Source organism: Oncorhynchus kisutch, linkage group LG13, assembly GCF_002021735.2.
Source record: "Oncorhynchus kisutch isolate 150728-3 linkage group LG13, Okis_V2, whole genome shotgun sequence".
NCBI lineage: Eukaryota > Metazoa > Chordata > Actinopteri > Salmoniformes > Salmonidae > Oncorhynchus > Oncorhynchus kisutch.
Window position 1 is genome coordinate 17509490 of NC_034186.2, and position 72089 is coordinate 17581578.

The window sequence follows — 72089 nt, forward strand, 5'->3', positions numbered from 1 at the left end:
CATTACAAGCTTGGCACACCTGTATTTGGAGAGTTTCTCCCATTCTTCTCTGCAGATCCTCTCAAGCTCTTTCAGGTTGGATGGGGAGCGTTGCTATTCTCAGGTCTCTCCAGAGATGTTCGATCCTGTGATCTAGCTGGGCCACTCAAGGACATTCAGATACTTGTCCCGAAGCCACTCCTGCGTTGTCTTGGCTGTGTGCTTATGGTTGTTGTCCTGTTAGAAGGTGAACCTTCACCCCAGTCTGAAGTCCTGAGCGCTCTGGAGCAGGTTTTCATCAAGGATCTCTCTGTACATCTGTACTCCCCGTTCATCTTTCCCTTGATGCGGACTAGTCTCCCAGCCCCTGCCACTGAAAAACATCCCCACAGCATGATGCTGCCACCACCATGCTTCGACGTAGGGACGGTGCCAGGTTTCCTCCAAACTTGATGCTTGGCATTCAGGCAATCTAGTTCAATCCTGGTTTCATCAGACCAGAGAATCTTGTTTCTCGTGGTCTGAAAGTCCTTTAGGTGCCTTTTGGCAAACTCCAAGCAGGCCGTCATGTGCATTTTACTGAGGAGTGGCTTCCACCTGGCCTCTCTACCATAAAGGCTTGATTGGTGGAGTGCTGCAGAGATGGTTGTCTTTCTGAAAGTTTATCCCTTCTCCACAGACGAACTCTGGAGCTCTGTCAGAGGGACATTCGGGTTCTTGATCACCTCCCTGACCAATGCCCTTCTCCCCTGATTGCTTAGTTTGGCCGGGCAGCCAGCTCTAGGAAGAGTCTTGGTGGTTCCAAACTTCTTCCATTTAAGAATGATGGAGGCCACTGTGTTCTTGGGGACATTCGATCCTGCAGAAATGTATTGGTACTTTTCCCCAGACCTGTGCCTCGACACAATCCTGTCTCGGAGCTCTACAGACAATTCCTTTGACCTCATGGCTTGGTTTTTGCTCTGACATGCACTGTCAACTGTGGGACCTTATATAGACAGGTGTGTGCCTTTCCAAAGCATGTCAAATGAATTTAATTTACCACAGGTGGACTCCATTCAAGTTGTAGAAACATCTCAAGGATGATTTATGGAAACAGGATGCACCTGAGCTCAATATCAAGTCTCAGAAAAGGGTCTGAATATGTATGTAAATCACTTTGACATTTTTAATAAACCTGCAAAAAAAAACATTTTTGCTTTCTCATTATGGGGTATTGTGTGTAGATTGAGGAGTAAAACCTTTAATTAATAAATGTTGTACGCTACGGTCACAAGACGCAGGACTCCTAATTGTCCCTAGAATTTCTACGCAAACAGCTGGAGGCAGGGATTTCTCCTATAGAGCTCCATTTTTATGGAATGGTCTGCCTACCCATGTGAGAGACGCAGACTCGGTCTCGATCTTTAAGTCTTTACTGAAGACTCATCTCTTCAGTGGATCATATGATTGAGTGTAGTTTGGCCCAGGAGTGTGAAGGTGAACAGTAAAGGCTCGGGAGCAACAAACCGCCCTTGCTGTTTCTGCCTGGCCGGTTCTCCTCTCTCCACTGGGATTCTCTGCCTCAAACCCTATTACAGGGGCTGAGTCACTGGCTTACTGGTGCTCTTCCACGCCGTCACTAGGAGGGGTGCGTCACTTGAGTAGGTTGAGTCACTGAGTGGGTTGAGTCATGCAAAAAGGGCTCTATATAATACTGTACGTTTTCTTGAATTTGTTCTGGATTTGGGGACCATGAAAAGACCCCTGGTGGCATGTCTGGTGGGATAAGTGTGTTAAAGTTGACAATTTGGGAACAATTTGGGATTTCCAACACATTGTTACTTATAAAAAGAAGAAGTGATGCAGTCAGTCTCTCCTCAACTCTTAGCCAAGAGAGACTGGCCTGCATAGTATTTATATCAGCCCCCTGATTACGATTAAGAGCAAAACGTGCCGTTCTGTTCTGGGCCAGCTGCAACTTAACTGGACCACACGACTGGACAATAATCAAGATTAGACAAAACTAGACCCTGCAGAACTTGCTTTTTGGAGTGTGGTGTCAAAAAAGCAGAGCATCTCTTTATTACGGCTCGACCTCTCCCCATCTCTGCAACCATTGAATCTATATGTTTTGACCATGACAGTTTACAATTTAAGGTAAAACCAAGTTATTTAGTCTCCTCAACTTGTTCAACTCATTACCAGATTCAGCTGAGGTCTAGCAATTAAAGAATGATTTGTACCAAATAGTTTTAGAGATGTTCAGGACCCGTTTATTACTGGCCACCCATTCCAAAACAGACTGCTAGTCTTTGTTAAGGGTTTCAGTGACTTCATTAACTGTGGTTGCTGATGCGTAAAAATTGTGGTAAAAATAGAAAAAAGAGTAGAGGGCCTAGAGAGCTGCCCTGCGCTACACCACACTTTACATGTTTGACATTATAGAAGCTTCCATTAAAGAAATCCTTTGAGTTCTATTAGATAGATAGCTCTGAATCCACAATATGGCAGAGGTTGAAAAGCCAAAGCACATACGTTTTTTCAACAACATGTTATAGTCAATAATATCAAAGGCTGCACTGAAATCTAACAGCACAGCTCACACAATCTTCTTATTATCAATGTCTTTCAACCAATCATCAGTCATTTGTGTCAGTGCAGTACATGTTGAGTGCCCTTCTGCTGAAAGTCTGTTGTTAATTTGTTTATAGAGAAATAGCATTGTATTTGGTCAACAGTTTGCTAAGAGCTGGCAGCAAGCTTACAGGTCTGCTGTTAGAACCAGTAAAGGCCGCTTTACCTCTCTTGGGTAGCGGAATTACTTTGGCTTCCCTCCAGGCCTGAGGACAAAGACTTTCCTCTAGGCTCAGATTAAAAATGACAGATCGGAGTGGCTATAGAGTCAGCCACCATCCTCAGTAGCTTTCCATCTATGTTGTCAATGCCAGGAGGTTTGTCATTATTGACCGTTAACAATCATTTTTCCACCTCTCCCACACTAACTTAACAAAATTCAAACTTGCACTGCTTTCCTTTCATTATATGTTTTTTTATGCATGAATTTAATTGCTCACTGTTTGTCATGGGCATTTCCTGCCTAAGCTTGCCCACTTTGCCAATTAAATAATCATTAAAATAATTGCCAAAATCAAATGGTTTTGTGATGAATAAGCCATCTGATTCAATGAAAGATGGAGTTGAATGTCTTTCTGGCAAGAATTTCATTTAAAGTACGCTAAAGTTTTTTTCCATCATTCTTTATATCATTGATCTTGGCTTCATAACAGTTTCTTCTTCTTTTTGTTGAGTTTAGTCACATCATTTCTCAATTTGCAGTAAGTCCACCAGTCAGATGTACAGCCAGACGTATTAGCCACTCCTTTTGCCACATCTCTTTCAACCATATAGTTTTTCAATTCCTCATCATCAATGTAGCCTCACCAGTTCTAACAGTCAGTTTCTTAACAGGTGCATGTTTATCAATAATTGGAAGACGCAATTTCATAAGTTCATCAAATGCGGGGTCTGGAAACTCCTTATTAATCACATCAGACCCAACAAATATTTTTTACATCATCCACATGAGAGTCAGAGCAAAATCTTTTATACACTATTTTAGCCCAGCTGTTAGAACTTTGGCTTTCCTGGATATAGCCACTATATTGTGATCATTGTATCCAATGGGTACGGATATAGCTCACTAATTAAGTGATTAGTGAGCTGGGGGTTAATTAAGTGTGTATATTATTAGCTGTATGTATGATTAGTGAGCTGGGGGTTAATTAAGTGTGTATATTATTAGCTGTATGTATGATTAGTGAGCTGGGGGTTAATTAAGTGTGTATATTATTAGCTGTATGTATGATTAGTGAGCTGGGGGTTAATTAAGTGCTTTGACATATAACAAACTGAATGTATCCTTTACTGTATATAATTGACAACAGTTTTTATTAAACAAACCATGGCGCGCACACGCACACACACGGCTCCTGTAACCCAGTCATGAAATCCATCGAGAGGAGACGTAAGGTGATCAACTGGACTCAAGGGTGATCTTAACCTTAGACCTTCTAACTCAGACATTATCGACACAAAGACAGGAAACCCGTGTTAATCTGTCTCATTCGCTCTCAATATCTAACATGCTGCTTTCCTTTTCCCTACAATATTTATCTCTTTACATATCCTGTCCTCTTATGTCAGTCTTATGTCCTCCCTTTGCTTCCTTCCTTTCCCTCCCTCGTTCCCTCCATCTCTCTCTCCGCCCCGCCTCTGACACTCTGATCAATTCCCCATCAAATCCTAATGCAGCGGTTTAACTCAAGTGTGGCATCTTAATTAGGACGATAACTGCACACTGTCAGGGTCATCGACTGGGCCTGCCACACACACACACACACACACGGTCATTGACTGGTCCTGCCCCACACTGATGGCTTGCAACGACAGTCTGCCAACATACCCGAGAGAGAGACAGAGAGGCACAGGACAGGAGAGATGGGGACAGAGAGAGGGACAGATAGAAGAGAAATGGAGAGAAAGAGACAGCTGAAGATAGAGAGGAGAAAAGAGGAGAAAGAGAGGAGAAAAGATGACAGTCTAATGACATCTAAGAAAACAGGCAAAAGAGAGGAGGGGGAGAAGAGGAGAAACAGATTGAAGATTAGAGAGAAAGAGGGAGAGAAACTCATCTGGGATTACAACACTAATGTTCATTGTTTTGTCAATCTGAACTGTTCACAACACTCAGAGGCCTGTACCTCTAACTATATATTACCTATGGGGACCTTAGGGTCATTACACTAGACTAGGGTGACTGCAAGCTGTGACAGTTTATACATTTAGAAGAGTCATATTGTTTTTAGCTGCTGCAGTGTAATCAGTATTGGAATCTGTAATAAATTATGATTGAGACATTGACTGAATGTTTGTTATTTTAATAATAGTTTGTTATTGGCTTGACGTGTTTCAGACAGTACAGTTAATGCAACAAGTTTAAGATTAATGTCAGTTGAGATAAGATGGATTTTTCTGTTTTTCAGAATACAGAAAAAGATGCCAGCGACATAAATAAGAAAATTATAATGTACAGTATATGCCACATCTCAACTACACACACACACAGGGGGGGCACCCTCTTTTCAGTCTGTCAAGCGGCGATTTGTCCACCGCTGCTATTTGTCAGAGAATAAGAGGAAGAAAAGAGAGGAAGAGGGAAAGAGACAGAGGGAAAGAGACAGAGAGAGACAGGGAAAGAGAGAAGGAAAGAGACAGAGGGAAAGAGACAGAGGGAAAGAGACAGAGGGAAAGAGACAGAGAGAGACAGAGGGAAAGAGACAGAGGGAAAGAGAGAGAGAGAGACAGAGGGAAAGAGACAGAGAGAGACAGAGGGAAAGAGACAGAGGGAGAGAGACAGAGGGAAAGAGACAGAGGGAGAGAGACAGAGGGAAAGAGACAGAGGGAGAGAGACAGAGGGAAAGAGACAGAGGGAGAGAGACAGAGGGAAAGAGACAGAGGGAGAGAGACAGAGAGACAGAGGGAGAGAGACAGAGGGAGAGAGAGAGAGAGAGACAGAGGGAGACAGAGGGAGAGAGAGACAGAGGGAGACAGAGGGAGAGAGAGAGAGATGGAGGGAGAGAGAGAGAGACGGAGGGTTAAGAGACGGAGAGAGAGAGACAGAGGGAAAGAGAAAGAGGGAAAGAGAGGGAAATAGTTTTTATGTGACAAATAAAGAAATCAATAAATCATTGTGGGTCTGAAAGGTTATGGTGAGGCGGGGTCATTTCTCATGGACTATTTATGAATCTGTCATTGCCACGCATCTCTCTCAGCTATGTCGGGGACAGGGTGTGTGTGAGTGTCTGAGCTAGTGCACGGTCTGAAATATTTAAACACCGGACTTGTGGGCCAACGGAAGGGACAAGGCAGGTGGAAGGAGCGGGGATGGTGAAGAGAGAGGAGTGCCATCACAATGGTACAGACCTGGTGTGTTAGCGTGAGAGGGAGTATCAGAGGACGTTGGTGGGAGGAGTTATAGGAGGACGGGCTCATTGTAATGGCTGGAATGGAATAAATGGAACGGTATCAAACATATGGAAACCACATGTTTGACTCGGTCCAATTATTCCATTCCAGCCATAACCATGAGCCCGTCCTCCTATAGCTTCTCCCACCCGCCTCCTCTGGTGAGTATCTGTGTGAACGTGTATGAATGTGAGTGTGGAAGGGGCATGTTGAACAACCATTTCTTCTGGGTGCACACACACAGAGCCTATGTTTAGCGTTTACCTATACGAGTATGCGTCTGAACATGAACTGATGGCACAAGTCTGTCCATAATATTATCTGTAACATCAAATGACTATTAAATGATGGTAACCATGATAACGGATTAACGTTTTAGTGAATCCCAAAATCCAGTTTCAGGTCCTATCTTCCTAACCTGTTGTAATCCAGCTGTATTAGACAGATTATCCTGATTATTATACTAGCAGACCCTGAGCCTGAATTAACACTGGAACTAGCAGTTGATATTAATTAACAGATTTCTGTTGGGGGATAATCTCCAGATGAAAACTCTTCCTCAAGCCTTCCCTCTCTCCTGACGTAGTTAACCCTTTTTAGGTAGTCATTTTGACTAAATGAAACAGGGGATGAGAAAGTCTTATAATCCTATAGGCCCGTAGTGGCAAAGGTCTGTCAGAAAGTGTGTGCATGTGTGTGAAAGAGAAAGGGAGGAGAAAACAAACAGACGATTAAGTGGGTGGTGGAGGGCCTTGCGACAATGCTGATATTTAAACCCATTCTGTCTCCGGCTCCACCAGATAACAAGCTGATTCAGCACACATACAATGGCTACGGGTACCGTATGCAGAGAGACAAGGAAACATAGACACACACACACAGTCTCCCTTTTAGAGAGTCCACACCTGATATTCCTGGAGCTACAGAGACAGACAGCAAACAGACTGCAGGCATGATAATGAGCAGGAGTCATTTTAGAGGGCTGCAACCGCCAAACACTACAGCGCCCTCCTTCTCCATCCCTTTTCTTCTTACACAACAACTACTCCTACCTTCTTCTATCCTCTCCTCTTCCCCTCCCCTGGTCACTATATTCTCCATTCCCCACCCTCTCTCCCTGTCTTATTTTCCTGCTCTGTCTTGGTATTAGTAGCGATGGCTGGTGGATCACTTTCCTTCCCCCTGCTGTCTGTGCTAACCACACTGTGACCTGGCTGAACCCTCTTATATCCGCTCCCTTATCTCTCCCTAGCCACTACCCACCCTGCTCCTCAGAGCTCTACCCACACACACCTCAGAGCTCACACAAACACACTGATACACACTCGCACGCACACGCACACACACACACACACACACGTAGGGGACGCACACACATACTTTTCTGGATTTCCCTCCCTCCTCCTCCTTTACTCCTGAAGGTAAAAACTGTACACTACACACTGCCCCTGCATCTCACTACCAGCATGTAGCTATCCATGTACCAGTTCCTCCACTCCCCACAGCAGGGGAGACGCAGGCCTCTCAGGCAGAAGAGAGGCAGTCAGTGACAGAGGGAGTGCTGTGAGTCCTGGGATGCGGAGAGCCCCCAGATCTGGGCCTGTCCCTGATCATTACACGTTAGCCCGTCTGCATTAGTGCCAGCCAAAGTGACAGCTGTCAACGCCACTGAGCAGAACAGAGCACACACACCAGGATTGCCCCCATCTCCCCCCACCCTACTCACTCCGTCCCCATCTGTCCTTGGAGCGTCACCAGGGAGGGCACACAGGATGGGAGACACCTTTCGTCCACAGAGAAGATGAGAGGAGGCGAGAGGGCGGGCAGGAGAAATCTCCTGAAAGAGGCCATTCCTGTAGATAATGGACAGCCTGGGAGAAAGCTTCTCGTGTGCAGCACCATGTGCCTGATCTTCTTTCACAAGGTCTGGGTAGAAATATGGACAGTTGTCTTTTATCTGTACATTTGTTTATTGTTCATGTTTATCGCTCTTTACCTGGGGCCCCACAGATAGCATATGATAGCAATAAGTAGAATTGCAGGAAATTTGCTTTAAAACGGCCAAATTCTCTCTCAGCCTCATGGGTAAATGTGAACAATAGCATGAGATGAGATATAAAACTGCACATTTTTTCTCTGACCCATGGTAAAAGGTTGCTGGAAATGATCTTGAAACCTGCAACATGTTCTCATAGCCTCATGACAAAATGTATAGAATAGCACTATAAAACTGCACATGGATGTCGGTACCCGGGGGCCCAAATGCGGTAGTCAGGCCCTGGCTGAACCCAATGGAAATAGAAACACAACTCACCTATATGGACAGATGTGCATTCCTTCCTGTATCCAACAATGATGAGAACTAGAGAAAGCTAAACTATAAATGGGTAGGTTGTTTGGCAACAAAACCAACGTGTGTGTAACTAAGGAGGAAAACAGACAGGATTGGCTTAGACTGCTGACAACATGTAAACTATATTTCAAAACATAAATAGGAGAATGTGGGGTAAGTTTAGCATTTTTTCTTACATTCAGCATCAGTCCGTCAAGGGAAATATTGTATTATTTCGTATTACCCCCACACCGGTGGTCACGAGTCACGAAGGCAGACCCCATGACTGTTTAGTCACGGTAGTTAGGCTTCTCCAAGCTCTGATGCTGCTCATGGTCATTAGTAACCTACCAAACTTGCTAACTGCCTGGTACTCAGCACTCTATTGTCCCTCTCATCACTCTGACATCAATGCAAATGTATTTCAAAATCTAAATCAAACACTTCATGAGAGCCCATAAGCTCATGTTGCGCTACATTTCTATAGGCTATGCAATTGTGGGAGAAACAGAATGATGGCCGTTAATAAAAAGAGGAGGAGACCATCAGCTTTCTATAGTCTAGGCTTACTATATTTATTTCTCACCTTTCCTAATATTAATCCCATTGATAATATTTCCAACAGGAGTACAGGCTACCTGGCTGGCATGAAAATAAACCACAGGGATACGTGTCCTCCATTCCATATGTAAGTGCATAGATGACATGCATTTTTACACTTCCCTAGTTTCAATACAAGTGCATGATAATGGTCCATTCATCATCCAAATAAATGTCACACATATATTATTTAGTATATGTAAAGACAAGATTAAATCAATAATAGTCTGATGGGTGACAATTCTAGCCTATCAGTTGTGAATGATGCCCAGCATAAGAAACAATGCTTTTTTTGGCAACTTTTTCAAATCATAGTCACATCTCTTTTTTTATTTACCCTTTATTTAACTAGGCAAGTCAGTTATGAACAAATTCTTATGTACAATGATGGCCTACACCTGCCAAACATGAATGACGCTGGGCCAATTGTGCACTGCCCTATGGGACTCCCAATAACGGCTGGTTGTGATACACTACAGACACCCTGGATTTGAACCTCTAGCACTGAGATGCAGTGCCTTAGACCACTATGCCACGCGGGAGCCCAGCTCTTGTACCCTAGCCAATAGGACTATAGGACTTTATGTTTTAATACGATTTGTATCACAACTAAAGTGGCCAAAAAACGTCTTAAAATTAAACACATTTAGCATATATAAGCAGTGCGTGAGTTTCAAGTTTGGGGAAGATAATTTTCACCATAAAAAAAAGCATCTTTATAATATAAGCATTACAAGCATATTCACATTTGTGTTCACTTTTGAGAATGGTGTTTTCCTGCTAATAGAACATTAGTGCTTATAACCTACTGCCGTGTGCGCATTGCTGCGCTTATAATGTGAAGAAATAGCCTCATAGTTTATCAACATTTTAAGCTAAATGATCTGTTGCGTCAGCCACATTGCATTAAAAAAAGTTTTTTTGATGCTAGTGGTTGTATTCATTTGGGATCTATTGCATACCACAAATGTCCCAGACTATGTTTCGAATGATTTATCGCACAGAATAGGTAGACTTTTGTACTATGGGGGATAGTAGATTGTTTCCAATATCTTCAATATGTACTTCGGAATTGGATAAGGACGCGCACAGTTGCGTACCTGATCTGCCTGACTTGTAGCCTGTGAATAAGACCCGATCATTTGACGGAGGGCAGTGTGAGTGAGAGACGCTTCGGATTGCGCAGCACACTCAAGGAGAAGATCACAACTAGCACTCTGGACCGCACAAGGCATGGATTTTTTTCGTGCGCATTACCGCCACAACGGGGATGCCGCTGTTGTTACCTCATATCCCAGCGATAATGCCTTACATTACGCCTGGGTAGAAAACACTTCATTTGCTCAACTTACCCCATGGCCATTGGCTCAACTTTATTTAGGTTAATTTACCAGGTAAATTGACTGAGAAGGCATTCTCGTTTGCAACAATGGCCCGGGAAACAGTTACAGGGGAGAGGAGGGGGATGAATGAGACAATTGGAAGCTGGAGATCATTGGGAAAATATTTATACTATATTAGCCCACACAGCTTTAAGTATGCACTTTCATGCTACTGTATAGGTTTAGGGCCTCATATTGAAGCCTATACTGATGTAAAGAACAGTATTACAATTATCTACTTTGGTTTAGATACAAGCATCATGAAACCTCTAACACAATCAATTAATTTGAATTGGTGAAAATCTGTTGTTTTTTTAACCTAACTTGCTTTCAACTTTTTCCATGTGGTTTCTTCCTTCACAGACTTCATGAAATTAATGAAGACCTCTTCCTACATATTTGGTCAAATTATACATTTTGTGTATGGTTTCCCTGAAACAAGGGTGGCTCAAATTACCCCAATCTCCCCTACAGTTGCACAATGAGCACTTGTTGTCTCTCAAATACATTTTTACAGTTGTTGGTTAGCTAGCTAACACATTTAAAAAATAAGCATAGACATAACATTAGTGAAAACAAGACATAGTATCAATAACAAGATACAACAAGCTGAAATGTGCTACCTATGATTCCCCACATTCTTGTCATTGTTGCTAGCTATCTTTTTCTACATCCAAACAGGTATTATTTCCATCACCTACTGGGTTTTGGGTGAAAAACAGACTCATAATACTCTCAAATGTACTCCTTCATTCAGTTTTAAATGTCTACTCAGGTCCCTACAGTCTCTGGGGCCTGGGGGGGTAATATCTCATCCACTGTCATAGCTTCAACATCTCTACTCTCTCCTTCAACAATGTCCACTGCATCCACATAGGACACAGCCCTGATCCTCGCTACTTTGACCTCCTTCACCCTAACAAGGCACTCAGTGAACTCTGGAACCTGATTTTCATCACAATAGCAGCACCGTGCATCCTCTGACTCTTCAACACTGATATTCGGTGTCAAACTTTTTACATTTACGCGATTGTAGTGGTTTTTATACACACGCTTATCTCATATATCCCAGCATTTACATGAGATCACCATAATACCGCTCCTGGTCACTCTGACTCTACCTTTCCCAATTCATCCTTCATCATCTTTGTAACTGCAAACATGTCTCTCGAATAAACATAATTCATGAAATGTATTCATACCAGAAACTACTGTTAATTTCCAACTTCAGGTTGTTTATTTACATTCATCTTTATTACATTCATCCAGTTATTCTTAACAACTTAACTCGTGACAACAGAATCTAACATTGCACAACCTGTCACAACACCGGGTCAGATTCAAGTCCTCTCGTTGTAGAAACAAGTGTGTCCCCCAGTAGGATGCTCCAACAGTAGGTCACAGTTGCTAGCTATCTGACCGTTCAGAATCATAACATACACCTTCCGGTCTCATCGATGCATGCGCTTCATTTTCATGACGTTGTCAGCCAACCGGTCTATGAGATAATTAAGTATAAGGGGAATGATTGGTTGTTACTTACCCCCTCCATAACAAAAACAAAACTGTACTTGAAGAAATCAGATCTTGAACTATTTTACAGCAAGCTATGGTGGTATCCGGAGGCCCTGCGTGTTGTGGTGTGTTTACCTTCTCCGTTTGGCCGCAGGCTTGGTTTGCTATCGAGCAGCTCCACCGTTTGGCATGGATGTTAATTGCAGCCTTCTGGTCTATCGGATCTCTACCGAATATTCCGACGGTCTTTTATCGTTGCTGAGAGAAGGAGAGAGACATCGTGCTGAATGAAGGAACTCTAAACAAACCGACAGACAGACAGGGTAGGGTGGAAGTGGAGGAGGATAATGGCTTGTTCTGCGTGTTCACTCATTTCAATTCAAATATATTCAAAAGTTCAGTGTTCACATGTATGAAACATATTTATCAACATTAGTACTACAAAAAAAAAGTTTAAAAAAAATCACATTACGTTTGTGTTTTTTTTTACATTAATAAAATAACTTTAATATGCATATAATTACTTAGCGCGTTTAGCCTAAATATTGTAGGCTACAACTAATGTGAAAATTGTTAGAACATTATTTGATTCAAATCTTTATCAAAGATCAAAACGTATCTATTTGGATATTATCACTTGGTGCCACGTTTCTATTTAATTGGTTCTTTGAGTTTTTATTTTGCTGTCGATAGTAGAAAATACACTGAGTGCACAAAACATTAAGACCATGCAACTCAATATTAGGAAGGTGTTGTTAATGTTTTGTACACTCAGTGTATATCATGATGGATTTGTTCCCGTAGAATATTTGTTATTCATTTATTCATTCATTCATGTCATCTCTAGTGTGTTGATGTCATTTCAGCTACAGACAGGACACAAAGTTACAGTGTTGGAAAGGGCTGTCAGACAAGACAAAAAGCCAGTGGCTATTCACTCATTCTCTGAGATACTAATGACCAGTACTGCTATTAAAATGAATGTTTGTCATGATAAATAATGGTAGAAAAAAAACACACCTGATAACTACTTATTTTGGGGATCATTGAATTTAATCAACTTTATTGATCTCCACAGTAGAAATTGGATGATATTATGACAGGACAGGTGTAACGTGTGGCCTGGGACTGATACTCTCTGGTTGTTCTCAAAGTCAATGAGATGAGGCTTCAATCCAAACTGCAGTGTAAGAGTGTTGGGTTAGTCTCGTTGCTCAAAACCCTCCCACCTCTCTTCCTCTCATCAATATCAACATCCTCCTCCCACTTCCCCTCTCCTGTTTCTGTTCTCTCTGTGTGTGTGTGTGTGTGTGTGTGTGTGTGTGTGTGTGTGTGTGTGTGTGTGTGTGTGTGTCAGTATCAGAGTGTCCAGCATGCAGCAGGGTGATGCCCTAATAACACCCTCCATCATCAATAAGTTACGAGGAGGCCAATACACACACACAGAACCATGCTTGAGCCTCTCACTGTCGAAGAGGAAAAGGAGGAGAGCGGGTGTCTTGATTCCTCGACAGACATACTTATAAAGATTTAATAACATCCCTCTCTAAAACACAGGAATTCCTCCTACCTTTCCCTCTATCCCTCTCACTGTGTGTGTGTGTGTGTGCGTGTGTGTGTGTGTGGTCATTGCCTGACTCTGGGGTGCGATTTTCTTCTTGCCTGGGGAAGGCAAGGAGAGTGGTCCCAAGACCCTAAACTCCCAGACTAGACATCACAATACCTAGCCCACACACACACGCAACACACCACTGCCCTACTACAGTACAACTCAATTCATATTTCATAGAGCTTTATAGGCCCTGTGTGGCTCAGTTGGTAGAGCATGGCACTTGCAACGCCAGGGTTCGATTCCCACAGGGGACCAGTAGGGGAAAAAGTATGAACATTTATGTACTCACGTCTGCTAAATGACAAATGTATATTAGGACTATTTCTAGTCTTTGATTTGAAATGTGGTATTTTAGGACACTGCAAACAGTTTTGCATGATTGTGTATTTGTCAATTTAGCATATTGGTTATTCTGTATGAGAGTGAATCCAGTATAATAATAGTTAGCTATTTGTAGATGCTGTACAATACATAATGCTATTTAAATTGACTGAAACAAGACAAAACAGATTACACATCCACTTGTACTGTGTATTTTGGTTTTAAATATGAACTCAGTCAATGAATCTGTGCAGTGCACTATGCTGGTCTTCTATTGACGTGTGTACTAAATGTCTCTGTGTGAAGTAACCATAGTGTGCATACATTTGTTTGTTTGTTGCTGTGTTTATTTATTTATTCTTGGTGGACAGGATTACCTCTAAATTATAGAGTAGCAGTCCCCTTTCTCTCTTTAAGTAAAAAATAACATCTGTAAAAGCCTCCAGAGCAGAGCATAAAATATACATCTACTAGCCTGGACTTGATAACAAAGAGAGAGAAAGAGAGAGAGAGAATGCAGAGGGTGGAGAAGAGAAGGAGGGTGGGAGGGTGAGAGAGCAGGTTAGTGAGAGAAGGAAAGAAGAGATTGAGGGGAAACCCTGACACACACCTCACCCGTACAAAACCCTGACACACACCTCACCCGTACAAAACCCTGACACACAACTCACCCGTACAAAACCCTGACACACACCTCACCCGTACAAAACCCTGACACACACCTCACCCGTTCAAAACCCTGACACACACCTCACCTGTACAAAACCCTGACACACACCTCACCCGTACAAAACCCTGACACACACCTCACCTGTTCAAAACCCTGACACACACCTCACCTGTTCAAAATCCTGACACACACCTCACCCGTACAAAACCCTGACACACACCTCACCTGTACAAAACCCTGACACACACCTCACCCGTACAAAACCCTGACACACACCTCACCCGTACAAAACCCTGACACACACCTCACCTGTGCTTTTAGAGGCACAGGAGCTAAAGAATCTTCTGCTCAGAGGATAATCACACATACACACTCACATACCATAAAGCCAACTTACATTAAAGTGAGTTTGAGATTCCTTTTTCTATGATCATTGTACACTCTAAATGTTGGGTTTTGTACACACACACACACACAGATGCGTGCGGAAACAAAGCAACACACCCTCTACAACCACTGTGATTATTATTATTTGACCCTGCTGGTTGTCTATGAACATTTGAACATCTTGGCCATGTTCTGTTATAATCTCCACCCGGCACTGCCAGAAGAGGACTGGTTCCTCTAGGTTTCTTCCTAAATTCCGGGCCTTTTCTAGGGAGTTTTTCCTAGCCACTGTGCTTCTAGACCTGCATTGCTTGCCGTTTGGGGTTTTAGGCTGGGTTTCTGTACAACACTTTGAGATATCAGCTGATGTAAGAAGGGTTTTATAAATACATTTGATTGATTGACTGCACACTTCCCTGGGTTATCATTGTGTGGTGCTGGGCCCTGGATGGTTTGGGTCAATAGCTCCCAGCTAGCTGCTTTGTTCATTGATTACTGATTGAAAAATGATTGTCTGTGAGGAGTAAACACCGGAGCACTCTGCCGGAGGGTCAGGGGGGAATACACATCCACTTAGATTTACAACTGGCCTGATATGGTGTGTGTGTGTGCACGCGCCAGGTAGTACAGAGTCATAAACATCTGTGCAGATTTGTGCAAGAGGGGTTATGGGAGAGCATTAGGACATACGTGACCCACTAGAGAGAGGCTTATTTCTCTCGCTCTACTCTGTTATTAATATATTTCTACAACAAGACCAAAAGGTATGGGGACACCTGCTCGTCGAACATCTCATTCCAAAATCATGGGCATTAATATGGAGTTGGTTCCCGCTTTGCTGCCACAACAGACTCCACTCTTCTGGGAAGGCTTTTCACTAGATGTTGGAACATTGCTGAGTGGACTTGCTCCATTCAGCCACAAGAGCATTAGTGAGGTCGGGCACTGATGTTGGGCTATTAGGCCTGGCTCGCAGTCGGTGTTCCAATTCATCCCAAAGGTGTTTGAAGGGGTTGAGGACAGGACTCTGTGCAGGCCAGTCATGCAAACCATTTCTGTATGGACCTTGCTTTGTGCACGGGGCATTGTCATGCTGAAACAGGAAAGCTAGAATGTATGCTGTATCTTTAAGACTTCCCTTCAATGGAACTAAGGGGCCTAGCCCGAACCATGAAAAATAGCCCCAGACTATTATTCCTCCTTTAAATCAAATACAATTGTTATTGCGGGTGTAACAAAACACTTGTGTTTCTAGCTCCGACAGTGCAGTCCCTTTTTTCATTTTATTTAACTAGGCAAGTCAGTTAAGAACAAGTTCCTATTTACAATGACGACCTACCCTGGCCAAACCCTAACGACGCTTGGCCAATTGCGCACCACCCTATGGGACAATCATGGCTGGTTGTGATAGAGCCTGGAATTGAACCAAGATCTGTAGTGACACCGAGATGCAGTGCCTTAACAATTCCACAACATATTTATATTTTTTACCTTTATTTAACTAGGCAAGTCAGTTAAGAACAAATTCTTATTTTCAATGACAGCCTAGGAACAGTGGGTTAACTGCCTGTTCAGGGGCAGAATGCCAAATTTGTACCTTGTCAGCTCTGGGGTTTGAACTTGCAACCTACCTGTTACTATTCCAACGCTCTAACCACTAGGCTATGCTGCCGCCCCAATATATACCCAATACACACAAATCTAAGTAACGGAACGATAAATTAAGAATATATCAAATCAGGGATGCAAACTGGTGAGGGCCCAAAAAGTTGACACTTTTGTTTGTTGCACTGAAACATGCCAAATAAAATCCCTGCTAGGGGGAAATTGAGATTTTAACTGATTAAAACAAACAATATGATCTACATGATCAGTCTCTGTGTGTTAAATAAAAAAGTGCTTCATGTGAACCTAACTCACAGCTAAAAAAATGCAAAGATGTTATTTGTTGCTTAGACTTTACTGCAAATGACACTCAAGTCTTGAGAAAAAAAATACAGTCATGGCTAACTGCAATATTAGCCTTTACAATAGAACGCACACACATCTAAATATTGCACTTGGGGAAAAAAACATCTTAAAGTAGAAATAAAATTATACAAACCAGCATTCTATTTTTGCTCTACTATAATGGGCACTACATGTGTGCAAAAATTAACGTTCACCGAGTAAAAGCATTTAATAATCCCCCTCATTCACAAGTGGTACTATCAAGTTCAACACAACAAAAGTTATATCCTTGGGCTACACAGTAGGTTATTACGTTGTACACTTTCTGCCTGTGGACATCTGTTCTACAATGTGCCAGCAGCAGAGCATGAGACCCTTTGTTTGCATAATTGATCTCTTTCAGACAGAGAACACCTCCTGCATACCCCTTTTTATCCACTGTATTGAACAAGTGAGAAAGTGTGTGGGGTTCCTTTCACCTCTATAGGTTTCTCTGGCTAATTTAGCTAAAAGAGAATTCGATCCAGCTAGCAAGATAACGTTGCTAACAATACTTGTTCCACCACACTTTCTCCCTCACCTCAAACTTAACCAAATGCCAGTTGTTTTTCGGTTACAGCTCATGAAGGACGCTTCATCACCTTCTTACCCCCGTCTCCGTGGTCAGGCTTCTCACTAACCTCTTCGTTATCGTTCAGGGGGCGCGATGCTGTTCTATTCTCTTTTTATTTTTTAAATATTTTTTATTAACAACAAATCAATACATAAAGCACATGAGAGAACACAAGCATACATAGATTACAAACAATGGACAATCGCGCTAGGGGGTACAATATCACATTACAATTACACAAGGACCTTAAGGGACATGCATATACTTACAATTCTAACAGCTTTTTTGTTAGTAGAGCATTTAACTGTCTTAAAATACAGTTCAATTTCTTTTTGTAGGGTACGAAAATGTGGTTTTCTGTTTGTAAATTTACATTTGTGTATATGAAATTTGGCCAAAAGAATAATGAAATTAATTACATAAAAATGATTCCGCTTATTTCTATTGTATGTAAAGAATCTGCTGTTCTATTCTCTGCTGTCTTTCCAGAGCGCGCGCTGATGCTGTAACTAGCTAATTGGCTGTTGCTTCTCTCTTCGGTCGCGTGCAGCATTCTGCTGTTACGATTGGCTGAGCCTTGAATACAGCCAGTATTGCGCAGCACTCGTTCGTTTACAGCCAGTAGTCTGATCCAAATCCCCCCCCCCCCCCCAAAAAAAAAACAACTTCTCATCGGACCTGTACGAATCACATGTGTCACCTATTTTCGATTCAAAACGGCGAATTGCTCCAAAAGGTTTGTATCCCTGAGAGAGATATATATATATATAGACGAGCAATGCAGAGTGGCTACACTAAGATACAGTAGAATATAATACAGTATATACATGAGTGATGCAAGATATGAAAACATTATTAAAGTGACTGTTGTTTCATTTATTGAAGTGGCCAGTGATTTCAGTCTATGTATATAGGAAGCAGCCTTACATTTGCTACACGCTTCAGCACTCGGCAGTACCGTTCTGTGAGCTTGTGTAACAGTATAGCTTCCGTCTCTCTCCTCGCTCCAACCTAGGCTCGAACCAGGGAGCCTCTGCATACATCAACAACTGACACCCACGAAGCATCGTTACCCATCGCTCCACAAAAGCCACGGCGCTTGCAGAGCAAGGGGAACCACGACTTAAAGGACACAAAGCGAGTGACGTCACAGATTTAGACGCTATTAGCGCACACCACCGCTAACTAGCTAGCCATTTCACATCGGTTACACTTGTGTGGCGTACCACTTCGCGGCTGAGCAGTTGTTGCTCCTAGGCATTTCCGCTTCCCAATAACAGCACTTACAGTTGACCTAACTGATTTGTTGGAAATGAGAATGCCACGTTGAACGTCATGGAGCAGCTGTGTTCTCGATTTTATACACCAGTCATCAACTGGTGGGGCTGAAATAGCTGAATACACTAACTTGAATGGGTGTACACACACACACACACACACACACACACAGGACAGCCGAGATAGACAGTCCCAATGACCTGAGAAAAAAAGGAGCAATTTTCAGCTCTCAAAGTTTACAAGGCTTCTAATATTTACATGCAGGTTTCTTAATGAGATTTGTGTTACATAGACATGTATAACCTATTATATGTACAATACACACATCAATGGATCAAAGCATTATTTCATAAATAGTAATGTTTTTTTTAACGATGGGTTACATTTCACTACACCAGTAATGACATCTACTAAATGTATATGTGACCAATAAAATTTGATATGAAGACTCAAACTTATCTGTCAATATCTGATACAATAACCAGGGTTATAGTGACACCTGCTGGTTACCACAGACCTACAATTATGTAACTGAACATGACAACCCTGAGAAGCTGTTACCATCTATGGAGACAAATCAGTGATCCACTCCTTTAATTAATTGAGAAAAGTCTGCAAGTCACACTCTCTCTCACACACACGATTATATGAGCAGCCAGCCATGATTTTCAGGTTCTCAAACAAAAGAAAGCAGTACAAATCCCTTAATTAACAAAACATTTAAAATAATCACGAAAAATACACAACCAAAACACCACGGTAGACAGATTTCAAAAATCAGAAACACACATCTAAAATTCATAATTGAGATGAAAATAACATTAAATATAGTGGAATATCAAAATACTATTTGGGTGTCCAAATGTTGAAAATGTAAAAAGTGGCCTTGCTAAATGTAGCATCAGCTTTCCTCTATGCTGCTAAGTTAACTTGGTAGGTGGTTTCTACCTGGTAGACGGTCCATTCTCATCTTCAACTACTTAGTAGCAGACATATACAAGTCTTTATAAAAACAACACATTATTATTCTAAAATGTGTGTGCTGTGTTGGTCTGAGCAGTAGTAGGACAACTAAGTTCGTATATCCCCTAATGTGCCACGTAAACCATTTCAGCTTCACAAGATACAGGTAACTGCCCAAATGATGGCGACACTTGAGTAAATGAGGCATACACCGTAGTATATTGAAAGCAGGTGTTTCCACACAAGTGTGGTTCCAGAGTTAATTAAGCATTTAACATCCCATCATGACTTGGGTCGTGTATAAAAATGCTAGATTGGACCTTATTTTGGCTACCATGTCTTTGCCCCAATAGGATGACAGTGCCCCCATGCACAAGTCATCACTGAATGGTTTGATGAACATGAAAATGATGTAATCCATTTGCCATGGCCATCTCAGTCACCAGATGTCAACTCAATTGAACACTTATGGGAGATTCTAGAGCGGTGACTGAGACAGTGTTTTACACCACCATCTCCAAAAGACCAAATGGAATATTTTGAGGAAGATTAGTGCTGCATTCCTCCGATAGAGTTCCAGACACTTGTCAAATCTATGCCAAGGTGCATTGAAGCTGTTCTGGCATCTCGTGGTAGCCCAGCAGCCTATTAAGACAGTTAATGTTGGTGTTGCCTTTATTTTTGGCAGTTACCTGTACGTAGAGCAATTGCAGAACACCATTAGGGGTGTTTTCCAATATATTTATTTCTTGATAGAAAAAGTTACACCCATTGATCCATGGTCATTTCTGTGGCATTGAAGCGAAGCCTAACCATTTTCCTAACCTCAGTCTCCAAACATGGCTCACTAATCCACCTAACCTGCTATGTAAACAAATAATGTGTCGAGAAACCATCAGTCTCATAACACCGGAACTGACCAATGGCAGGTATCAATGTGCATTTCCTGATAGCAGGGAACACCCATATTAAGAAACATCCTAAATTGTGGTCTGCAATTACATCATATTAGTTTTTCTGCACATATGAAGTCACAGTGTATAAGAATGTGGTACAAAACATCAGTAGAAAAACTAATACACACACTGAGCGAAAAAAACATTAGGAACACCTTCAAAATATTGAGTTGCACCCCCTTTTGCCCTCAGAATAGCCTCAATTCGCTGGAGCATGGACTCTACAAGGTGTTGAAAGTGTGGCTGAAGGCTGGCCTGGTGACTCCAATGCTTCCCACAGTTGTGTCAAGTTGGCTGGTGGACCATTCTTGATACACACGGGAAACTGTTGAGCGTGAAAAACCCAGCAGCTATAGTGGTTCTTGACACACTCAAACCGGTGCGCCTGGTACCTACTACCATACCCCATTCAAAGGCACTTAATCTTTTGTTTTGCCCGTTCACCCTCTGAAATGGCACACAAGCACAATCCATGTGAATTGTCTCAAGGCTTAAAAGTCCTTCTTTAACCAGTCTCCTCAGCTCATCTACACTGATTGAAGTAGATTTAACAGCTGATCACAGCTGTCACCTGGATTCATCTGGTCAGTCTCATGGAAAAAGCAGGGGTTTCTAATGTTTTGTCCATTCAGTGTAGAACCATTGATGTACTTTGAAGGTAGTCATATGTACTCAACTATCAAACAGAAACAAAAATACTTTACATCAACAACTCTAGAAGACCGGTAGGAGAATGGAATGCAGTGCTACGGCTACAGCTATACATTCTCTGCTGCACAATGCTCTAACTTGAGGAAGTGAGGGCTCAACCCAGGTCCTGAATGGATGTCCTTGTTGTTTTTACTGTTGAGAGTTGAGTGACCTTGTTAGAAGTGAAGTGGGAAAGCAGGACTCTGGGATACAGTAAAACATGTTTTTAACATTAAGACCAGTGGTGTAGTGGAGGGTAAATGCAAAAAATGTAAAAGCTGTTTATGGGAGCATTTACCCAGCTTTTGTTTATGGGAGCATTTACCCAGCTTTTGTTTATGGGAGCATTTACCCAGCTTTTGTTTATGGGAGCATTTACCCATCTTTTGTTTATGGGAGCATTTACCCATCTTTTGTTTATGGGAGCATTTACCCAGCTTTTGTTTATGGGAGCATTTACCCAGCTTTTGTTTATGGGAGCATTTACCCAGCTTTTGTTTATGGGAGCATTTACCCAGCTTTTGTTTATGGGAGCATTTACCCAGCTTTTGCAGGAAAAAAAATGCATTGAAAGTATACGAAGCATTATTATTCTCCACGAAAGGCGATCAGTGTTTATACAACTATATTTTCACTGATTAAGACATGTGGTCTTTGGATCAGCGGCTGTAGTTTGACATGAAGTCGTCTTCCATCTGTATAATAGTAAGCGACAATAACACTGAGCCCCAACATTAAGCCCATTTTGGGACAGGATTTCCATGTCTTAACTCCCTCAGCGACAGATACATGCAGTCACCTGCTTTCTAAAACTGTTGTTTCTCTGCAGTTGAAACTGCTGTAATCTGGACCAAGCATCCTTTCCTACAAACCTCCTCTTCCTCTCCTTGCCCTGCTGCAATAACACATTTAATATCCAGTCATTTACAAAACATCCTTCTATTGTAACATGTCCACCTGTCATTCCCTGAGTGATTTGTCTATCTATGGCACTGTCTGAAATGGCACCCTATTCTCTAGTGCACTACTATTGGCTGGTAGTGCACTGTATGGAATAGACTAACGTGTCTGCTGTGCCCTCAGTACATGGACTCACAGTCCCGAAGGTTTCCAAACGGCAGGCTGAAGGTGCTGCCCAGTCTCTTGGTGGCTCTGCCTCCTCCCCCAGTCTTCTTCCTGTTCCAGTTGAGTAAGGGGGCGGTGCGCTGCCCCTTAGCCCTGCCCATGGTCCGTTGCAGAGCGTTCGCTTCGTCTCCACTGGGGGAGAGCATCACTTGCCTCCTATCCACCTGAACACACACACACACACACACACGAGAGATGTGAAAGATAGACATTAATGAGATCTGACACACACTGCGTGTCAGGGCTTCACAGCCCAACCATTTTATTTGCATATGTGCCTAAATCTTTGGCTTGTGCGACCTGGAATTGTTATTTAGGAGCACCAGTACGCCTAGAAAGATTTAATATTTCAAATATTTGTCATCGTGCACCTACATCACTTTGTGTGCACCTACATTTTTCAACTTAGGGGCACGTTCCCTTGTAACACACACTAAGTGGAAAAATGTAGGTGTACACAAAGTGATGTAGGTGCACGATGACAAATATTTGAAATATTAAATCTTTCTAGGCGTACTGGTGCTCCTAAATAACAATTCCAGGTCGCACAAGCACCCCTACCTGTGTATCGTGTGTGTGCAGTGTGATGATGCTGAGTTGTATTCCTCTGTCGCTGCAGCTCTTCAGGATGTGGACCACCTCTCCATGTTTAGCCCACTTAAAGTCCTCTCCATCCACCGCCACTATATAGTCACCCTCCCTCAAACCTGCCTCCTGAGAAAACACACAGTATATTTCATTGCTGCATGAAAAACTGTACAATTTCCATTGGAGAATCTTAGGAAATACAAAAGCAGAGGGTTAAGAGGAGACAGGGTGCTTCTATCTCACCTGGGCACATCCCCCCGGCACCACCCCAGCCACAAGGACAGGAGAGTCTCCTCTAAGAGTCAGCCCCAAACCCCCGTCACCTCGCTGGAGACTCACCACACGCACCGGCCCCCAGCGTGCCCTCGCACAGAACACTGACAGGGGACCCTGCAGCGCACACACAGAGACACCATCATCAACTTCAAAACCTTATGATTTTAATGAAAATGAAAATGTTTCGTCTCCCTCTCTTACCAGCCTTTGGAAGATGTCAGTGACTGGGACAGTGGAGAAGTTGGGTGGTGTGATGTCTGGTTTGTGCTGGGTTTGAGCTGAGGGACAACAATCACTTACTACTATGTTGTATGTTCAGTAGCTCTAATACACAGACCTCTCACTCACTGACTCACAAAAACCACTCCTTCCCTCCCTCACTCACAGTGTATCTCGGGGGCCTCTGCGGTCTCATCAAAGTCATCCTCTCGGTCCATCTCGGAGTATTTGTCCAGGGAGCGTTTGTACATGAAAGAGAGCACCTCCTGTAGAATATCCATCTTCCTCAGGATCTTACATAGACCATGTACTCTCATAGCCTCCTCATGTCTGATCACTGCACAACGCAGGTGGGCCTTCCCTACAGCGTGAGCACACACGGAGCTTTAGTAGGTACTCACAATGACCATGCACAAAAATCAAATATCTTTGTGTGTGTACTCACCCAGTTTGCGTCTGTCCTCAGGGTCTCTGAGCACCTGGCTGAGTGGGGGTCCAGCAGGACTACTGACATGGAACTGGAAGAGAGCCTTCGCCGACTCTTCGTCACCCCCTTCCTCAATGGACTCTACAGAACATGAGACACTTTTACACAAAGTGACTTACAGTACAATGACTGCATCCATTTTATGTACAGTGCCTTGCGAAAGTATTCGGCCCCCTTGAACTTTGCGACCTTTTGCCACATTTCAGGCTTCAAAACATAAAGATAGAAAACTGTATTTTTTTTGTGAAGAATCAACAACAAGTGGGACACAATCATGAAGTGGAACGACATTTATTGGATATTTCAAACTTTTTTAACAAATCAAAAACTGAAAACTTGGGCGTGCAAAATTATTCAGCCCCTTTAAGTTAATACTTTGTAGCGCCACCTTTTGCTGCGATTACAGCTGTAAGTCGCTTGGGGTATGTCTCTATCAGTTTTGCACATCGAGAGACTGACATTTTTCCCATTCCTCCTTGCAAAACAGCTCGAGCTCAGTGAGGTTGGATGGAGAGCATTTGTGAACAGCAGTTTTCCGTTCTTTCCACAGATTCTCGATTGGATTCAGGTCTGGACTTTGACTTGGCCATTCTAACACCTGGATATGTTTATTTTTGAACCATTCCATTGTAGATTTTGCTTTATGTTTTGGATCATTGTCTTGTTGGAAGACAAATCTACGTCCCAGTCTCAGGTCTTTTGCAGACTCCATCAGGTTCTCTTCCAGAATGGTCCTGTATTTGGCTCCATCCATCTTCCCATCAATTTTAACCATCTTCCCTGTCCCTGCTGAAGAAAAGCAGGCCCAAACCATGATGCTTCCACCACCATGTTTGACAGTGGGGATGGTGTGTTCAGGGTGATGAGCTGTGTTGCTTTTACGCCAAACATAACGTTTTGCATTGTTGCCAAAAAGTTCAATTTTGGTTTCATCTGACCAGAGCACCTTCTTCCACATGTTTGGTGTGTCTCCCAGGTGGCTTGTGGCAAACTTTAAACAACACTTTTTATGGATATCTTTAAGAAATGGCTTTCTTCTTGCCACTCTTCCATAAAGGCCAGATTTGTGCAATATACGACTGATTGTTGTCCTATGGACAGAGTCTCCCACCTCAGCTGTAGATCTCTGCAGTTCATCCAGAGTGATCATGGGCCTCTTGGCTGCATCTCTGATCAGTCTTCTCCTTGTATGAGCTGAAAGTTTAGAGGGACGGCCAGGTCTTGGTAGATTTGCAGTGGTCTGATACTCCTTCCATTTCAATATTATCGCTTGCACAGTGCTCCTTGGGATGTTTAAAGCTTGAGAAATCTTTTTGTATCCAAATCCGGCTTTAAACTTCTTCACAACAGTATCTCGGACCTGCCTGGTGTGTTCCTTGTTCTTCATGATGCTCTCTGCGCTTTTAACGGACCTCTGAGACTATCACAGTGCAGGTGCATTTATACGGAGACTTGATTACACACAGGTGGATTGTATTTATCATCATTAGTCATTTAGGTCAACATTGGATCATTCAGAGATCCTCACTGGACTTCTGGACAGAGTTTGCTGCACTGAAAGTAAAGGGGCTGAATAATTTTGCACGCCCAATTTTTCAGTTTTTGATTTGTTAAAAAGGTTTGAAATATCCAATAAATGTCGTTCCACTTCATGATTGTGTCCCACTTGTTGTTGATTCTTCACAAAAAAATACAGTTTTATATCTTTATGTTTGAAGCCTGAAATGTGGTAAAAGGTCGCAAAGTTCAAGGGGGCCGAATACTTTCGCAAGGCACTGTATGTGCAGGGGGGGGGGGGGGGGGGGGGTCCACCACACATCATGCTCGCACCAACTGAGACACACAGGACCACACTGCACACACGCATGTTCTCCTAAAGCATCATCCTTAACAGATACACACAGGTACTTACGGGTGTGGTCACAGAGAGCGACAGCAGCATTGTAGTGGGAGAGGGCTCTAAAGTGTTCGGCTTTCACTTGAACCATGGAGGCCCAGGAGAACGGGACATAGTCCTTCACAAGGGTCTGAGACATGGTCTGGAGCACCAAGCTATACACATCAGATACCTAGAGAGAGATTAAGAGAGAGATGCTCAGCAGGCTCTGCTCACACTTCCTGGTCTGAAGCAAAACCACATGACTAACAACATTGGACACTTTATAGAACACAGTCCTTGGCAATTCCAGGCTTTGAGGTCATCTGCCTTTGGCCTAAAGAGCAGGAACCTGGACTTCAAATAAATGTGAAATACAGACATTGTCATCCGACAAGAAACATGGTAGAGAGGAGATGGACCCACTGGTTGCCCTCTAGGTTACAGAGAGCTGGTAGTCCCATCCACCAAACTACCAGGTGTGAAACAGGGAAGACACTCAGGGGGTATGCCAACTTTGTATAGTGCAGACCTAACACACTATTAAATGAGTCAAAACAGGAACATTTTACAACATGACCAACAAAAACAGGTAACTCCTGCAGCTCTGTCACATGCTGGGTATGTACATAGTCAATGGTAGGCTTCGATTCCTATGGTAGGTACACCTATAGCTCTGTCACATGCTGGGTATGTACATAGTCAATGGTAGGCTTCGAGGGGGATTCCTATGGTGGGTACACCTATAGCGCATCTCTTGGCAGTAGTACTGTAGACTACTTTATCACCGACTTCAACCCAGAGTCTCTCAGAGCGTTCACAGTCAACCCACTGACACCCCTATCAAATCACAACCTACTTGAACAGAGCAATACTCAATCGTGAGGCATCGAAACAGAACAAGCTGCACACTATTAAGAAATGCTGTAGATGGAAAGGCGGTAGTGTAGAAACTATTGGCCAACAACAAATCCTATCCCTTCTAGACAAAATGTTTTTCTGCAATAGGGAAGGTGTAAACTTAGCAGTAGGACGCTTGAACAATATTCAACCTATCAGCTAACATATTCAATTTTAATTCAGGCAGAAAACCTAACAATGAGAAATGGTTTGATGAAGAATGTGAAATTCTTTCGTAGGTTATGAGAACACCCCCCCCCCCCCCCAAAAAAACACAGAACCACAACGGCAGCTTACGCCTTCACTATGGTGTAACACTAAAAGACAGAAATACACTTAGAAAAAAAGGAATAGCACATAAGAAAACATCATTGTGATTGAAGACTCCATAGAATCAAACTACTTCTGGGAAGATTGGAACACACTAAACAAACATGAAGAGCTTTCAACCTTATCGGCCATTTAACCATGAACCAAAAATATACGTGATTATTTACAAAACGTAGAATCTGTTATTAAAGACTACCACAACGCACTGAATTCTCCAATTACATTGGATGAGCTACAGGACAAAATACAAACCCTCCAACCCCAAAAGGACTGGTGTTGATGGTATACTAAATGAAATGATAGAATTTGTGGTCTGTATATTCTAATTGGCTATTCCATAATTTCTTTAGGGGGTAGATCAGCTTTAATATTGCAGATTGTAGCTTCCATCAATGTAATTGTCTGCATCACTTCCAATCCCCCATATTTCTTTTTTCTGTCAAAAGTTGACTACTCATTCAAGGATTTTTTTCTTCATTTTAAAAATGTTTTACATTGTAGAATAATAGTGAAGACATCACAACTATGAAACACATATGGAATAATGTAGTAACAAAAAAGTTTAACAAATCAAAATATATATTTGAGATTCTTCAAAGTAGCCACCTTTGCCATGATGACAGCTCTGCACACTCTTGGCATTCTCTCAATCAGGATCATGAGGTATGGAATGCATTTCAATTAACAGGTGTGCCTTGTTAAGTGAATTTGTGGAATTTCTTTCCTTCTTAATGCGTTTGAGCCAATCAGATGTGTTGTGACAAGGTAGGAGTGGTATTCAGAAAACAGCCCTATTTGGCAAAAGACCAAGTTCATATTATGGCAAGAACAGTTCAAATAAGCAAAGAGAAACAGTCCATCATTACTTTAAGACATGAAGCTAGGTCATTCCGGAACATTTCAAGAACTTTTAAAGTTTCTTCAAGTGCAGTCAAAAAAACAAACATCAAGCGCTATGATGAAACTGTCTCTCATGGGGACCGCCACAGGAAAAGAAGATCTAGAGTTACCTCTGCTGCAGAGGATAAGTTCATTAGAGTTACCAGCCCAATTCAATGCTTCAGAGTTTAAGTAACAGACATCAACATACAATGTTCAGAAGAGACTTTGTGAACCAGGCCTTCATGGTAAAATTGCTACAAAGAAACCACTACTGAAGAACACCAATAAGAAGAGACTTGCTTGGGCTAAGAAACACAAGCATTTAATTTCTTTTTATAACTAGGCAAGTCAGTTAAGAACAAATTCTTATTTACAATGACGGCCTAGGAACAGTGAGTTAACTGCCTTGTTCAAGGGCAGAAAGACAGATTTTTACCTCGTCAGCTCAGGGATTCGATTTAACAATCTTTCAGTTACTGGCCCAATGCTCTAACCACTAGGCAACTTGCCGACATTAGACCGGTGGAAATCTGTCCTTTGGTCTGATGAGTCCAAATGATTTTTGGATCCAACCGCAATGTCTTTGAGACGCAGAGTAGGTGAATTGATGATCTCCGCATATGTGGTTCCCACAGTGAAGCATGGAGGAGGTGTGATGGTGCTTTGCTGCGGACAGTCTGATTTGTTTAGAATTCAAGGCACACTTAACCAGCATGGCTACCACAGCATTCTGCAGCGATACGCATCTAATCTGGTTTGTGCTCAGTGGGACTATGATTTGTTTTTCAACAGGACAATGATCAAACACACCTCCAGGCTGTGTAAGGGCTATTTGACCAAGGCAGGTGATGAAGTGCTGCATCAGATGACTTGGCCTCCACAATCACCTGACCTCAACCCAATTGAGATGGTTTGGGATGATTTGGACTGCAGAGTGGAGGAAAAGCCACCAATAAGTGCTCAGCATATGTGGGAACACCTTCAAGACTGTTGGAAAAGCATTCTGTTAGCTGGGTACAATATCTACAGAGCAGGCAGAGGTGGAGGTATTGCCATCCATGTTAAATGCAACCTAGATGTCACGGTGTCCATTTCAACTTCTGTTCCGAGACAGTATGACTGCTTAGTTCTAAAGGTGGTCCTTGGTCATAATGCACTAACGCTAGCGGGAGTTCGCCCACCCTCAGCTCCAGTATCTGCTCTATGCAAAATGTTTGAGTTAATGTCTAATTATGCAAACTCTGAATTATTAAATCGGAGACCTCAATCTGGACTGGCTGATGCCAGCGTCACTTAAAGACATTTGTAATTAACTAAATAACTATACCTACCCGTCCTAATCCAAAAGATCTGGAAAAATCTACATGAATAGACCTTATATTAAATACACTTCATATAGCTAGGGGGTTATTTGCAAATGACAGTGACCACTACCCTATTACATGTATCAGAGACACTAGGCAAAAAAAAAACAAAAAAAAAACCTGACATCTGTATATAGTTTCTTTAGAATTAAACACTTCTCTGAGCAAGCCTTTATCCATGGCCTTTATTTCTCAGAGCTTTTATCCGGAAACTGCATAATGGACCAAATTTCTTTTAGCCGATTTTTACCTCCATGGCTGATAAACACGGCCCGGCCCGTTAAAGCAACTTCCGGATACACATTTACAAAATTTAAAAACGAACTAATCCTTGGTTCTCCTCTCATTTTAAAATCCTTTTCCTGCAAAATAATAAAGCATGGGCCTTGGTGAGGAAAACTGGTGAAACAGCTGATTGGCTACTTTTTATGCATTTGAGGAATAAAATAGGCAAAAATCTAGGTATTTTCTTAGTGCTATGACAGAGTCTGCTGGTGATCCCTCTAAATTATGGAAAACCGTTAACTCACTTAAAACGAGGAAATTCAACGTCCCTGCCGAAGCAAATTACATCGGAATCAGTGACTGACCTGAAACTTGTGATGTTTTTAATAAGCACTTTATTTCTGCTGGTTTTCTTTAAAAGAAAAATGTCCAACATGATCCTGACCGGTCTATTGTTTCAGCCCCTCGGCCTTAAGCTGATGTGGAAAGCCCGTTTTTAATTTCCAAAAAGTCACAGAAGATGAGGTCTTATCTGCACGATCTGCTATAGATCGTAAGAAATCATTAGGCGCTGACAATCTGGATCCATATTTACTCAAATGTGCAGCTCCTACAGTTGAAATCGGAAGTTTACATAGCCAAATACATTTAAACTCAGTTTCACAATTCCTGACATTTAATCTTAGTAAAAATTCCCTGCTTAGGTCAGTTAGGATCACCACTTTATTTTAAGAATGTGACATGTCAGAATAATAGTAGAGAGAATGGGAATGTGATGAAAGAAATAAAAGCTGATATAAATCAGTGGGAATTAGTATTTGTTAGCTTTGCCTTTAAATTGTTTAACTTGGGTCAAACATTTTGGGTAGCCTTCCACAAGCTTCCCACAATAAGTTGGGTGAAATTTGGCCCATTCCTCCTGACAGAGCTGGTGTAACTAAGTCAGGCTTGTAGGCCTCCTTGCTCGCACACATTTTCTGTTCTGCCCACAAGTTCTCTATGGGATTGAGGTCATGGCTTTGTGATGGCCACTCCCATACCTGGACTTTGGAAGTATGCTTGGGGCCCATTGTCCATTTGGAAGACCCATTTGCGACCAAGCTTCAACTTCCTGACTGATGTCTTGAGATGTTGCTTGAATATATCCACACAATTTTCCTCCACATGATGCCATGTTGCTTGAATATATCCACACAATTTTCCTCCACATGATGCCATCTATTTTGTGAAGTGCAACAGTCCTTTCTGCAGCAAAGCACCCCCACAACATAATGCTGCCACCCACGTGCTTTAAGGTTGGGATGGTGTTCTTCGGCTTGCAAGCCTCCCCCTTTTTCCTCCAAACATAACAATGGTCATTATGGCCAAACAGTTCTATTTTTGTTTCATCAGACCAGAGGACATTTCTCCAAAAGTACAATCTTTGTCCCCATGTGCAGTTGCAAACCGTAGTCTAGCTGTTTTATGGTGGTTTTGGAACAGTGGCTTCTTCCTTGCTGAGGTTTCAGGTTATGTCAATATAGGACTCGCTTTACTGTGGATATAGATGCTTTTGTACCCATTTCCTCCAGCATCTCAAATCAAATCAAATTTATTTGTCACATACACATGGTTAGCAGATGTTAATGCGAGTGTAGCGAAATGCTTGTGCTTCTAGTTCCGACAATGCAGTAATAACCAACAAGTAATCTAACTAACAATTCCAAAACTACTGTCTTATACACACAAGTAAGGGGATAAAGAATATGTACATAAAGATATATGAATGAGTGATGGTACAGAGCGGCATAGGCAAGATACAGTAGATGGTATCGAGTACAGTATATACATATGAGATGAGTATGTAAACAAAGTGGCATAGTTTAAAGTGGCTAGTGATGCATGTATTACATAAAGATGCAGTAGATGATAGTATATACATATGAGATGAATAATGTAGGGTATGTAAACATTATATTAGGTAGCATTGTTTAAAGTGGCTAGTGATATATTTTACATCATTTCCCATCAATTCCCATTATTAAAGTGGCTGGAGTTGAGTCAGTGTGTTGGCAGCAGCCACTCAATGTTAGTGGTGGCTGTTTAACAGTCTGATGGCCTTGAGATTGAAAAACAGCTTCTGTCTCTCGGTCCCAGCTTTGATGCACCTGTACTGACCTTGCCTTCTGGATGATAGCGGGGTGAACAGGCAGTGGCTCGGGTGGTTGTTGTCCTTGATGATCTTTATGGCCTTCCTGTAACATCGGGTGGTGTAGGTGTCCTGGAGGGCAGGTAGTTTGCCCCCGGTGATGCGTTGTGCAGACCTCACTACCCTCTGGAGAGCCTTACGGTTGTGGGCGGAGCAGTTGCCGTACCAGGCGGTGATATAGCCCGCCAGGATGCTCTCGATTGTGCATCTGTAGAAGTTTGAGAGTGTTTTTGGTGACACGCCGAATTTCTTCACCCTCCTGAAGTTGAAGAGGCGCTGCTGCGCCTTCGTCACGATGCTGTCTGTGTGGGTGGACCAATTCAGTTTGTCTGTGATGTGTATGCCGAGGAACTTAAAACTTGCTACCCTCTCCACTAATGTTCCATCGATGTGGATAGGGGGGTGTTCCCTCTGCTGTTTCCTGAAGTCCACAATCATCTCCTTAGTTTTGTTGACGTTGAGTGTGAGGTTATTTTCCTGACACCACACTCCGAGGGCCATCACCTCCTCCCTGTAGGCAGTCTCGTCGTTGTTGGTAATCAAGCCTACCACTGTTGTGTCATCCACAAACTTGATGATTGAGTTGGAGGCGTGCGTGGCCACGCAGTCGTGGGTGAACAGGAAGTACAGGAGAGGGCTCAGAACGCACCCTTGTGGGGCCCCAGTGTTGAGGATCAGCGGGGTGGAGATGTTGCCTACCCTCACCACCTGGGGGCGGCCCGTCAGGAAGTCCAGTACCCAGTTGCACAGGGCGGGGTCGAGACCCAGGGTCTCAAGCTTGGAGGGTACTATGGTGTTAAATGCCGAGCTGTAGTCGATGAACAGCATTCTCACGTAGGTATTCCTCTTGTCCAGATGGGTTAGGGCAGTATGCAGTGTGGTTGAGATTGCATCGTCTGTGGACCTATTTGGGCAGTAAGCAAATTGGAGTGGGTCTAGGGTGTCAGGTAGGGTGGAGGTGATATGGTCCTTGACTAGTCTCTCAAAGCACTTAATGATGACGGAAGTGAGTGCTACGGGGCGGTAGTCGTTTAGCTCAGTTACCTTAGCTTTCTTGGGAACAGGAACAATGGTGGCCCTCTTGAAGCATGTGGGAACAGCAGACTGGGATAGGGATTGATTGAATATGTCCGTAAACACACCAGCCAGCTGGTCTGCGCATGCTCTGAGGGAGCGGCTGGGGATGCCGCCTGGGCCTGCAGCCTTGCGAGGGTTAACACGTTTAAATGTTTTACTCACCTCAGCTGCAGTGAAGGAGACTCATGACTTGTGTCATGCACAAAGTAGAGGTCCTAAATGACTTGTCAAAACTATAGTTTGTTAATAAGAAATTTGTGGAGTAGTTGAAAAACGGGTTTTAATGACTCCAACCTAAGTGTATGTAAACTTCCGACTTCAACTGTATATATTAATACATTGGCGAGGGCACTAGAACAATCTGCTGAACCCGGGCCTACTCTACTGAAAACAAATGTCTACCATTTGCTTCTGTCTCCAGCCAAGGAGGGCCTACAGCAGCACATAGATCTTCTGCACAGACTGTCAGACTTGGGCCCTGACAGTGAATCGCAGTAAGACAAAAATAACAGTGTTCCAAAAAGGTCCAGTAGGCAAGACAACAAATTCTATCCAGACACTGTTGCCCTAGAGCACAAATTATTACACCTACCTCAGCCTAAACACCACAGGTAACTTCCACAAGGCTGTGAACAATCTAAGGCAAGAAGGTCCTTCTAGGCCATAAAAAGGAACATAAACATCCCAATTAGGATCTGAGTTCTGTCTAAAAATACTTTAATCAGTTAACAAACCCATTGCCCTGTATGGTTGCGAGGTCAGAGGTCCACTCACTAATCAAAAAGTCACAAAAATGAGACAAACACCCAATTGAGACTCTGCAAAAATATACTTATTGGAAAACAATGCAGGTATACCAGAATTAGGACAATACACGCTAGTTATCGAAATCTAGAAAATAGCTGTTAAATTCTATAACCACCTAAAAGGAAGCATTGCCCACACATTCCACCACAAAGCCCTCACCTACAGAGAGATGAACGTAGAGAAGAGTCTCCTCAGCCAGGTGAGCCCCAGGACAGAAACACATTTAGACCAAACCAAATTATGAGAAAGCAAAAAGATAACTATTTGACACACTGGAAAGAATAAACAAAAAAACAGGAATGTTATTTGGCCTTAAACAGAGTGTACACAGTGGTAGAATACCTGACCACTGTGACTGACCTTAAAAAACAAAATCCTTGACTATGTACAGACTCAGCATAGAAGGCTATTGAGAGAGGACGCCAAAGCGTGGCATCTCGAGAGCCAGGTTTGCCCATGTGCCCACAAAATGAAGTGGAAACTGAGTTACACTCCCCAACCGCCAGACAAAAAAATGTATGACCACATTAGAAACACATATTTCCAACAGCTCACACACAAAGAATGTGAAAACAAATTAAACATTGATAAACTCCAATATCAGTTAGGCGAAATACCGCAGTGTCTTCACAGCAGCAAGATTTCTGTCCCATTGCCATGAGAAAAGGGCAGCCAGTGGATCATAAACATTGTAAATGCAACCTATATTCATCTAGTTATTTATTTCCCCTTTCATAGTTCAACTACTTGCACATTGTTACAACACTGTACATAGCCAATAATATAACATTTGAAACGTCTATATACTTTTAAAACTTGTGTAATGTTGACCTGGTTTATTCCATTTGCTTCAGCAATGTAAAACATATGTTTCCCATGCCAATAAAACACTTTGAAATGTAATTAAGAGAGAAAGTCAGGAGAATGGAACATAGTCCTTAACCAGAACAGAAGAGAAGTCTTCAACAAGGGCACTGGCTCAAGGTATTGTGCACCAGTGGGTATAACATGTTTGACACACACAGACACACACGCCCCCTCACCCGTGCGGCCTCCTTTGCCACTTGTAGCTGGGTGATGAAGTGCGTGTCCGGAGTTGTGAGTGTGACTCTTTCGAACACACACTCCTGCACCTGGGCAATCATCAGGCGGACCAGCATGCATAGTGACGGGCCACTCATATCCAGACTGGGAGCATTGGAGAAGTTCTCCTTCAGGTAGTTAAATGCACCTGGACACACACAATAGCTTTTACAAGTATGTTGAAACACAGCGCAAACAGAAGGTGTGTGTGTGTCTGTGTGTGAATCTCATGCCATGTTAATGCGAGTGTAAGAATGTGTGGTTACCTGCAGCTCTCTGAAAGGCGTCTATAGCCCGGTCTATGCCAGCTGTAGCAGAGCGGTCCTGTCTGGCTCCTATCTGTGTGTAGAGAGCCCCCACGTTGAACAGCACACTGCCCTTCTCAAACGCCAACGCACGCTGGCACGACGGCACACCTGTTAGAGAGTCATACCTAGAGACAGAGCGGGGGATGGGCAGGTGTGAGAGAGGGAGGGGCAGTTGAGAGAGTCTCAGAGCGTTCCCACAGCTCACTGGCACCTCATCAGACCAGTCAACTTGAACAGAGCAATAATCAATCATGAGGCGTCAAAGCCAAAAGGAACTGAATAATATTAAGAAATGCTATAGATGCTATATTCCTGGACAAAACATTCCACTGAAATAGTGAAGTTGTAAATGTGGTAGTAGAAAACCTAAACAGTATATATGACCTCTCAGCTTCCCTATCAAACCTAAAAATGTCAAGCAGACAACCTAAACATTTACAACAATGACACATTTTGATGAAGAATGCAAAAACCTAAGAAAGAAACCTATACAACCAAATACAGAGACCCAGAAAACCTGAGCCTACAACTTCACTATGGTGAATCACAAATAATACGGAAATACACTACAGAAAGAGATGGAACAATACATCAGAAATCAGCTCAATGTAATTGAAGAATCTAAACCACTTCTGGGAAGTTTGGAAAACACTAAACATTGAGTTGTCCATCCAAAACAAATGGATAAATATGGTATGGATAAACCACTTCTCCAATCTTTTTGGCTCTATAACAAAGAACACAGCAAAAACATACATGATCAAACACAAATCTTAGAATATCAACTATTAAAGACTGGAGAATCCAGTGCTTATGGCAATTACACTGAATGAACTACAGCACAAAATACAAACCCTCCAACATAGTCACCCTGCACACCCTAATTGACAAACAAACCAAAACAAAGGCAAAGTCCTCCCATGGTTTTTTGATTAAAAAAAAAAGAAGCTTGACCACATTTGGCATGAGGGTCTGCTATACAAGTTGATGGAAAGTGGTGTTGGGGTAAAACATTCCAACATACAAAAAAATCCATGTATACAAGTGCGGTTAAAATTAGCAAAAAACCTACATTTCTTTGCACATGGCCATGGGGAGAGACAGGGATGCAGCTTGAGCCCCACCCTCTTCAACATATATCAACAAATTGGCGAGGGCACTGGAACAGTCTTCAGCACCTGACCTCACCCTACTAGAATCTGAAGTCAAATGCCTGATGATCTGGTGCTTCTGTCCCAACCAAGGAGGGCCTACAGCAGCACCTAGATCTTCTGCACAGACTGTCAGACCTGGGCCCTGGCAGTAAATCGCAGTAAGACAAAAATAATGGTTGTTCCAAAAAAGGTCCAGTTGCGAAGACCACAAGTACAAATTCAATCTAGAGCCCACAACACACTACACACGCCACGGCCTAAACATCAACGCCCCAGGGAACTTCCGCAAAGCTGTGAACGATCTGAGACAAGGCAAGAAGGGCCTTCTACACCATCAAAAGGAACATAAAATTCAACATACCAAATAGGATCTGGCTAAAAATAATTGAATCTGTTATAGAACCCATTTCCCTTTATGGTTATGAGGTCTGGGGTCCGCTCACCAACCAAGACTTCACACACACACAAAAAAAAGCTCTGCAAAAATATCCTCAGTGTACAAATTAAAACACCAAATAATGCTTGCAGAGCAGAATTAAGCCGATACAACATAATTATCGAAATTCAGAGAAGAGCCGTTAAACTCTACAACCACCTAAAAGGAAGAGATTCCCAAACCTTCCACATCAAAGACATCACCTACAGCGAGATGAACCTGGAGATGAGTCCCCTAACCAAGCTGGTGCTGTTCACAGACCCCACAGTGCCCCAGGACAGCAACATAAATTAAACCCAACCAAATCACGAGAAAACAAAAAGATAATTATTTCCAATGTGTCAAGTAATTAACAAAAAAAACTGCGCAAACAAGAACGCTATTTGGCCCTAAACAAAGAGTACACAGTGGCAGAATACCTGACCATTGTGACTGACCCAAACTTAAAGAAAGCTTAGACTATGTAGACTCAGTGAGCATAGCCTGGCCATTGAGAGGCTGCCGTAGGCAGACATGGCTCTCAAGAGAAGACAGGCTATGTGCTCACTGCCCACAAAATGTGGAAACTGAGCTGCACCTCCTAACCTAAATGTATGACCATTTTAGAGACATATTCCCTACAGATCACACAGACCCACAAAGAATTCAAAAACAAATCCAATTTTGATAAACTCCCATATCTACTGGGTGAAATTCCAGTGTGCCATCACAGCAGCAATATTTGTGACCTGTTGCCACGAGAAAAGGGCGACCAGTGAAGAACAAACACCATTGTAAATACAACCCATATTCCTGTTTATTTATTTTCCCTTTTGTACATCATTATAACACTGTATATATACACACATAATATGTATGACATTTAAAATGTCTCTATTCCTTTGGAATGTTTGTGTAATGTTCATTTCCCTTTTGTTTATCCATTTCATTTGGTTTGGCCATGTTAACATATGTTTCCCATGCCAATAAAGCCCTTTGAATTGAGAGAAGGGAGAGAAACAGGACGAGACATGAACTAGAGAGGAGTAAGAGATTGTGTGTGTGTGTGTGTGTGTGTGCATGCGGTGGGTTGCAGTGTGTGTGCGCGCACGTCTGGTTTGGTTTGGGTGTATACCAGTGGAAGTGGACTCCTAGTGTTCTGTGTGGGGGGAAGAACCTCTGGTCCAGGTAGTATAGTTGGTTATAATACTCCATCAGAAGCTCCAAACCGGCTTCATTACGACTGGGGGTACGCATGGCCTGTTGACAACACACAGTTAAGACGCACATTAACACTCAACATACATATTACACAGATATTTACAGCCACTGAGAAGCAACCAGTCAGCCAATAGTCACTGAGTACATTTACATGCACAGTAATAATTGGATATTAAAATGATTATGGCGGTAGTCAGATTACATGACTATTGTGTAAACACCTTACTCTGCTCATCTTAATTGGCGTAAAGTCCAAATCGAAGTAAACGTACGTCAATTAAAACACCTGGTTTTCTGAGCAATCTTTCAAATCATTAGGACATGTAAACACCTTAAATAGTTTTGTTTATATAAATTGGCATTTCAGCTGTGCATGTGCTAGCACCAGCCGAGAGCCTTTCTCTTTAGCGACGCGAGTTCCGAACAAGTCTTAGAAGTCATTTTCACATACAAACTTTATATGTCCGAACTCAGAATCAAATATGATTCCCAAAAATAACATGGCCGCTGTGGTAGAACGTTTATTTTGCTTGGTGATTTTCTGCATTTATCAGTGTCATCAGGTAGCCTGATTTCAGAGGTGTCCATGTAAACAGGATTATTAGGGAAAGCATTCTTCTTGCAAAGCATGTAAACATTTTAATCAAACTATTATATTAATTTGACCATCCATAGTAAATCACATTATTGCATGTAACCGTACTCAGTCATAAATCCACTAGGTGGCAGCATCTTCAACAGCATGAGCAGTTAATTAGCATTTCAAGAGTATCTAACCTGTCTGAGCTCCATAAACTCCTTGATCTCCTTCTCAAACAAAGAGCTGTCCTCTCCATAATGCTCACAGATAACGTCCTGACAGAGTGAAGAAAAATGAGAGATGCATATTAAATAAAGTGAGTACTGAGAACGAGCAAGAGATATTATCCATTGTCCTCACCTTGAGGGAGGCTGTAAGGTCCTATCGTCCTTACCTTGAGAGGGACAGTGAGGTCCACTTCCTTGGTCTCCTTCAGACCCAGTGGGATCATGGGAACATTGATGGCTTCACTTAAGGAGAGAGACCAACACATGTGTTAAATGACATTTGTCACAAACCTCCACAGAAAACCCAAACCTCCCTCCCCATCTGTCTCCCTGTACTATTAGAGTAACTATATTGACCAGTAGCCCCTCACTCCTCTAATACCACAACACAGTGCATTAACTCCACTCCTCCCCATGGGGTAATTAATGACAGTAATCACAGGATTTGTCCCCTTGTGACCCTGCGCTTCAGCTGGGATGGAAGAAACCTCAGAACTGTGCCTGGCTAACACAAACACACCTCGCTTCCTTACTGGCAATGCAGGCAACTCATTAGGCTAGAATTAGCCCAAATAGGCCATCGCCCTCCACCAGGGTGTGTGCTTTTACACCAGGCTGATCACTAGAAACAGAATTCAATTTCGGACGTTTTAAAAGAGGTCCTGAGAACGGCGATATGCCTTCATCGGCTCTCACAAAACAAAAATAGCAATATTATTGCCCAGCACGGGCGCGAACTCATGATACTCCTAGGGCGAAGAGCGCTACTCTGATCACGGCCCCATGGCAGTTCACAATGCTCTAACAAGCCGGGAGAATACTTGATGATAGTTCATGGAAACAGCACCTTGTTTTTGTAAAGCCTTCCACAAACCATAGCCTTAACCTTAAAGGAAAACTCCACCCGAAAACGATTAATCCATTGTTGATAATGTCCCAAAATGTTTTGCTGGTCAGCAATCAAGTTGTCAAGATATACAACTTTCATAATACAGAAACACTCCCCGTATGACGCATCATATGATGCAACACGCGTCACGCAGGGATGATTTCTGTATTATGAAAGTTACATATCTTGACAACGTGTTTGCTGACCAGCAAAACATTTTGGGACTATGTCAACAATGGACTAATGAAACTAAATAGCAAAAGTTCTCAGGTGGTATTTTCCATTAGCCACTTGGAATGAATACCTAAATGTAACCTTGAGTTGTTTCCGTTTTAACCTTGGTAACCACGTGGAATTAACCTTGGTAACCACGTGGAATTAACCTTGGTAACCGCGTGGAATTAACCTTGGTAACCACGTGGAATTAACCTTGGTAACCACGTGGAATTAACCTTGGTAACCACGTGGAATTAACCTTGGTAACCACGTGGAATTAACCTTGGTAACCACGTGGAATTAACCTTGGTAACCACGTGGAATTAACCTTGGTAACCACGTGGAATTAACCTTGGTAACCACGTGGAATTAACCTTGGTAACCACGTGGAATTAACCTTGGTAACCACGTGGAATTAACCTTGGTAACCACGTGGAATTAACCTTGGTAACCACGTGGAATTAACCTTGGTAACCACGTGGAATTAACGCCTAAAAAAGACGTTCATCCATAATACATCAGATTTGTAAGTAAAACTATGAGATCTTGTTGTTCACATGTTACCTCTCGGTCTGGTAGACCTCCATATTGCTGTTGAGTTCCTCTAGCTCTTCCTTCAGTAGCTGCAGGTTAGAGTTGACAAAGCTCAGCTCTAGAGCCACAGTCTCCTTTACCTTGTTGTTAGTGGTGGCTCTGCAACAAACATGTTCATATCAGATTATATTAGGACAATATAGAGAAATACCATACAGAAACAGGATAGTGCATTTAGTCCATGGGCATTTGTCAAATGTACAACAGTGTGTTTGACATAAGCTTTCGTTACTTTGGCTGACTGGCTGATCTGATGTAAACAACGCTAACATTTTAGAACTTTCCTCAAACTCCGAGGCATCACTTCGTTGTCATGGTATCCGACACACTTCTCTCCACATCACAGAAATCCTGGGTACTCCCCCTGGTTACGCAATGGACACTTTCTGGAGCCCCGAGGAGTTTTGGGCCGATAACTAACTCACACAAAGCAATTAGCCCAAATGGTGGTTATTTAACTACAATGACCAGAATACATTGAGCCTTCCACTTATCCAGGCAAGTCTCGTAGGGCAGACTGATACGGCGAAGGAGGGGGACAGAACGCCAGATCGAGAAGGATAGAGAGCAGTTTTTCCTTCGTGAGGCATCTCTATCTGACAATACATGATCTAAGTAATTCATTGTTGGTATTCAGAAGTCATAAAAATATGCTTGATCTACTTTGAAGAACTACTAAAATAGTGATTGTCAGAAAGCAGCGCTATAGCCAGCTACTAGTCTATATGGTATGACTTGTTGGGACAGAGACACCGCCTGAGAAGAGATGATCAAATTAAAAATGTCACAAAGGAAGTATTTTATTGATGTAAAGTAATGTGAATAAATTGATAATAAGTGATACGCAGTAATGAGCAGTCACTGCCATCATGGGGCTTTTATTCATTGCTTTATTCTGTGTTGTTATAGCATGCAACCCACATAATGTATTTGTTTAAACCAAATCAAAAACGTGACTATTTTTCAAAAACTGAACAGACTTCAAAACGCTCTTATTGCTCAGCACAGACACAACTGTGATTAACTTGGATGAGAAAGCCACTCCCTTTGCCAGGTGACAATTAGGACTCAACGAGAGCCAGTCTTTCAACCACAACAGGAGACTTGTCCCGGATTAGAAGACCGACACACACAGAGGTGAAAGGTTAGGCATGTTGACACCTGTCTGAGGCTAAGAGAGACAGAGGTAACCAACGGACACACACACACCTTGAACCACCAATCTGTGACATACCCCCTCCCCCCACACTGTCCTGTTACACCAGCCCACAGTATATAAACACACTGTCCTGTTACACCAGCCCACAGTATATAAACACACTGTCCTGTTACACCAGCATGCCGCCACATGACATCATCAGCCAATCAGAAGCTCTAATGTGATGCACCCCCTCCCCTCCTAGGTTCTCCAATCATCCTTCATTAGTCTCGGTCACTCCCTTTCCCCTCCTCACCCTAGCTCCTACCACCACAAACCAGTTCACAGACAACTCATCGTGTGTGTGTACACGCGTGACTGGCGCTGAACCAGAGAGTCCTGCATCATGCCAAATGACTTGGTCGGAGCTAATGCAAGTCTTCAGGTATCAGGCAAGGTTAGACTACTAATAACCTGAAGACGGTTCACTGAACTATTTCCATTACACATGTGGGTGTGGGACACTGGTGAGGATAAACATGTCTCCCACTGAAACCCAGAGATGAGATTCCTGCAGACAGCTGTCCTCCCTAGGAAAATCTCTCTGGATGAGAAGGTGGAGCAGCTGGACAAGACAAAGCTTGTTGATTGGTGGCGCCAGGGGTCTCTGTGATCCAGTCTCAATAGAGGGGAAGGAAGGGACAGTGGGGGTGCTGCTAGGGGGGGTGGGGGTGTCATATCTACAGTGCAACCATTTAACACGCATACAGGCCTAAAGATTTACTATGCGACCTGGAATTTTAATTTAGGAGCATCAGCTTAAATACCAAATGTCTCAATTTAAGCGCATGTGCTCCTTGTAAAAAAGGTCAGCATAGAGCACTGCCATAGCCACCCCTCTTATGTAGTTGTCGCTATAGGGCCAAACAGCAAATTCTGAAGTAGGACAATTTGAGTCATGTCCTCGCCTGAGAGGACTCGGAGTCAACTATAAAAAGCTGGTGAATGGGATACATGGTGCATGACATCTCTACTAATTCAATGACTAGGCTAATCTTATTCTATTTCCCTTATGCTAGCTTTTCTCAAAACCTAAAAAAAAAAACAAGTGAGGGGAGGGAGGGTTGACACAAGGGGAGGGTTGGTTCTCTTTCAATTAGCTTGATGTTGTTTATCTTATGACCGCCTGACTCAGCAGCTAAACAGCCCACTAAAGAAAAAGGGAGCACACTGCTCTGCTTTAATTCAGTCTCCTCTCCCCAATCTCCTGCTCCTCATCCTCTCTGATGGATGAATGTGGATGTTAAAGACAGTGTCCAACATACCATAGCTCTGCTCCTCTACATAACCACTCAGACACAGCATGTCCTTCAGTGGCCCCTCACAGTAACACTGTACATATACAAGCGTGGGATGAATGATGAACTGTTTGAAAGGATCAGAATGACGCTAATGCCCTGAAAGAGGTTGGTTTGATGTGCTATAAAACCCTAGGTCAGCTTTGATGTCCTGCCACCAGCCTCTTTCTTCCTCTGAAATAAAGTCGGAATGACTTTAAAGAAGACAGAATGAGAACAGGCTGTATTATAACTGTACGAGTACAGGTCAGAGAGACAGTATGTGTGTTTGATAAGACCATCCAACTGGCAAGTTACACTTTAAAACTGAGGGGGGAAAAAATACCAAATAAAGTTCATCAAACCTGCCGAATGACCACACAGACACACAGAGTGCCATAAAACAAGGCGGTGTGTTTTGGGGGCGTTCCCCATACACCCTAAAATAGTTTGGAAGATCCATCTGCTAGTGTTTATATGTGATACAGCTCAATATTTCCACAGGTAGTGGGGCTCTGAGTTTCTTCTCCCACCACAGCTTGGGAAGTGGCCCCAGAGCTGCCCAGGAGGAGAGTGTACACAGGATCAGAGACAATATTTGTCCACTGGTACAATGACCCGTCCCTTCCCTCACCCACCCCAGCTCACCTGAAGAGGTTCTCAGCACCAGCTCTCATCCTCATCTCCTTGTTAATCTGCTGGTTGATACGAGCTCTACGGTGCTGCAGCTTACTGCGCTGGGTCTGGGAGCACGGATCACAACCCTGGAGAGAAGGGTGGGGGGGGAATAGATTGTGGATAACGCATAACATGCTAAAGCACATATGTCTGTCTGTTTGCTTGTGTCTAGGCCCTATGTGTATTTCTAGTTTACATGCATTTGTGTATAATAAGCGGCTATTAAACACCAACTGCAGGTAAAACAGAGTACTCCTAGCCGAACAGGTAGGTTGGTGGACTGTTCAGTGGATTACATAACAAAGCCCTGCAATAGATACATCTGAGCACCTCGTTTAGTTTCCCTCCCTGATTAAGCCTGAGTGATTAAACCTTCACACTTGTGCACGGGTTAAAAATGGCAGATTTGAACACCGGTAAGCGCCTAAATTGGAGTGCAATGGCTGTACAGTAACATGTTCTAAATGACGTCAGAGTTCAGTGTCTCCGCCTCACAGCTCTGTATGGGTTTTGACTGACATCCAGTCTGATCTTCAGCACTGCGCACGACAAGAAGTTGACCACATCCCTACCGCTAGTTGGGCAACTGTTGTCTGAGTGAGAGAAATACAGTAAATTACGAGGACTCAATGCATTTTGAAAGAGGAGACGTTGAGGATTATAATAAATACCACTTTGATGTCATACAAGCAAACCAAAACATCTATACGGTCCAAATATGCTCTTCACATTTCAATATCATAAAACTAATGTAATATACAGTGTCAACATTTATCACTACTATGTTTGATGTACAGTTACACGATGACATGGCATCATACCCTGGGTTGTCCTGAACACAGTGAACCTGTGCTTTGTTATATTATGAAGAAAATCTGCCGCGGACAACACACTCACGACTCTATTCATTGCACACCAAAATTACAATCTGCTTCTCTGAATTGCCATGTGAAAGCTTATCACTTTTTATTTTATTTAACCAGGTAGGCCAGTTGAGAACACATTCTCATTTACAACTGCAACCTGGCCAAGATAAAGCAAAGCAGTGTGACAAAAAAAACAACAGAGTTACACATGGAATAAACAAACGTTCAGTCAATAACAATAGAAAAATCTATATACAATGTGTGCAAATGGAGTAAGGAGGTAAGGGAATAAATAGGCCATAGTAGCTAAGTACTAAGACAGCATTTTATAAATTTAGCTAGTCATGTTGGCAATAGAACAAACTTTCAATTTATTCCCACCTGACCCAGATTGCAATTTATAAATGACTGTTTTTGGATTGCTTAAAAACAACACAACTACAAGTGTACATGCTCTAATTCCTTAACAGCACAGCTAGGAGAGCATGAAAAAGCACCTTATAGTTGAAAACTACTTTAAGTCATAAAAGTGCATTGAAATGACTTAGGAACTGTGTACACTTTAGATAAGGTGTGCAGCCACTTGGAAACACCAGTTACACCGCTCACCCCAAATTCTCCTATCATTTTCTTATGTTACTGAATGTATCCGGAGTATTTTCTGATTTAAAATAAACATGAAATTCAACAGTGTAATGTTTGGATTCAGTCTTGTGTCAGGTGTACTGCTGTGTCCTCACCTTTAACCGAATGTTGCCATAATCTCCAAACTGTTCCCTTTAAATTGCTGCCATGGTTATGCATATGCTCTCCATATTTCTTGTGTTTTGAAACCTTTCAAATTTGGCCCTATCCATACGTGTAAAGGGTTAAGACCACCCTCCTCCATCAGTTAGGATCAGATAGCCTATTACATTGGCAACAGGATCCCCGTAGCGATGGTTGCCAAGAGACCAAGCCCCAGTAGAACTCAGTCAGTAACCTGCTGTGAGGTAAGTCCTTAGACGTCACGGCCCACGGAGCGGAGGAGACTCGGAATACCTTACACCTGACTACCATAGAAATACAGCCACCAAAAGTTAGCAGTGCTCTTTTTCCCAACACCAACTTCATCCACCACGTCTATAAGTGGCTAAGATGGGCTCTGAGATCTCATCTTAGAAGACATGAGGCTGGGAAGGGGGTAAAGGGGTGAGCAATTGCCACTTGCTGCTAGGAGATCAGAGCCTAGATCAGGACTGTACTAGTGTCTGATGATGCTGCTGCACCATACTATAACTAGAGCTGGACTGGAGTCTCAACCCAGGGCCACCTGTTACAGACACCTGACTCCACTGTAGTCTTCCTTCAGTCTGCTGATAAAGGACAAGACATGTACATGTCTTGCCAACATGTAGGCCTACAATCGTCGGGAAATGAACAGAAAATGACAGTTGATGTTCTGTGGGCAGATGCAATAGGACCCCCCCTTTAAACCAACCCTCTCCATTTCCTTCCCTCTCCCACCTCCCTTCACCCCCCTCTGTGAGTTGTTTGTTTTGTGAGCGTGCACCCAGTAATCCTCAGAGTGCTTGTAGGGATTAGGGTGCTAGCCTAGCCATGCTCCAGTAGCCTGCCTTCAGTCCCCTGCTCCATTCTCCCAGTTTAGCCATAGCCGTGCTCCAGTTCCAAGCCTCCAGCCCCAGCTCATCCATAGCCATGCTTCAGTCCCCTTATCCAGCCTCCCAGCACAGCCAAAGTCATGCTCCAGTTCCAAGGCTCTAGCCCCAGCTGCTCTCCAGACCCAGCTGCCCTCCAGACCCAGGGCCCCAGCCCACTGCCCAAGCTCAGCCATAGCTGCCCTCCAGACCCAGGGCCCCAGCCCACTGCCCCAGCTCAGCCATAGCTGCCCTCCAGCCCCAGCCCACTGCTCAGCCATAGCTGTGCTCCAGGCCCAATCCAGGGGACAGCAGGGGGTGAAATGGGGTAACTAGGCTCTCCTAGCCACAAACTATCTGTACCATGACACCTCCCAACTGGACAGTATCCTACTCCAATCTACCCCCCATGATGCAATAGCAGACCCCCAACCTAAGTCACCAAAAGTTCACCAACATAAGGCAACTCAATGCAGGTCCAGGATACCCCTCAATGAATCTGTCAACGATTCAGTAATGACACTGCATGGAAATGCATGTCAATAATAAATAACTTTGAAGAGTACATAGTTGATCTGGTATTTATTTTTATATTATTGTACCGTCATAGCATATGCTGTCAATTTTCAGTTTGAGCGTGTAATATAAAAGGTGTTGGTACAGTACCGTGTTTTTGGAACTACAACTGCGTATCCCTCACCTTTCTGATACTCCCGTTGTGACTCCCCTCCTCCATCCGTGCGGGAAGCGCCAACTCCTCGTCTGAGCCAGCGTCAGACATCTCTGGCTCTCTACAACAGAATGTCCCAAGGCCGTTAAGTTGTACAAAATAAAAACACCACTTTCCTCCCGTTCTACTCTAGCAAACCCTACCAGTTATTGTCACGGCATTTCTAAGGCAAGCAGACAGTGTTATATAGTGTCTATGGTTGCAACAATATCGAAACTAGAAACAAGTGAACTGGGATTGAATAGATGAGCTCGTTCTGTTTGTAGCATAGCATTGTCCCACAACTAAACATTACACTTGCCTCGTCGCAGGTTCTTCTCCCATCATCAAGCCAGGACGCTATGCAACTTGTTGCACCAATACTTGCAGGCCAGTGTCTGTTGCGGTGGATGGGAAGAGAGCAAATCAACATAGGAAAGACCCGTAACAAAACAATCACGGTCTTATTTTACAATTTGCATTCGCACAACTCTCTCACACAATACAAACGAAATAACTCGTCGCGTGGCTTTATTCCAGGAGGCGGTGTCTTTAAATGCAAAATAACCAATGACATAGCACCTACATTAATTGACGTAGATTTTTACGAATCAAAATATGATATTTCTCTAACTGACAAGATAAACGGTCCAATTGTGAATCCCATGGGCGATGGCAAAATTGTGGAATTACAGTTGCCCATAGCAACGGTTTCCACTATAAACAGTTAACTGTAACTAAATGTCATCTAAAAATGTAATCTACGTAATCTCAAAAGTAATTATTTAGAGGACCTTGACCTTAAACAAACATTAGTAATTCTCCCTTCAACAAAGGATACATTCCCACCTTTCTGTTAAAAACAGCTATACATTGATGAGGTGTAGTCACTTTTGAGGACACAAACTCAAGTACACAGTACAAATATGATAAAAATGTGAAAATATGAAATATTTTACAGTATATGATGTATTTCCTATTCAACAAAACTGTATGAATAAGGGTTGAAATTACTTATAATTTGATTATACTGTATTTAGAAAGCTATAAAACTAACTATAAGATTTCACCTTCACCTTATAACTGTAAAATACATATCTGTGTGTTTAGTGTTGTTTAGTGTTAGAGTAAATGTGTATATTTTCTAAAGATGTCTCTTGATCAAAACATCTGCTCCCATTGCTGTGAACATCCCATGGAGCTCTATTTTAGGGTGCGTTCGTAAATTCGCTCTGGCTATCTGTTCGATTTCAGAGCACTCTCATCTGAGTGTGGCAAAGCGCAGAACAACTGATGAATTTGCTGACGCTCAACACCGGTTGAATATGGCCGGTGTCTGTAAACTTCGGCAAAAAGGGGTAAGACAGTCTCCAACGATATGGATAACATGAAACCTCTAAAAGCCTAACACAGAACCCAAACCGGCTGCGCGTGTGCGCCATCGTGCCATCGCGTGCGCCATCATTGTCCCCCTACACCAAACGCGATCACGACACGCAGGTTAAAATATAAAAACAAACTCTGAACCAATAACATTCATTTGGGGACAGGTCGAAAAGCATTAAATATGTATGGACATTTAGCTAGTTAGCTTGCACTTGCTAGCTAACGTTAATTTGTCCTATTTAGCTATCTTGCTGTTGCTAGCTAATTGGTCCTGGGATATAAACATTGAGTTGTTATTTTACCTGAAATGCACAAGGACCTCTACTCTGACAAATTCATCCACACATAAAACGGCCAACCGAATCGTTTCTAGTCATCTCTCCTCCTTCCAGGCTTTTTCATCTTTGAATTTATATGGTGATTGGCATCTAAACTTTCATAGTATTACCATTACTATTGGCAACAAAGTTTGTCTTTCAATCACCCACGTGGGTATAACCAATGTGGAGATGGCACGTGGGTACCTGCTTCTACAAACCAATGAGGAGATGGGAGAGGCAGGACTTTCAGCAAGATCTGCGTCAGAAATAGAAAGGAGTTCTATTTTAGCCCTTGGAAACACGCAGTTGACATTAATGAAATAGCTTATTACAGTTACTAATAAGCACACTCATTAAGAAAATGACTGTAAAAACTGTTAAATCCCCATAGGTTGATGAGGAATTAAAAAATGGTATGGTTGAGAGGGATGGCAAAGAAGTCTGGCTGCACAACTGATTGGTAAACATAGTGCAAATTGAGAAATCATGTGACTAAACTGAATAAAAAGAAGAAGAAACTATACTATGAAACAAATATAAATGACATAAAGAATGATAGTAAAACACTTTGGAGGACCTTATTTGACATTTTGGTGCAATTCATTGATCATTCATTGAATCAGATGGTTCCTTCATCACAAAACCCACTGATATTGCCAATCACTTTAATCATTTATTCATTGGCAAGATTAGCACATTTATGCATGACATGCCAACAACAAACGCTGACACTACATATCCAAGTATAGCTGATCAAATTATGAAAGACAAGCACTATAATTTTGAATTCCGTAAAATGAGTGTGGAAGAAGTGAAGAAATGATTGTTGTCTATCAACAATGACAAGCCACTGGAGTCTGACAACTTGGATGGAAAATGACTGAGGATAATAGAGGACGGTATTGCCACTCCTATTTGCCATGTTTTCAATCTAAGCCTACTAAAGAGTGTGCAAGGTCTCCTCTCCTTGTCTGTCGAATCAACCAGTGTGTTTTCCCATTAAATTCCCTAGCCCTTGTCTGTCAAATCAATCAGTGTGTTTTCCCATTAAATTCCACAGCCCTTCACTCCAGTTGGCTGTGATTGATTCCGGAGCTGCCGAGAATCTCTTAGATAGCGCACTGGCCACTGCATTACGCATTCCTTTGGTTCCCCTACAGTCACCCAATCCAGTTCGAGCCCTGGAATATTGTCCAATAGGGACAGGGCTCGTACATCACATTACTGTTCCTGTTTCTTTGCTGATCCATGACACTCATTCAGAGCAGACCACTTTCTTGATTATAGACACCCCCACGCATCCCATTGTTTTAGGTCTTCCCTGGTTGAGTTTGCAGAACCCGGTTATTTCCTGTTCCGAGAGGAGACTGCTGGGTTGGTCGCAGGAGTGTCAGGGGAGGTGTCTCGCAGTGTCTGTCAACACCACTACGGTGGAAAGTCCGGACTGTGCTCCTGAACTGAATTTACCATAGGAGTACCAGGATCTGCACTGGGTTTTCTCAAAGACCCAGGCTGCACGCCTGCCTCCCCATCGCCCCTGGGACTGTGCCATTGACCTGTTGTCTGACGCATCCCTCCTGAGAGGACATGTCTATCCCCTCTCCTATGCAGAGACTGAGACCATGGAGACCTATGTACAGGAGAGTCTCCAGCAGAGTTTTATCCACCCCTCTAAATCACCAGCCTCCTCAAGCTTATTTTTTGTCAAGAAGAAAGATGAGGGACAGCGCTCCTACATTGATTATGGAACACTGAACAAGGCCACCGTCAAGTTCAGCTATCCTTTACCACTCATCCCAACCATCATCGAACAAATGCGAGTATTACAAGTATCTCGTAATGCCCTTTGGCCTGTCTAATGCTCCTTCAGTATTCCAGGCCTTCATCAACAAAGTGTTTCGGGACCTGCTGGGACGGGGCGTAGTGGTCTATATAGACAACATCTTGCTCTATTTTGCTGACCGCGTCCAGCTTGTCTCGTTAGTCAGGTCTGTGCTGAGAAGACTGTTGGAGTATGATCTATATATATGTTAAACAGGAGAAATGTTTGTTTTTCCAGCGGTCTGTGTCCTTTTTGGGCTATCTCATCTCCACGGAGGGAGTGGAGATGGAGGAGCAACGCGTCAGCGCAGTCAGGTCATCCGAAGTAGGATTCGGGGCAGAGCTACAGGAACCCCTTCAAAGCTGCGGCCCTGCTCTTTCTACTCTAAGCAGCTGAGCCCCGCCCAGAAGAACTACGACATAGGGGACCAGGAACTCTTGGCGGTCAAGAAGGCTCTGAAGGCACAGTGGCACTAACTGTCACGGATCCTCCCGGTACTGCTGCTCATTCTGTTCACCAGTTCTGGAGGTCTACATCACCGGCTTTCTAGGCATCACTGAACGCGATTCATTATCATCAATCTGGAATGTCTTGTCTGATTACACACACCTGGTTCTCATTTCCCCTGATTAGTATGTGATATATGTGCCCTCTGTTCCCTCTGTCTTTTTCGGTTATTGTTCCCATGTCCGTTGGTCGTGTGAGTGCCTATGTGTTGGTGCAGCTGTTATGCTGCGTGCTTTATATGCTCAGCAAAAAAAGAAAAATCCAAATAACTCCACAGATCTTCATCGTAAAGGGTTTAAACACCGTTTCCCATGCTTGTTCAATGAACCATAAAGAATTAATGAACATGCTTCTGTGGAACGGTCGTTAAGACACTAACAGCTTACAGACGGTAGGCAATTAAGGTCACAGTTATGAAAACTTAGGACACTAAAAGAGGCCTTTCTACTGACTCTGAAAAACACCAAAAGAAACATGCCCAGGGTCCCTGCTCATCTGTGTGGACGTGCCTTAGGCATGCTGCAAAGAGGCATGAGGACTGCAGATGTGGCCAGGGCAATAAATTGCAATGTCTGTACTGTGAGATGCCTAAGACAGCGCTATGTGAGATGCCTAAGACAGTGCCCTGGGACAGAACAGACTGTGGGAGGCGCATAGTACTACACAGAGCCATGGCAACATGGAACTCTATTCCACATCAGGTAACTGGTGCAAGCTATAAAATCTGATTTAACAAACAGATAAAAATACACCTTATGGAACATCGGTGACTGTGAAGACACACACACACACACACACACACACACACACACACACACACACACACACACACACACACACACACACACATGATAAGACACGCACTCTAAACACACGTAGACATGGGTGTTGTATTGTAAATATGTGATAGTGGAGTAGTGGCCTGAGGGAACACGCTAAATGTATTGGGTAAAGTGTTATGAAATGTAATATTTAAAATTGTATATAACTGCCTTAATGTTGCTGGACCCAGGGAGAGTAGCTGCTACCTTGGCAGCAGCTAATGGGGATTCTTAAATATGAAGAAAAAAAGTCTTTATCAAACAATGTTATTTTTTACAACATCAAAATATGTAGTTTACACTGTACGGGATCATGGTTTTTACAGCTAATACAAATCACTAAAGTAATTAATCATTTCTAGCATAATAGGCCAAACCAACCAAATAAATACCCAAAGATCTATCTTCAACCAATCCCCAAAATATCCAGACTTCGTCCATTCAGCAAACCTAAAACAGGTTTTAAACGTTATAATAAGACATTTGAAGAAATAAATACAGCAAATTATGAGTATCTACCGGAAACTGCTTTATTTTAAATGGAAACTTACACATGGTTTTAATAACAGAGTAATAATACTGGACAGTCAGCATATAGATACAGAGAGTTATTGGCGAGTTTGACATAGAAGCCCCTAGGTCTAGAAGCTGCATTGTAGTTAGCCTGAACAGCCAGCAGTGGACGCTGTTTCACCCGTTCAAACTACAATGTAAAGTAGGGGGGAAGAGAAGGGAATGGGGACATTTATTTCTGCTATTATTTTACAGATATAAAGTAAGCTACAGTATCTTCAGCCTGCTCTGAAGTCCATTATCATATATATCTATATGTTCTTTCTTTTTTTAAACAGGTTCTGACAGTATACCTGTGTGATAAATAAAACAGGTACATACAATGAAGAATTAGTAGATAAAGAAACTGATGGATATGGACAGAAGGGTCAAAGAGGGAAGAATAGAAAGACAGGGTATGCATCCCAAATGACACCCTATCCCCTATAGTGCTCTAGTTTTGAAAGACAGTGCACTGTGAAGGTAATAAGGTGCCATTTGGGATGCAGAGGTTGAAGCGTTACGTGGGTTGAAGTTGCCCCCCAAACAACAGATTAAAAGTCAGATTAATCAGCACCCTTTGATTAGAAATGCCCCAAAAAACTGACCTTACCCCTGAAAAATCCACTCAAAAACTATCTTTAGTCCACTTTTGATATTACGGAATTAAGGGTTTAACATGGTCCACACACACCAACACAGTTGTGAAGAGGGCACGACAGCGCCTTTTCCCCCTCAGGAAGTTTAAAAGATTTGGCACGGGCCCTCAGATCCTTTAAAAGTTCTAGAGCTGCACCATTGAGAACATATTGACTGGCTGCATAACCACTTGGTACGGCAACTGCAAGGCTCCCGACCGCAAGGTGCTACAGAGGGTGGTGAGTGCAGCCCAGTACATCACTGGGGCTGAGCTCCCAGCCATCCAGGACCTCTATACCAGACGGGGTCAGAGGAAGGCCCAAATAATTGTCAAAGACTCCAGCCACCCAATGCATAGACAGTTCTCTCTGATACCGCATGGCAAGCAGTACCCGTGCACCAAGTCTGGAAACAACAGGACCCTGAACAGCTTCTACCCCGAAGCCATAAGGTTGCTAAACAAGACTGCTAAACAAGACTGCTAAACAAGACTGCTAAACAAGACTGCTAAACAAGACTGCTAAACAAGACTGTTAAACAAGACTGTTAAACAAGACTGTTAAACAAGACTGCTAAACAAGACTGCTAAACAAGACTGCTAAACAAGACTGTTAAACAAGACTGTTAAACAAGACTGCTAAACAAGACTGTTAAACAAGACTGCTAAACAAGACTGCTAAACAAGACTGTTAAACAAGACTGTTAAACAAGACTGCTAAACAATACTGCTAAACAAGACTGCTAAACAAGACTGTTAAACAAGACGGCTAAACAAGACTGTTAAACAAGACTGCTAAACAGCTAATCACATGCATACCCGGACTACCTTATTTGACCGTTTTTTGCAACTCTCTTGCACTGACTCTATGCACACACACTGGACACACACACTGGACACACACACTGGACAAACACACTGGACACACTGGACGCACACAATGGAGAAACACACTGGACACACACACTGGATACACACACTGGACACACACACTGGACAAACACACTGGACACACATACTGGACAAACACACTCACACCACAGGAGGTTGGTGACACCTTAACTGGGTAGGACGGGCTCGTGGTATTGGCTGGAGCGGAATTAGGGGAATGTTATCAAACACATGGTTTGATGCCACTCCATTTGTGCAGTTCCATCCATTATTATGAGCTGTCCTCCCTTCAGCAGCCTCCACTGACTCACACATACTTACACTGACATCCCAACACACACATATACACATAACCGTAAACATGCACACTGACACAACACACACACACGCTGCTGGCAGCCTGCTACTGTCTATGATCTATCCTGTTGCCTAGTCACTTTATGCCTACTTACTGAATATGTAGCTACCTCAATTATCTCGTACCCCTTTGCATCAACTCGGTACTGGTATTCCCTGTATAGAGCCACTATTTCAAAAACATATATATTTGTTATTATTTATCTTTAACTGCATTGTTGAAAATCCTATATCTTGAAAACGTGACTGGTGACATGCAACACATTTTGGGACTGTATCAAATCACATTTTATTTTTCAAATGCTTCGTAAACAACAGGTGTAGACTAACAGTGAAATACTTACTTATGGGTCCTTTTCCAAGAAGCATCATATGATGTGCAACTGACACTTTGCTTCTTGAAATTCCAATATGTTGAAAACTTGACTGATGACATGTAAAACATTTTCAGCACAACATGTAAAGTGTTGGTCCCATGTTTCATAAGCTGAAATAAAAGATTCCAGAAATCTTCTACACAAAAAGCTTATTTTCTGCTGATGAGTATTTCTGTCTGTAATAAAGCCCTTTTGTGGGAAAAACTCATTCTGAATGGCTGGCCCTGGCTCCCCAGTAGGTGGACCTATGCCCTCCCAGCCCCGCCCATGGCTGGCCCTGGCTCCCCAGTAGGTGGACCTATGCCCTCCCAGCCCCGCCCATGGCTGGCCCTGGCTCCCCAGTAGGTGGACCTATGCCCTCCCAGCCCCGCCCATGGCTGGCCCTGGCTCCCCAGTAGGTGGACCTATGCCCTCCCAGCCCCGCCCATGGCTGGCCCTGGCTCCCCAGTAGGTGGACCTATGCCCTCCCAGCCCCGCCCATGGCTGGGACTGGCTCCCCAGTAGGTGGACCTATGCCCTCCCAACCCGCCCATGGCTGGGACTGGCTCCCCAGTAGGTGGACCTATGCCTTCCCAGCCCCGCCCATGGCTGGGACTGGCTCCCCAGTAGGTGGACCTATGCCCTCCCAGCCCCGCCCATGGCTGGGACTGGCTCCCCAGTAGGTGGACCTATGCCTTCCCAGCCCCGCCCATGGCTGGGACTGGCTCCCCAGTAGGTGGACCTATGCCCTCCCAGCCCCGCCCATGGCTGGCCCTGGCTCCCCAGTAGGTGGACCTATGCCCTCCCAACCAGGCCCATGGCTGGGACTGGCTCCCCAGTAGGTGGACCTATGCCCTCCCAACCCGCCCATGGCTGGGACTGGCTCCCCAGTAGGTGGACCTATGCCCTCCCAACCCGCCCATGGCTGGGACTGGCTCCCCAGTAGGTTGACCTATGCCCTCCCAGCCCCGCCCATGGCTGGGACTGGCTCCCCAGTAGGTTGACCTATGCCCTCCCAACCCGCCCATGGCTGGGACTGGCTCCCCAGTAGGTTGACCTATGCCCTCCCAACCCGCCCATGGCTGGGACTGGCTCCCCAGTAGGTGGACCTATGCCCTCCCAACCCGCCCATGGCTGGGACTGGCTCCCCAGTAGGTGGACCTATGCTCTCCCAACCCGCCCATGGCTGGGACTGGCTCCCCAGTAGGTGGACCTATGCCCTCCCAACCCGCCCATGGCTGGGACTGGCTCCCCAGTAGGTTGACCTATGCCCTCCCAGCCCGCCCATGGCTGGGACTGGCTCCCCAGTAGGTGGACCTATGCCCTCCCAGCCCCGCCCATGGCTGGCCCTGGCTCCCCAGTAGGTTGACCTATGCCCTCCCAGCCCCGCCAATTGCTGCACTCCTGCCCAGTCATGTGAAATCCATAGATTAGGGCCTCATTTATTTATTTCAATTGACTTAATTCCTTATATGAACTGTAACTCAGTTCATTGAAATTGTTGCATGTTGGTTTTATATTTGTGTTCAGTGTAGTTTTTGAGTGGATTTTTCCTTTAACAACAACTTGGTGGGTAGGATCTGTAAATGTGACAAGTTGCAGTAAGGTCAAAGTTATAGATAGCCCTTGTTTGCCATTGTTGCATCCCAAATGGCACCCTATTCCCCAGTGCACTACTTTGATTAGGGGCTCTGGTCAAAAGGTGTGCACTTTATAGAGAACAGGGTGACATTTGAAACCCACACCATGTTTCTCTGATCTGATCAGCATAGCCAGGAAACACAGACCTGAAGAAAACCTATAGGTTCAAGACAGAGTCCTGTGGTGAGAGATTACTTATATTTCTGGTAAACTCTCTCTTTCTCCCCCCTCTCTCTCTCTCTCTCCCTACCTCCCCCTCTCTCTCTCTACTGCTCTGCTTCTCCTCTTGCTCCTTAAAAGGTAGTGTATTATATTATAGTATATTTTAGTATATTATAGTATACTGAAAAGCCCTTTAAAAAAATACATGACAATATGACATGCAGTGTTAGTAAGTCTCTAATGAACACAGTAATAAAAGTCCTGTTTATGCTCTCCCAGGTAAAGGAAGAGGGGTCTATTTTTGGAAACAATACCACATCCCTACCACTAGAGGGGATTAGACTCCAGTCCCTGCTGTTAGTCAGTCTGCTGCCCCAGGATAGGAGAAGAAGACTTTAGTCTTTGAGGAAAAGACGTGGTCCTGCTCCCATTTAAAAGCCCTTTCAAAGCCAGTCCATGAGTAGTGGTTCCCATTTTCTCTCTTTAGCCATTTTTGTGCCAGTTTGTGCCAGTTCTAGCATGGAGAGATTTTGAGTCTGGATTACGCCTATACTAATGGTTGACTCTCTGACACTACCTTACTCTCTTAGAGGCTATGGTTGTATCCCAAATGGCACCCTATTCCCTATCTACAGTAGTGCACCACACCCCTATGGGCCCTGGTCAAAGGTAGTGCACTATATAGGGAATTGGGTGCCATTTGGGATACATATCCTGTGTATTCTCCTTATAGATTAGAACACCGCTACTCTCAGGTCAGTTCAGTTTATCTGGCTTCGCTGTTCAGAACACTGAATTATTTTATAACCCTTTTCTCATTCTGTGTTCCATTTCTGAAGGTTTTTGTTCCATGAGATGAGTGTTTTTTTTGTCTCTTTTTATCCAACACACTGTGCATCTCTGTGCAGTCTATGCACACTTATAGCAGGGGTAATCCAGTTATTGGTAGATTGAATTGTCTTTCCATGGGTGTAAGATCATCAGTGTGCAGCAGTAGAGGGGGACTGGTTGGTTGGTGGTCAGATGGGCATTTTAGTTCCGCTTGGCCCCCACTTGCTGTCTCAACTTCTCCCTCCTCTTCTTCTCAATCAGCCTGTAGATGGGATGCAGAGACAGAGCAGTTACAGAGGGAGGGTCTGTGTGAAGGTGTGTGTGTGTATGTGTTATTACCTGTGGTTGCGTGTCTCCACTAGTTCACTGAGCTGATCTTGTGCTGCTCTCAGCTCCTCCAGACTCTGCTGATAGCTGTGGTCACCTCCTGACCCCGCCCTCTCCAGAACTGACACCTGATTGGACAGCTCACTGGTGCGGTCTCTCAGCCTTTGGATGGACGAGTACAGGTTCTGATCATCTTCCTCCTGTTAATCATCCAATCAGAACACAGAGTGGTGGCGTGATGCTGTTAGAACCATTAGAACACTAAGGCACTGATGTTCTTCCAAATGGCTCCCTATACAGCTCAAACTCAACTCTGGACCTCAAAGCCAATTACTCTCCTTTTCGCATTGTTTAGACCTGGGAAAACCAGCAGGCTCCAGACCTCGTGGGGTAAGAGTTGAATAAACCTGCCCTTTATAATACACTACTTTTGACCATAGCTCCATGGGACCTGGTCAAAAGTAGTGCACTGCATAGGAAGTAGGGTTCCATTTGGGACACAGCCAGTATGATAATATAATAATATATGGATTGGACTCCAGAGTGCCGCAGCAGTCTAAGTCACTGCATCTCAGCGCTAGAGGCGTCACTACAGACACCCTGGTTCGAATCCAGGCTGTATCACAACCGGCTGTGATTGGGAGACCCATAGGGACGTGCACAATTGGCCCAGCGTCGTCCGGCTTTGGTCGTAGTAGGCCGTCATTGTAAATAAGAATTTGTTCTTAACTGACTTGCCTAGTTAAATAAAGGTTCAATTTAAAAACAATTTAAAAAATAAAGAAAATAAATGTGAGTTTGTTCGGGGATTACCTTGGCGTTGACAATCTCAATGTGAACCAGCAGAGAAGCCAGCTCCAACTCTTCATTGTAACTGTTCTTTAGTGGAACACTCCTGTAGCCTGACAAGTCACCACACACACAGGCAGTTAATATACTATAGTATTATGATATAATATTATCTACTGTGATATATCTACACACACTTCCGAAAATACACACACGCACACACACCAACCTGTTCTTAGTGAGCGGACAGGGTAGATTGCCTGAGCCAGGAAGTTGGGGTCAGAAAACATGTCCTCCTCATAGACCAAGAAACGCAGGAAGGAGAAGGACGGATTATGGACGTCAAACACAAACTGCCTCTGAACCCACACTGGGTTCAACCCATTGTCAGCTGGAGGGGGGGAAGGGGTAGGGGAGGGAGCAAATTAAAATAGAGGTTGGGAGGAAGATAAATGTTTTCTTTTGACGTTCAGGAAGCAGGAGCCCTTACTGTACAATTTAATTGAAACATTTGGAAGAAACCCGATGCCAACTGGTCAGGCCATTACAACCAGAGACAGAGGCTATGTCCCAAATGACGTTCTAACCCAGGGCATTGGTGGAAAGTAGTGCACTATATACGGCCACAGTCAGGTTTCATGCAGTCACAGCAGGGTGCTGTGTGATTGGTGTGTGCTGTCTCATACCCACGACGTCGGTCTTGCTCTTGCTGCAGTCGTAGTCGGCCCCACACACCTCAACCTCTACAAAGGGACACACTATACTGCGGCCATTCTTAGGGAGGTGACGTGCTCCCAGTACCTGACACAGGCAGACAAACAGAAAGGGAGTGAGAGAGAGATTGTGTGTGTGTTTGTCCGTTCTAGTAGTGCACACAAGAGCGTAAATAAATAAAGCAGGTAAATTAAAAGACAGGGAAGAATGGAATGTCTCCTGATTGGTTGACTGACCTGTAGTCGGATGGTGATTGGCTCCAACCTACCTGTAGCTGGATGGTGATTGGCTCCAGATGGAGGGTGTCCTTGTCAAAGGGGTCAAAGGTGTCATCCCTCATGATGTCAGGCTGGGGCACGAAGCCACTCCCCCCACCCAGCATGAATAGAGCCTGGTTCAACTGCATGGGCTTGTCTACACACACACACACACACACACACACACACACACACACACACACACACACACACACACACACACACACACACACACACACACACACACACAGCACAATGTACATATAATACACAATCACATACAAATACTAAATACTTAAGCACACCACAAACACAGCTCCTGCATGGGCTTGGAAAAGAGAGTCAGACACACAATCTCCCTCACCAGGAGTCTGGAAGTTGAGAGCAACCAGCTGGGATCCACACAGCCACATGGGTAAAGGGTCGTAGTTAGAGGAGTCTAGTCTCTGTCCTCTGGGGTAGACCTGGAGCAGAACATACATTACTTCATATGTTGGTTGTGGGTTCGATTCCCACTGGGGCTAGGCATACAAAAATGTATGCACACATGACACATGGCTTTGGATAAAACTGTCTGCTAAATGGCTTATATAAAGGTAACTGCCAAAATAAAGGAAACACCAACATAAAATGTCTGAATAGGGTGTTGGGCACCACGAGCCAGAACAGCTTCAATGCACCTTGACATAGATTCTACAAGTGTCTGGAACTCTATTGGAGGGATGTGAACCCATTCTTCCACAATAAATTAAATTGTGTTAAATTAGTGTTTTGTTGATGGTGGTGTAAAACGCTGTCTCAGTCACCGCTCTAGAATCTCCCATAAGTGTTCAATTGAGTTGACATCTGGTTACTGAGATGGCCATGGCAAATGGATTACATCATTTTCATGTTCATCAAATCATTCAGTGATGACTTGTGGACGGACGGGGGCATTGTAATCCTATTGGGGCAAAGACATGGTAGCCAAAATAATGGCCAGCCTAGCATTTTTATACATGACCCTAAGCAGGAAGGGATGTTAATTGCTTAATTAACTCAGGAATCACACCTGGGTGAAAGCACCTGCTTTCAATATATAGTACTTTGTATCCCTCATTTACTCAAGTGTTTCCATTATTTTTGGCAGTTACTTGTATATTATAATATATATTATAAAATGATTATAATATGATATTACCCTGGAGAGCTGGCGACGGTTATACTGCAGGAAGCGCTTCCCTCTTGCCCGCGTGGCAAACTTCTCTGCCTTGGTCTCTGGGAATGATGACATATCCCGGAAACATGCCCGCTCTGTCCCGATCTCTGGAAGGGAGACAAAACCGGGTCACGCACACACACACACACGCAAGCACACACGTACACATACATACACACACAAACACACAGAAATGGTCCCTTTAGAGAGGTATAGGTAGAGTAGTGTGTCAGTTCTTACTCTCTTCGTTGAAGGGGACAGGTCTACAGTAGACCACCAGCTCAGAGAGCTCCAGCGCAATTTTCTTCCTCCTCTCCATCTGCTTCTCTTCCTGCATCTGTTACCATGGAGACCAGACCACACCGCCAGCATCAACACCAACACATCAGAGCTTCTTTCCTATTTTTAGTGTACCTGCACTGATATCTGACCGTACATTTCATATAAACTACAGTAGAGTACTACAGTTCTTCTCTGAGCTGCAATTAATGAGATATAGAGTACCTACTGATACTCAGGATAAGGTACGGATGATGTGTGTGGTGGGGTTCGAACCTGTATATGTGTGTGTGTGTATATATGTGTGTATATGTGTGATGCATTACTAACCTGTTTGTGTGAGTGTAAGTGTCCATGTGGTGTGTATGTTTGTGTGCCCATGCCTGTATGTGTACAGTATATAAGTGATTCCGCTGCACTCATTTAACTGTGGCGATGCACCACAGAAAAATCATTGCCGCCATGCAGTTTTAATGGCCTTTGTTAAAAAGATTGCACCATTTTTAGCAGCTTCATGGTTAAGCACATTACCTCTCTGCAATTTACCATGAGTGCATAGGGGGCTAGTGGGGAGCCCCAGATCCGAGCCCCAGATCGAGGGAGATTATCAGTGGTCTTGTATGTCTTCCATTTCCTAATAATTGCTCCCACAGTTGATTTCTTCAAACCAAGCTGCTTACCTATTGCAGATTCAGTCTTCCCAGCCTGGTGCAGGTCTACAATTTTGTTTCTGGTGTCCTTTGACAGCTCTTTGGTCTTGGCCATAGTGGAGTTTGGAGTGTGACTGTTTGAGGTTGTGGACACATGTCTTTTATACTGATAACAAGTTCAAACAGGTGCCATTAATACAGGTAACGAGTGGAGGACAGAGGAGCCTCTTAAAGAAGAAGTTACAGGTCTGTGAGAACCAGAAACCTTGCTTGTTTGTAGGTGACCAAATACTTATTTTCCACCATAATTTGCAAATAAATTCATTAAAAATCCTACAATGTGATTTTCAGAATTTTTTTCTTCTCATTTTGTCTGTCATAGTTGAAGTGTACCTATGATGAAAATTACAGGCCTCTCTCATCTTTTTAAGTAGGAGAACTTGCACAATTGGTGGCTGACTAAATACTTTTTTGCCCCACTGTATGTGTGTGTGTGTGTGTGTTCTCCTGCGTACATGTATAGGTGTGCGTTCATTTGTACATGTGTGTGCAATACAGTATTAACCCGTGCGTCTGCGTTCTGTGTGGCCTCTCTGATCTTTCCCACCCAACCGGTCAGGTCCTCCAGGGTGTCTGAAGCAATGTCCAGTGCCTGGCCAGGGTGAATTGACATCTGCTGGGAGTGGACGGTGAACACATATGGCCTGGAACTCTTCCCATCCTTCTGAACCACTACAGAGAGATATGGAGAGAGGAAGAGACGGAGAGAGAGCGAGAGAGAGAGTTACACATACACACACTCTTATTTCCAGTGGTGTAAAGTACTCAAGTAAAAATACTTTAAAGTACTACTTAAATACTTTTTGGGGTATGTGTACTTTACTATTTACAGTACCAGTCAAAAGTTTGGACAGACCTACTCATTCAAGGGTTTAAAAAATATATATTTTCAACATTGTAGAATAATAGTGAAGACATCAAAACTATGAACTAACACACGAAATCATGTAGAAACCAAAACAAATCAAAATGTATTTTATATTTGAAATTATTCAAAGTAGCCACTCTTGGCATTCTCTGAACCAGCTTTATAAGGTAGTCACCTGGAATGCATTTAAATTAACAGCTGTTCAAAGTTAATTTGTGGAATTTCTTTGCCTCTTAATGCATTTGAGCCAATCAGTTGTGTCGTGACAAGGTAGGGGTGGTATACAGAAGATAGCCCTATTTGGTAAAAGATCAAGTCCATATTATGGCAAGAACAGCTCAAATAAACAAAGAGAAATGACAGTCCATCATGACTTTAAGACATGAAGGTCAGTCAATTTGGAAAATGTCAAGAACTTTGAAAGTTTCTTCAAGTGCAGTCGCAAAACCCATTAAGTGCAACGATGAAACTGGCTCTCATGAGGACCACCACAGGAAAGGAAGACCAAGAGTTACCTCTGCTGCAGAGGATACGTTCAATAGAGTTAACAGCACCTCAGATTGCAGCCCAAATAAATGTTTCACAATTTTCAAGTAACAGACACATCTCAACATCAACTGTTCAGAAGAGACTGCGTGAATCAGGCCTTCATGATCGAATTGCTGCAAAGAAACCACTACTAAAAAGACACCAATAAGAAGAAGAGACTTGCTTGGGCCAAGAAACATAAGTAATGGACATTTTACCAGTGGAAATCTGTCCTTTGGTCTGAGTCCAAATTTGAGATTTTTGGCTCCATCCGCCGTGTCTTTGTGAGAAGCAGAGTAGGTGAACGGATGATCTCCGCATGTGTGGTTCCCACCGTGAAGCATGGAGGAGGAGGTATGATGTTGTGGGGGTGCTTTGCTGGTGACACTGTCTGTGATTTGTTTAGAATTCAAGGCACACTTAACCAGCATGGCTACCACAGTATTCTGCAGCGATACTCCATCCCATCTGGTTTGCGCTCAGTGGGACTATCATCTGTTTTTCCACAGGACAATGACCCAAAACACACTCTCAGGCTGTGTAAAGGCTATTTGACCAATAAGGAGAGTGATGGAAAACTACATCAGATGACCTGGCCTCCACAATCACCTGACCACAACCCAATTGAGATGGTTTGTGATGAGTTGGACCGCAGAGTAAAGGAAAAGCAGCCTATAAGTGCTCAGCATATGTGGGAACTCCTTCAAGACTGTTGGAAAAACATTCCTCATGAAATTGCTTGAGAGAATGCCAAGAGTGTGCAAAGCTGTCATCAAGGCAAAAGGTGGCTACTTTGAAGAATCTAAAATATGTTTTGATTTGTTTAACACTTTTTGGTTAATACATGATTCCATATGTGTTATTTCATAGTTTTGATGTCTTCACTATTATTCTACAATGCAGAAAATCGTTTTTTAAAAATAAAGAAAAACCCTTGAATGAGTAGGTGTGTCTAAACTTTTACTTTAATTTCACTACATTCCTAAAGAAAATAATGTACTTTGTACTCCATACATTTTCCCTAACAACCCAAAGTTTTTGTTACATTTTGACAGGAAAATCAAGAGAACATCCCTGGTCATCCCTACATCCTCTGATCTGGCGGACTCACTAAACACAAATGCTTCGTTTGTAAATGATGTCTGAGTGTTGGATTGTGCCCCTGGCTATCTGTCAATAAAAAAACTTGAAAATTGTGCCATCTGGTTTTCTTAATATAAGTAATTTGAAATGGTTTATACTTTTACTTTTGATAATTAAGTACCTTTTAGCAATTGCATTTACTTTTGATACTTACGTATATTAAAAACCAAATCATTTTAGACTTTAACTCAAGTAATATTTTACTTGGTGCCTTTCACTTTTACTTCAGTCATTTTTTATTATGGTATCTTTACTTTTACTCAAGTATGACGATTGAGTACTTTTTCCACCACTGCTTAGCTCTGTAAAACTACCCAATAGGGTAAACATACAGACCACTACCACTCACTGGGCCGCAACTACGTGGCAGGTTGGCTCATCAGTTACACACAGACTGACCTACGTGGCAGGTTGGCACATCAGTTACACACAGACTGACTTACGTGGCAGGTTGGCTCACCTGTTACACACAGACTTACCTACGTGGCAGGTTGGCTCATCAGTTACACACAGATTGACCTACATGGCAGGTTGGCACATCAGTTACACCCAGACTCACCTACATGGCAGGTTGGCACATCAGTTACACATAGACTCACCTACGTGGCAGGTGGGCACATCAGTTACACACAGACTCACCTACATGGCAGGTTGGCACATCAGTTACACACAGACTCACCTACATGGCAGGTTGGCACATCAGTTACACATAGACTCACCTACGTGGCAGGTTGGCTCATCAGTTACACACAGACTCACCTACGTGGCAGGTTGGCACATCAGTTACACACAGACTCACCTACGTGGCAGGTGGGCACATCAGTTACACACAGACTCACCTACATGGCAGGTTGGCACATCAGTTACACATAGACTCACCTACGTGGCAGGTGGGCACATCGATGAAGCCCTTGAGAAATGTTCCTAGTGGACTGTTCTCTGTAGACTGGACCAAGAAACAGGAAGTCAAAGACACAGGAAGCAGGAAGTCAGGACATGAAGTTAGCTTCATTCCCCTCTAACTACTGTAGAAGGTGTGTGTGTGTGTGTGTGTGTGTGTATCATGAATGCATGAACATGTCTATGTATGGCCTATGTTTGCCTATATTATAACGTACTGCCTCGTCTCCTGTCTCGCGGGCGGGTGAGTTGGGGACTTCTTCTACGTAGTTGGCAGGAAACCACAGCTGCTTCTTCCCTCCGTAATCACCTCGCCACCTAGGGGCCGGTGGAGGGAAATCCATGATTTAAAGACAACTCAGAGAAATGTTAATTATCAACTCCATTCATCAACCCACATTGGTTTTCATCCATAAAGAAACGTAACCGGGGTGACCAATGTGCACTCTAGCCAATCAATGACATTGAGTAATCGTTAAGTGCCATGGAGATATGAAAACCCTGTTCCACTCACCAGCCTCCTTCCTGCTTGTCCACGCTGAGGATGAGGGCCTGTTTGGGGAAACACAGCTCATCGTCCCTCTGGGCTCTGTAGTCATACAGGGCCTTGACCGTACACTGCAACACAACAACACAAACACTAAATCATACAGGGCCTTGACCGTACACTGCAACACAACAACACAAACACTAAATCATACAGGGCCTTGACCGTACACTGCAACACAACAACACAAACACTAAATCATACAGGGCCTTGACCGTACACTGCAACACAACAACACAAACACTAAATCATACAGGGCCTTGACCGTACACTGCAACACAACAACACAAACACTAAATCATACAGGGCCTTGACCGTACACTGCAACACAACAACACAAACACTAAATCATACAGGGCCTTGACCGTACACTGCAACACAACAACACAACAACACAAACACTAAATCATACAGGGCCTTGACCCGAGACACGATCCGGGACCCGAGCGGGTCCTGATCCAGAATTCTAAATAATGTCATTTCTGGGTCAGATCTGATATGATTGTCACGGGTCTCGGGCATGTGTCATTTCAACTGACTTGTCCGGAAGCGCCCATACAGATCTAAATACGACTGCTTCCGTAGAGAGAGAGAGACATTTGATCATTTATGCTGCTACCTTTCACGAGAGTGGCGTGTGTAGCTTGTTGTTGTTGATGGCCAATCAAAAGTCATCAAAGCGGCAGTAGGTTACAGTGATAGAGCCTCTGTGTGGCAAAAGTTAGGAGATGTCTAATCAATGGAAGATGGAATTAAAATGATGGAATTAAAAGTTAAAGGATAGGCTACAACGACCAAGAGCCAACAGCTAGGCTGCAACTTAATATTCTGAATGAGTTATTGGGGTCTGAGACGCCGAAGCCTCCCACCATTAGCTCTGACAAATTGAAAACCCTAGTGATTGGCAACTCCATTACCTGCAGTATTAGACTTAAAACGAATCATCCAGCGATCATACACTGTTTACCAGGGGGCAGGGCTACCGTTGTTAAGGCTAATCTCCTCCCCTCCTGTCTCAGCCTCCAGTATTTATGCTGCAGTAGTTTATGTGTCGGGGGGCTGGGGTCAGTTTGTTATATCTGGAGTACTTCTCCTGTCCTATTCGGTGTCCTGTGTGAATCTAAGTGTGCGTTCTCTAATTCTCTCCTTCTCTCTTTCTTTCTCTCTCTCGGAGGACCTGAGCCCTAGGACCATGCCCCAGGACTACCTGACATGATGACTCCTTGCTGTCCCCAGTCCACCTGGCCATGCTGCTGTTCCAGTTTCAACTGACCTGAGCCCTAGGACCATGCCCCAGGACTACCTGACATGATGACTCCTTGCTGTCCCCAGTCTACCTGGCCATGCTGCTGCTCCAGTTTCAACTTCCACCTGACTGTGCTGCTGCTCTAGTTTCAACTGTTCTGCCTTATTATTATTCGACCATGCTGGTCATTTATGAACATTGAACATCTTGACCATGTTCTGTTATAATCTCCACCCGGCAACAGCTAGAAGAGGACTGGCCACCCCACATAGCCTGGTTCCTCTCTAGGTTTCTTCCTAGGTATTGGCCTTTCTAGGGAGTTTTTCCTAGCCACCGTGCTTCTCCACCTGCATTGCTTGCTGTTTGGGGTTTTAGGCTGGGTTTCTGTACAGCACTTTGAGATATCAGCTGATGTACGAAGGGCTATATAAATAAATTTGATTTGATTTGATTTGATTAATCTGAATATGGTGCTGGCTGAGGCTAAAACTGGCGAGTGTAGAGAGTATAGAGATATTGTTATCCACGTCAGCGCCAACGATGTTAGGATGAAACAGTCAGAGGTCAACAAGCGCAACATAGCTTCAGCGTGTAAATCAGCTAGAAAGATGTGTCGGCATCGAGTAATTGTCTCTGGCCCCCTCCCAGTTAGGGGGAGTGATGAGCTCTACAGCAGTCTCACAACTCAATCACTGGTTGAAAACTGTTTTCTGCAACCTCCCAAAAGATAGAATTTGTAGATAATTGGCCCTCTTTCTGGGACTCACCCACAAACAGGACCAAGCCTGACCTGCTGAGGAGTGACGGACTCCATCCTAGCTGGAGGTGTGCTCTCATCTTATCTACCAACATAGACAGGGCTCTAACTCCTCTAGCTCCACAATTAAATAGGGTGCAGGCCAGACAGCAGGCTGTTAGCCAGCCTGCCAGCTTAGTGGAGTCTACCACTAGCACATTCAGTGTACTCAGCTCAGCTATCACCATTGAGACTGGGTCTGTGTCTCGATCTAGGTTGGGCAAAACTAAACATGGCTGTGTTCGCCTTAGCAATCTCACTGGAAAAAAAGACCTCCTCCATTCCTGTCATTATTGAAAGAGATTGTGATACCTCACATCTCAAAATAGGGCTACTTAATGGCAGTTATAGGCAATGAACTAATCACTGATCATAATCTTGATGTGATTTAAACATGGCTTAAGCCTGATGAATTTACTGTGTTAAATGAGGCCTTGCCTCCTGATATTCCCTGCGCATCCCACAAAGGCATTTATGATAGCAAATTTCAATTTACAAAAAGAAACGACTGCGTTTTTGTCTTTTGAGCTTCTAGTCATGAAATCTATGCAGCCTACTCAATAACTTTTTATTGCTACTGTTTACAGGCCTCCTGGGCCATATCCTGCGTTCCTCACTGAGTTCCCTGAAATCCTATCGGACCTTGTAGTCATGGCAGATAATATTTTTGGTGACTTTAATATTCACATGGAAAAGTCCACAGACCCACTCCAAAAGGCTTTCGGAGCCATCATCGACTCAGTGGGTTTTGTCCAACATGTCTCCGGACCTACTCACTGCCACAGTCATACTCTGTACCTAGTTTTGTCCAGTGGAATAAAATTGTGGATCTTCATGTTTTTCCTCATAATCCTGGATTGTCGGACCACCATTTTATTACGTTTGCAATCGCAACAAATAATTTGTTCCGACCCCAACCAAGGAACATCAAAAGCCGTGCTATAAATAATCGGACAACCCAAAGATTCCTAGATGCCCTTCCAGACTCCCTCCGCCTACCCAAGGACGTCAGAGTACAAAAATCAGTTAACCACCTAACTGAGGAACTCAATTTAACCTTGTGTAATACCCTAGATGCAGTTGCACCACTAAAAACCAAAAACATTTATCATATTGTTATTTTGAATTATTTTGCTCCTTTGCGCCCCAGTATCTCTACTTGCACATTCATCTGCACATCGATCACTCCAGTGTTTAATTGCTGTATTGTAATTATTTCGCCACTATGGACTATTTATTCCCTTACCTCCCTAATCTTAATACATTTACACACACTGTATATAGATTTTTCTATTGTGTTATGGACTGTATGTTTGTTTATCCCATGTGTAACTCTGTGTTGTTGTTTGTGTTGCACTGCTGTGCTTTATCTTGGCCAGGTCGCAGTTGTAAATGAGAACTTGTTCTCAACTGGCCTACCTGGTTAAATTAAACTGAAATAAAAAATATATATATAAATAAGAAACTAGCTCCCGGGTATACAGAAAATACCCGAGCTCTGAAGCAAGCTTCCAGAATATTGGAACGGAAATGGCGCCACACCAAACTGGAAGTCGTCTGACTAGCTTGGAAAGACAGTACAGTGCAGTATCGAAAAGCCCTCACTGCTGCTCGATCATCCTATTTTTCCAACTTAATTGAGGAAAATAAGAACAATCCTAAATGTATTTTTGATACTGTCGCAAAGCTAACTAAAAAGCAGTATTCCCCAAGAGAGGATGGCTTTCACTTCAGCAGTGATACATTCATGAACGTCTTTGACGAAAAGATCATGATCATTAGAAAGCAAATTATGGACTCGTTTTTAAATCTGCGTATTCCTCCAAAGCTCAGTTGTCCTGAGTCTGCACAACTCTGCCAGGACCTAGGATCAAGGGAGACACTCAAGTTTTTTAATACTATAACATTTCAAGCTGCATACTGGACCCTATTCCAACTAAACTACTGAAAGAGCTGCTTCCTGTGCTTGGCCCTCCTATGTTGAACATAATAAACGGCTCTCTATCCACCGGATGTGTACCAAACTCACGAAAAGTGTCAGTAATAAAGCCTCTCTTGAAAAAGCCAAACCTTGACCCAGAAAATATAAAACAACTATCGGCCTGTATCGAATCTCACATTCCTCCCAAGAAATGTTTAAAAAGCTGTTGCACAGAAACTCACTGCCTTCCTGAAGACAAACAATGTATACGAAATGCTTCAGTCTGGTTGTAGACCCCATCATAGCACTGAGACTGCACTTGTGAAGGTGGAAAATTACCTTTTAATGGCGTCAGACCGAGGTTCTGCATCTGTCCTCGTGCTCCTAGACCTTAGTGCTGCTTTTGATACCATCGATCACCACATTCTTTTGGAGAGATTGGAAACCCAAATTTATCTACACGGACAAGTTTTGGCCTGGTTTAGATCTTATCTGGCGAAAAAAATATCAGTTTGTCTCTGTGGATGATTTGTCCTCTGACAAATCAACTGTAAATTTCGGTGTTCCTCAAGGCTCTGTTTTAGGACCACAATTGTTTTCACTATATATTGTCCCTCTGATGATGTCATTCGGAAACATAATGTTAACTTTCACTGCTATGCGGACAACACACAGCTGTATATTTTGATGAAACATGGCGAAGCCCCAAAATTGCCCTCCCTGGAAGCCTGTGTTTCAGACATAAGGAAGTGGATGGTGGCAAATGTTCTACTATTAAACTCGGACAAAACAGAGATGCTTGTTCTAGGTTCCAAGAAACAAAGAGATCTTCTGTTGAATCTGACAATTAATCTTGATGGTTGTACAGTCGTCTCAAATAAAACTGTGAAGGACCTCGGCGTTACTCTGGACCCTGATCTCTCTTTTGACGAACATATCAAGATTTTTTCCATCTACGTAACATTGCAAAAATCTGAAACTTTCTGTCCAAAAATGATGCAGAAATATGTATCCATACTTTTGTCACTTCTAGGTTAGACCAATGCAATGCTCTAATTTCCGTCTACTCGGATAGAGCACTAAATAAACTACAGTTAGTGCTAAACACTGCTGCTAGAATCTTGACTAGAACCAAAAAATGTGATCATATTACCCCAGTGCTAGCCTCTCTACACTGGCTTCCTGTTAAGGCTAGGGCTGATTTCAAGGTATACTGCTAACCTACAAAGCATTACATGGGCTTGCTCCTACCTATCTTTCCGATTTGGTCCTGCCGTACATACCTACACGTACGCTATGGTCACATGACGCAGGCCTCCTTATTGTCCGTAGAATTTTTCAGCAAACAGCTGGAGGTAGGGCTTTCTCCTATAGAGCTCCATTTTTATGGAATGGTCTGCCTATCCATGCGAGAGACACAGACTCGGTCTCGATCTTTAAGTCTTTATTGAAGACTCATCTCTTCAGTAGGTCCTATGATTGAGTGTAATCTGGCCCAGGAGTGTGAAGGTGAACGGAAAGGCACTGGAGTAGCGAACAGCCCTTGCTGTCTCTGTCTGGCCTGCAGGGGCAGAGTCACTGGCTTACTGGTGCTCGTCCATGCTCTCCCTAGGAGGGGTGCTTCACTTGAGTGGGTTGAGTTACTGGCGTGATCTTCCTGTTCGGGTTGGCGCTCCCCCCCTTGGGTTCGTGCCGTGGGGGAGATCTTTGTGGGCTATACTAAGGCCTTGCCTCAGGATAGTAAGTTGGTGGTTGAAGATATCCCTCCAGTGGTATAGGGGCTGTGCTTAAGCAAAATGGGTGGGGTTATATCCTGCCTGTTTGGCCCTGTCCGGGGGTATCGTCGGACGGGGCCAGTGTCTCCTGATCCCTCCTGTCTCAGCCTCCAGTATTTATGCTGCAATAGTTTATGTGTCGGGGGCAAGGGTCAGTCTGTTATATCTGGAGTATTTCTCCTGTCTTATCCGGTGTCCTGTGTGAATGTAAGTATTCTCTCTCTCATAGGACCATGCCTCAGGACTACCTGACCCGATGACTCCTTGCTGTCCCCAGTCCACCTGGCCGTGCTGCTGCTCCAGTTTCAACTGTTCTGCCTGTGGCTATGGAACCCTGACCTGTTCACCGGACGTGCTACCTGTCCCAGACCTGCTGTCTTCAACTCTCTAGAGACAGCAAGAGCGGTAGAGATACTCTGAATGATCGGCTATGAAAAGCCAACTGACATTTACTCCTGAGTTGCTGACCTGTTACACCCTCTACAACCACTGTGATTATTATTACTTGACCATGCTGGTCATCTATGAACATTTGAACATCTTGGCTGTGTTTTGTTATAATCTCTACAGCCAGAAGTGGACTGGCCACCCCTCATAGCCCGATTCCTCTCTAGGTTTCTTCCTAGGTTCTGGCCTTTCTAGGGAGTTTTTCCTAGCCACCATGCTTCTACACCTGCATTGCTTGCTGTTTGGGGTTTTAGGCTGGGTTTCTGTACAGCATTTTGTGACATCAGCTGATGTAAGAAGGGCTTTATAAATAAATTTGATTGATTGTTAGGATGAAAAAGCGCATGCACTGCAGCCTCAATTAGCCTAGCTAGCTAATGTTAGCTATCTTAACTAGCTTCTCCCGGTTTGATGCAGTCAAGACAGGTACTACGTCATAATATTTGATGATAAATAACCTAGCTATGGCAGCTATTAGTCTACTACATAGTTGATGATAAATAACCTAGCTATGGCAGCTATTAGTCTACTACATAGTTGATGATAAATAACCTAGCTATGGCAGCTATTAGTCTACTACATAGTTGATGATAAATAACCTGGCTATGGCAGCTATTAGTCTACTACATATTTGATGATCAATAACCTAGCTATGGCAGCTATTAGTCTACTACATAGTTGATGATAAATAACCTAGCGATGGCAGCTATT

At 43.4% G+C, this 72089-nt stretch overlaps 2 protein-coding genes across 3 annotated transcripts in view; both read right to left on the bottom strand.

Annotated features, from left to right (window-relative positions):
- Window positions 1-18224: 18224 nt before the first annotated feature.
- Window positions 18225-48391, bottom strand: rhpn1 (rhophilin, Rho GTPase binding protein 1). Of its 2 annotated transcripts, XM_020474412.2 has the most exons (17): window positions 48339-48391; window positions 46973-47048; window positions 46642-46732; window positions 43409-43524; window positions 40256-40384; window positions 38754-38829; window positions 38557-38634; window positions 37694-37818; window positions 34948-35114; window positions 34642-34829; window positions 25862-26018; window positions 23908-24030; window positions 23629-23823; window positions 23445-23521; window positions 23211-23357; window positions 22941-23093; window positions 18225-22543 (listed from the first exon to the last, which is right to left on the bottom strand). In XM_020474412.2, exons 2-17 carry the CDS (start codon window positions 46996-46998, stop codon window positions 22334-22336), a joined length of 2058 nt encoding a protein of 685 aa, XP_020330001.1. In that variant the 5' UTR covers window positions 46999-47048; window positions 48339-48391; the 3' UTR covers window positions 18225-22333. The 2 variants fall into 2 exon arrangements, with proteins under 2 accessions (XP_020330001.1, XP_031641562.1); XM_031785702.1 differs by lacking the exon at window positions 48339-48391 and having other exon boundaries at window positions 46973-47184.
- A 3620-nt stretch (window positions 48392-52011) lies between these two features.
- LOC109882317 (1-phosphatidylinositol 4,5-bisphosphate phosphodiesterase gamma-1) overlaps window positions 52012-72089 on the bottom strand; it is an 85011-nt gene continuing 64933 nt past the window's right edge. Inside the window, exons 21-33 of the mRNA XM_031785705.1 lie at window positions 65161-65264; window positions 64865-64964; window positions 64626-64692; window positions 61713-61879; window positions 60459-60555; window positions 60201-60325; window positions 59385-59484; window positions 59032-59177; window positions 58736-58850; window positions 58279-58440; window positions 58074-58162; window positions 57273-57460; window positions 52012-57195 (exon numbers count right to left, since the gene is read on the bottom strand). Of these exons, the coding sequence (XP_031641565.1) occupies window positions 57135-57195; window positions 57273-57460; window positions 58074-58162; window positions 58279-58440; window positions 58736-58850; window positions 59032-59177; window positions 59385-59484; window positions 60201-60325; window positions 60459-60555; window positions 61713-61879; window positions 64626-64692; window positions 64865-64964; window positions 65161-65264 (1521 nt within the window). The 3' untranslated portion in view covers window positions 52012-57134. The remainder of the gene's footprint in view (window positions 57196-57272; window positions 57461-58073; window positions 58163-58278; window positions 58441-58735; window positions 58851-59031; window positions 59178-59384; window positions 59485-60200; window positions 60326-60458; window positions 60556-61712; window positions 61880-64625; window positions 64693-64864; window positions 64965-65160; window positions 65265-72089) is intronic.

Coding starts and splice junctions, on each gene's coding strand:
- rhpn1 (XM_020474412.2), bottom strand. CDS start 46,998: ATGATGGGAGAAGAACCTGCGACGAG. Junction 37,819..38,556: donor AGTTTATGGAGCTCAGACAG/GTTAGATACTCT, acceptor TGTTGTCAACAG/GCCATGCGTACCCCCAGTCG. Junction 22,544..22,940: donor TGCACACACACGATACACAG/GTAGGGGTGCTT, acceptor GTGTGTGTTCAG/GTGGATAGGAGGCAAGTGAT.